The sequence below is a fragment of the Camelus ferus genome, chromosome 12 (assembly GCF_009834535.1).
Source record: "Camelus ferus isolate YT-003-E chromosome 12, BCGSAC_Cfer_1.0, whole genome shotgun sequence".
Classification (NCBI taxonomy): domain Eukaryota; kingdom Metazoa; phylum Chordata; class Mammalia; order Artiodactyla; family Camelidae; genus Camelus; species Camelus ferus.
The window spans coordinates 31,503,330-31,575,418 of NC_045707.1; the positions used below are offsets into that span (position 1 = coordinate 31,503,330).

The 72,089-nt window shown below is 37.8% G+C and overlaps 1 protein-coding gene and 1 long non-coding RNA gene across 2 annotated transcripts; both read right to left on the bottom strand.

Annotated features, from left to right (window-relative positions):
• Positions 1-12,731: 12,731 nt before the first annotated feature.
• On the bottom strand, positions 12,732-32,930 carry LOC116667656. Its single transcript, XR_004324597.1, has 3 exons — positions 32,846-32,930; positions 25,269-25,273; positions 12,732-12,741 (listed from the first exon to the last, which is right to left on the bottom strand). It is a non-coding gene; the product is annotated as an uncharacterized LOC116667656 (long non-coding RNA).
• On the bottom strand, positions 16,006-24,518 carry AVPR1A (arginine vasopressin receptor 1A). Its single transcript, XM_006192369.3, has 2 exons — positions 22,896-24,518; positions 16,006-20,625 (listed from the first exon to the last, which is right to left on the bottom strand). Exons 1-2 carry the CDS (start codon positions 23,878-23,880, stop codon positions 20,339-20,341), a joined length of 1,272 nt encoding a protein of 423 aa, XP_006192431.3. The 5' UTR covers positions 23,881-24,518; the 3' UTR covers positions 16,006-20,338.
• Positions 32,931-72,089: the final 39,159 nt, after the last annotated feature.

Consider the following 72,089-nt stretch of genomic DNA (forward strand, 5'->3'; position numbering starts at 1 on the left):
CCTCTCCCCAGTTCCTGCCTAATGCTAATGTCCTCACATTGCTTAGAGCCCTGTGCTTAGCATCTCTCCTAGTCTGCTCTTGTCATGTTCCTATGCACCAGGCCATCTTTACCCTTTTCTTCATTCTAAAATTTAAGTTATGCAGATTATGAGTGAGGGGTAGTCCAAGATATGCAGGGAACAGACCAACAATAGATGACTAGCTCAGGACCCTGATTATTTCAGGCAACCATAGCCCATAAATGAGAAATCTCCCCTGGCTCCAAAATGAAAGCAAAAAGGGAACATAGGTAGGATAATAGCTTGTGCCCTTGGACCATATTGTAGGCTGATGTGTGAGACAAAGAGATGATAGCATCTCCTCTCTGAGAAATTTCAGTTTTTCTGTTGACTTGGAAACTTCACATACTTAATTAGGTCCTATGAAAGTCATTTAATTGTATGTAACCCAAACTTACACTGGCCCAGACGGAGAAGCTACATTTTATTGGAAGCTTGTTTCTAAAGTCAGAACATAGGACACAAATTTAGTATAGGCAGCATCACCCTCGGAAATCCCTTTGGAAGGATTAGGGTTGGAGATTCGTTATGTTGAGGTGGACTAGGTAATTTTTTTCTTCAGTCGAGTACAAGATGATGCATTGTTTTCATTGATGGGTCATGTTGTCTGAAACATGTATTTACATCTCTAAGCATTCAGGAGGGTGATACAGTCATATTATGAGAAGCTCACGGAGATGCAGGGAAAGGTAGATATACATCTTCCATCTCATGATCAATGTAGACATAGCTCCAGAGTGGAATGCTGGGAAGAATTGTCTGCACTATTTAAATTGTCCTCTCTGTCTCTCTCCTTTCCCCCTACTTCTCTCTTTCTTCTTTGCTTTGTCTTGAGGGCATCCCACAAAATACTTCTAGGAGAAATTCTTTTAAAACATGGTTCCTCTCTAAAGGGCTTTCATCCCTGGCAGAGGCCACACAGGTACCTCCTTAAGGAGTATCCTACTGAGGGATGATTGTAATAATAGCAACTGTAAGATGGTCAAGGAAGAGAGGTGAAAGGCTGGAAGAGACCTTATATACGAGGTAGGTGACTTGTGTAAGACTATATGACTGTTTCAAGAAAACCAAACAACCCTGGACCTTTCAAAGAGAGATTGAAATGTGTTGCACACAAGTTGGAAGGCCGAAAGAGCAAAAAGGGGAAGCTAGGAAAATAACCCAGATATTAGAAACTGTGAGGACCGTCTGTCCCACCTAGAGCTGTGGGAAGATAAAGGGAGAGGAAGACAAAACGAGAGGAGGTGTTAAGCAATTTAGGAGCTCAGAGACAGTACATACACATAGCATGGGCTCAGATCTACGAAGGGGTGCCCTACAGTTAATGCTGGGACCTCTGTAAAAGGTTGTGGAAAGCATGGCATGTGCTGATGTCTCAGGTGGAGGATGCCTCGTAGCTAGTAGTTTAGATCTCTGCTGGGCACTCCGTGGCTGATGCTTAGACCTTCGATGAGGGTGTGGAGTGCTGGGCAGTGCTGAAAACACCTGGGTCTGGAGAGGAGGCTGTCCTCCATAGCTGAAGGGAGACCTATAGTTGCTGCCAACTTCCAGTCTCCTACTGGTGCCTCCTATTAGAGAACTAACAGGCAGCAAATTGGCAAAGGAGTCTGAGAACTTTACATAGCAGACCCCAGCCCCAGCATCATGGAGTAGAGTACAGAGTACAGAAGCAGGCTCTCAGGGCTGAGAAACAACAGGCCAAGTGGGAGCATAGGGCCAGAGGCCAGATCCAGATCACATAAGGTGAATAAAACTTTTCCCCAATCATTTAACAAAGCGAGTGAGGTGTGGGGAGGGAGAGGGGGAAGAAGAAGAAGAAAAAAAGAGAGGAAGAGATGGAGGGAGAGATTGAAATGGACAATACCAGGTGTCGGAGAAGATGTGGAGCAAATGGAATCTGCATTCTTTTGCTGGTGAGAGCATTAGTTAGTACAACCACTTAAAATTCTATATGGTTGTATCTAGTAAAGCTCAACATGTATCTGCCCTATAACCTAAAAAACCCCACTCATAGGTATACACTCAAGAGAAATAAACCTGATCTTTGGAGCCCAGGTACTGAGTCAGCAGTCTGGGTGCTCCCAGGTAACTTTCTCCATAAATAGCCCCTGTGCCACGTGAAACTATTCAGCCTCTGATTGATCCATTTAGAATCAGGGAAGCAATAAAGGAGATGGCAACAGTAGGTTAGGAAGTGCCAGTGATATGTACCTGGCAAGAGAACCACCTAGGGTTTTGTGGAAGCTTAGAAACAATTTTAACATTCTGGCAATTCAAAACTGTAGGACATCAAAGTAAATGCCAAAATACCATTAGGATCACCTCCCAGTGAGAAATGTGAAGAAAACCAGACCATTTTGCTTTCTCTAAAATTGAAGGTTGGAATAGGGGAAAGTATCACACATTCAGCTGATTATCTATTATTGACTAGTGTATTAATCAGCCTACTGATGGATTCATTCATTTATTCATCAGCAATTATGTAGAACCTGATTCAGGCTTTACAGAGATGGAGTGCTCTGAGACTGAAGACCAGAGAGGCGGTATGTGGCAGGGCAAGAGACATGGGATTCAGAGTCATGCATTCGTTCATTCACACATTCATTCAACCAACAAGTATTTATTGAGTGTCTACTATTTTCAGGTAGTGAGATAATACCCTGGCTCCCAAACATAAAATATGTGTAACCTAAGAAAAATTGCTTGGTCTACCTGAGTGTCACTTTCCATGTTTGCAAAATGGAGGTGTTAATACTTACTCAGTGGGTTTAGTTACATGGAATAAATAAGGTCATATATGTAAGGGCCCACTCTGAGGAGCTGGCAGAGTTTAATAAATGGGGACTCTAAGAACCTCAGTTCTTGAGGATCTTGTACCCTGGTCCAGTTGTTTTTCAACCTTGGTTGTATATTTGAATTACTTGGGTAGCATTTTTAAAAATATCAGCACAGATTTATCTTTTCTAAGCTTCTGATGTGATTCTGGTTTAGGTGTGACAGATTATTCTTGGAAGCAACATAGATGATCTAAATGTACACACAGTCTGGAACCAGTGGTCTAATGGTGAAGCAGACGTGTGAATAAAAAAAAAAACTTAAAACAACATTATAAAAATTCAAAATTGGATTAAGCTAGACATACACAGGCACGGGGCTAGGAGAAATATCCTAGATGGAGGTCTGACTCCTGTTAGGGTGTAACCCAAATCACAGTGTCAGCGGGGACGGGTCCGATTTGTGCTTGGTCTGGGATGGGATCCATCAATAGTCAGCAAGTCAGATCTAGCAGCTGAGATTCAAGGAGTCCGTTAATATTTTTTTTGTGGGGGGGTGGAAAGTTACTGAATGTCAAATAAACTCTACAAGATTGTTTTTAGATCCACATTTTTAGGGGAAAAATCCCTGTTATTCAAAGGAAAATTTGAGTTTAAATAGTGTATAAAATATCTGCAATGTTATATTCAAATACCCTCAAGTTTAGAAATTTCAAATGCATTTTTGAATTCTTATTTCCTACCTTGCCTTCATGTAGACTCTATTTAGAAAATGTTAAAATCATAAAAAAATTTTTTTCTCAGTGTGCTGTCATGTTAAAAAAAAAAGTGGAAAGATAAAGGTTCTTTTGCCAGGACAACTGTCTTTAATCAAGGAAACTAAATCTAAGTTTTAGATGAGGTCTGACTCATGCGCCTTTAATTCCATGGATAGACTCGAAATGCCTTTTAATGAAAAGCTGTCATTCAGATAATAATTCAGCTTCATAGGCCGTCAAATTTGAGAGGATAGCGATAGATAACATAACAGCTAAGTATAATTTTATATGTGATTTTGCAGGATATATGAGCATATTTTTTTGACTCAAACTTTGACTTTTGACCCTTAAACTTTGGAGACAGACACAAAAAATAGAATTTTATAGGCTGCCTGCCCTAGAGTGAATGTTTGTGTCCCCCCAGAAGTCGTGAGTTGGCGCCTAATCCCTAGTGTGATGGTATCTGGAGGTGGGACTTTTAGGAGATGATCAGGTCGTGAGAACCAGGCCCTCATGAATGAGATTAATGCTCTTTCAAAAGAGACCCCAGAGAAGTCCCTTGCCCCTCCCACCATGTGAAGTTACAGCAAGAAGACAGCAGTCTATGAATGAGGAAGCAGGCTCTCACTAGACACCCAGACGCTGGATCTGCTGGTGCCTTGGTCCAGAATTATGAGAAAGGAAGTTCTGTTGTTTAGAAGTCACTCAGTCTACAATAATTTGTTACAGCAGCCCAAACAAAGACACTAAGAGTAAAATTTATTTTCTGTGTTTGGAAAATAACCATTTCTCCAGATACACGCATGATCTATACCTTTAAACGATGTGTCCAGACGAAGTCACAGGAAAGAAAGTATTGGCTTTGTCATCGTGTCCAAGGGCCAGCAAGACCCTGTCATATGTACTAGCTGACTACAGATCTGTCATGGAAAGCTGATTTTTACCTTTTCTGTGGACTACCTGTTTTCTTCATCTCTAGTGCAACGTAGCCTGATGCAACATTTTAAATGCCTGTAGATCTGTGTATTTTTTGGCCTTATGTTTGTTCTGAGAAGATGGATGGGCCATATACAAATGATGTTGCCTTTGTGTTTCTTACAAGTAATCTTTGGTCTTACCTCTGTCTTCTGAGATAGCATATTTCAGGGATATGTAGAAAAATTCCAGGCATGAGTGTTAATTAGAGGTCATAATATGTTTAAATATGTCTCATGCCTTACTTTTGCTATTTTTAAGGGTGCCAAGAGAAATTTTAAAGCTGCCTGTTGTCAAATCTATTCATCTTTTTCCTTTGTGGGTTTTTCCATTGTAATTTCAGACTTAAAAAAAGATTTTCCTCACTCCAAAATTTTGGTAAGGGCTCAAATTTGTTATCTTCCACTATTTAACTCTTCAGCCTTTCCAAATTTAATGTGGAAGCATGGAATGAAGTGAAAAGCTAAATTGATTTTTTTTGTTGTTCAGCAGTTACTAAGCAGTTGTACAGCACCATTTGTGAGAATAACGCTTCTCTCCTTTATTGATTTGTCAGACCTCCCTTGTCATATAAAACTCATGTGAAATCTGAAATAGAACCTACTTATACACAGTCTATTCTGTTTCATCAATTTTCCTGTTCATGTCTGTGCCAATGGCCTTGAAGTGTGTGTCAATATGTTGGAGGGCAGCCACTCCTTCCCTTGGAAGACCTTGTCTATTCTTGCCCAAAAACTCATTAGATAACCTTTAATCTTTGTTAATTCTTAATGCTGTTTAAAAAATATAAATAATATTGAGCTATAAATAGGAAAAACTGAAATTCTTCCCCACCCTCACTTTTCTACTCTATTCCTTAGGTACAAACACTGTCAACATTTTAGTGTGCCCAGATCAACTCTCAAATACTTGGTAAGACTCCAAAATATTATCAGTGATTTTTTTTTTTTTTGGTGGAATTGTGTTTAAATTATACATTAAGAAAAGCTGTCATCTTACATTGTCTTTCTATTCAAAAACATTACGTCCATTTAGTTAAGCCTTATTTTATATATCTTATTAAAACTTCGTAACTTTATTTATATAGACTCCAACATTTTGTATTGTTTTTTTCCAGATGGTTAATATCATGAAAGGGATGTTTTCAATATATTGTCTTTCTGATCACTGGTGGTATAAACAAATGCCCTTTGTTTTTGACTAATGGTCTTTTATTAATTTTAATAGCTTTGCAGTGGATTATTTTGGATTTATTTTATGATACATAATCATATCGTGGGCAAATTATGATAATTCCATATTCTCTATGTTTATATTTTTACTTCTAGTTCTTATTTTACTGCTTTTTGAAACTTTTAGAACAACATTAAATAGCAATGGTAATCATAGAAATTCTTGTTGGTCCTGATGATAATCAGACTGTCTCGAATTGCCATGTTTGGTATGAAATGGAAAGCCTTTGAGAGGCAGAGTAGCATACTGCTACAGACAAACTCTCTGCAGCCTCATTGCTGAGTCCATATCCTGGCTGTGATCTTCCTAGAGGTGTAAACTTAGGCAAGTTTCTCCTCCTCTGTATGCCTCACTCTCCTCATCACTAAGGCAGGAGTAATAATAGTTTCTACCGTCACATGGTTTTCATAAGGATTAAATAAGTGTTTTAGAAGCATCAATAAGAATTTTGACACTACAGTAAACATTGATTCCAGAATTAATGCTTTATCAATGCCTTTTATTTTTTAAAGTTTATTTTTTAAATAATTTATTCTTCTTGGGGGGAGGGTAATTGGGTTTGTTTGTTTGTTTGTTTAATGGCTATACTGGGGATTGAACCCAGGACCTAAGCACACACTGTATCACTGAGCTTTACCCTCCCCTCATCAGTGCCTTCTAGACACATTCATTGTGCACAAATAATTCAGAACAAGAGCAATGTGCTAGTTTTAAAAACATTCAACTACTAAAGTATAGTACTTCAGTGTTTTCTTTTTTTCCCCCCTTAACTTTCTGTGTTCATGCTGAAGGATATTAAATGAGTTCAATATATTCTATTCCAAAGTTTTCCAAAAAATATTATGTATTATGTGGAGTCTGTGTGAATTATTACCATTTGTATTTCTGCAGATGTAGGCTGCTGGAAATGGAGTGTGGCTTGTCAGTCATGCAACCTGCTATAAAGCCCTGTTGCCTAAACTGACTCCACCAGCTCTTAACCATTCATCCAAACATAATACTGCTCTCTAAGGAACTGGAATTTTGAGGTGGCTCCACAGCCAATCTCTGCCTTATACCTGGCTCTTCCTAGTTAGCACTGATATGATGGGGTATGTGTGGCATCAGGCTCCAGGAAGACATGGCAACCAGATATTGGAGTGTATGAGTTTCAGCTTCACAGATAGTCTCTTCATGCCAGATACTCTCATTCCCTTGAAGGTTTCATCCAATCCCCAGACTTAAATGCATTTATACACTAATGACTCCCAAATTTTTGCCCCAAGTCTTGACCAGATCCATCTGCCTATTTGATATTCTCCTTATTCCGGATGTTAACCAGCATGTTTCTAATATTACAACATTTTGTATGACATGTGTTGATTTGAAATAGAGTCTTTGTTAAGAGCCAGACTAGCATGGAGTCTGAAGTGTCACATTTAGATGTCTAATAAGTATTTCAATTTTAATATCTGCAAACCTGCTCACCCTCGTTTTCTCTCCATTAAAGCAAAGAGAAACTCTGTTCTTTCCTTTCCTCGGGTCAAAACCCTGAGTCATTCATGACTCCTTTTTTTCTCTCTAATCTTCCTCCAGTCCATTAGCAAACCAATCAGTTTTACAGTCAGAATTTATCTAGAATCCCACAACTTCACACAGCCTCTCCCACCACCATTCCAGCCTGAACCATCAGCATCTGGCTGTCTTCTGGCTCTTTTGTAGGATGCTTCCCAACTGCTGTTTCCACTGCAGAATTTGTTTCTACCTGGTCTATTGCCAACACATCTGCCAGATTCATCCCATAAAACACACATTAGATCTTATTGTTCCTTTGTCCCAAATCCTTCATTGGCTTTTCATTTTAAACTGAAAACCCCAAGTCCTCCTAATGGTCAGCAGATCCCCCGCCTCCGCACCACACCCCACCTATGACATCATCACATGCAACTCTCTACCTCTCTCCTTCATCCAGCCTCTTGCACCTCACTGACCATCATTCTCCTGTGTTAATGTCTTTGCACCTGTTGCTTTCTCTACCTGCACTATTCGTCACTTAGCTGTCCATAAAGCTCCCTCACTGTCTTGTCTCTCTACTTAAAAATAACGTCTTATCCAAGAGATTCTTCCCCATCATGCCATATAAAATGGTCCTTGTGCTCTATGTTAGTTGTCAGTACCCATTATCTCTGGATCATTTTTCTTCATGTAACTTATTTTCATTTGACACGTCTTTGTTTGCTTATTGTCTATCCTGTTCACTAATATACCCCTCGTGCCTAGAAAACTCTCGAGCATTTAGTAGGTATTCAGTAAAGGTTTATTTTTTACTTCTTTTTATTTTTTGAATTAAAGTATAGTCAGTTTACAATGTGTCAATTTTTGGTGTACAACGTAATGTTTCATTCATACATATACATACATATAATCGTTTCATATGCTTTTTCATTATAGGCTATACAAGACATTGAATTTAAGTTCCCTGTGCTATACAGTATAAACTTGTTGTTTATCTGGTTTTGTGAGAATTCTCCTTGTATTTCCAATGTAAGAGATATTCTGCCAAAGTTCAGTAGGTGCTCTGTGTCAGTTGTTCCATATGTAGGTGTGGTTTTGATGTGATCACGGGAGAGGGTCAGCTGCATGTCCCTCGATTCCACCATCTTGGCCAGATCTCCAATAAATATTAAGTGAATAAACACTGTCATTATAGAGGACAATATGTAACGTATTTGCAATTAACAATATAAGGGGCTGAAAAGGCATGAAAACTGATGCATATCATGTGTCTCCTGGGTGCCAGCCCTGTGCTAGAAAGTTTACTCAGAGCTTCTGAGAATGGGGGAAATTTTCCAGCAGAGTCTAATTTCTATTTAGAGATTTAAGTCTGTAAAAGGATTGGATTGATATATACGTGGAATGATTTCAGAAATGCTCACAAAAATACAAGTTTATCTAGTCTCCTAAGGCCTTAGATACCTTTAAATTAGGGGAAAAGCCATGCATTTCATTCATGGTGAAAAAAATTAACATGTTAATACTTTATTGGAGAGGTGATATATACTGAGGTGTAACTAATTGTATAATTGTTCATTTGAACACATTTTGTTAAAAAAAATAGAGGGAAATGACACGTAAAAGAGAAGCAGGGGGCAGTAATAGCAGACTGCCCATTCCTCCGCAACAGCACAGCCTCACTGGTGAGAGCAAACGATATTCTCATGGGCCTGATTTTAAATTCTTGCTCTGCGTTTGGTGCCTCTGTGGTCTTTGGCAAGTGCTCTGAATCTCAGTTCCCTGACTTAAGTAATAAGTTTTTCCTAAGTATGAGGGGTGAAGCTATAAGGGTAATATTTAGGACGGTGTCTATCAGGTTTAGAAAATGGGCAAGTGAAACGACAGCTCTTTTAAACTCTTCTCCAGGGGTAGATTCTGTTTCATAAATACTCTTGTTAAAGTATTGCGTGTCAATAACTGGAGAAAAAAGCTTCAAATTTCCATTGTCAAAGAGATCCTTGATGTTTTGCTTCCCTGGATGGGCATTGTGACTTCCCATAGAAATGTTTTACTGGACAAGTGCTGTGACCTCATTCAAATACATGCTTTCAGTACCTCTTCTTTGAGGCTCTTTACTCATTGTACAGGGTCTAATTTGAGGACTATGAGGTCTCTGTTTTTCCTACTTGAATAATTTGAAACTCCTCCAACCCTGCTGACTACAAGGCACTGCTTGGAGAGGGTCTTCGGTGGTCCTCATGTAAGAAGCAAGCCTGTAATTTACAAGTGTTGTGGAGCCCAGGAACGTGGTTGCCCTTATGCTGGCTCATGAGTGTGCCTCCCACTTTCTTCCCCAGTGGAGTGAAGTTCTTATAAATGATTACCATCTTCTTTTTAAACTCTTGAGTTTATAGTCTTATTTTCTACATCATAACGATGTCGCACTGATGATTAAAATAACAACTATTGGTAGTGGAGCTGTGTTGGGAAGGGGGAGAGGAAAGATGAAGGGAAGTGTGCTGAATCTCTCCTGTTATAACAGGAAGTCAATAAGTGACTTAAATCAGTACACAAATTAAAGAACATGTGTATTATTTAAAAGTATGGAGATAAGCGTAGTAAAGGCAAAGATGTGCATCTATCAGATAGAACATTTTCAATAGATTAATGATGCGCCTATGAGATGACTGTGTCTGGATGCTGTGGGGGTACAGCTTCACCATCTTGCCTGTGGGGAACACTTATTACGGGAGAGACACTCAGATGTCTCCCTTAGAAACACAGGGTTTAGAGGATTGGTCTTTATGAGATAGATTGTGATCAAAGGGTAGTTAGGTAGGGGAAATCTTCTATACTAGAGGGTAGTGTTCCCCTTGTTTTATCAGAAACATAGACTCTTTTTCTAAAGTTACTTTTACTTTAGCCTTTGAGTTCGCAGATCCATTCTCTTTGTTTCTGCATCCCTGGTCAGGAATCTGGTAACTCCAAATGGAAATCCCGAGGGCAACACTCTGGTGCAAGATGTGGAGTAGGGAACCTCAGAGACCACTTGTCAGGAAGTGACCAGACTGGACAATTTGCTTTTATCTTGCCATTTCAGAGGCTCCATACTCCAGACATGGAACCAATCTGGGATAAAACCTTGAAATGGTTAGGCAATACTTTTCATCTTCACAATGAAAAAAAGCCCCAAGATCCTCTAAGGCCTTGCTACTCAAAGAGTGTGATACCCAGACCCACAACCTTGCTATCAATGGGAGGCTGTTGGAAATCCAGTATCTTATCCATCCTAGTGAGTCAGACTCCATTGATTTAGAATCTGCGTTTGAATAAGATCCCCAGGTTATTTGCACATTAATGCTGGAGAAGCTCTGTTCTGAGGAAGGAGGACAGGAATGTAGGTGGATTGATGGGAGTTGTGTAGGCAAGGGTTAAAAAGCCAAGCTGGAAGTTGTTGATCTCTAGGTGCACATCAGCTGGAGCCTGGCTGGGTAGCAGAAGCTAATGAGAGGCTGCATTGCAGGGCTAGATGGACCATCAATGCCTGGTGCCAGTTACTGGGAAGGAGAAAGAATTTTCAGATTGAGAAATAAAATAGTCTAGCATAGAGACTTATCTTTAGCTCCAGCACCCTGCCCCCAACTCAACCCAGAGATGGACAGGCAGATGGAAGGGCATGCTACAAGATGGCTAGAAATAGGGTTCAAAGTTTGAAAAGTACAGCTGATGAGAATTTTTCTCCCCACTTCCTGAAATGTCCAGAGACGTATTTTCTGATGTATCTATCCCTTCTGAACAAGAGAGAAAAATAACACCCAATTAAGCATAAAATATTCAGAAAGAATATTAAAATTCATAAAACTTAATGGTAGGACTTTCTTCATCTTTCATTTACCAATAGAACTGTTAAGCTGGTCACATTTCTAATTTCTACGAGAAATTCATGAATCAAAAGGTTCGAAATGGTAAAGGTTAATTTTAGTAGCTCCTCATCCCAGTGATGATATAAATCATATTAACATTTTATTTTCCAAAGATCCGGAACTTTTTATATCTCCTGGAATGTCTGCAGGCACTGAAATTCACAGACTCACACTCCCATAACACAAACGGAAAGGGCAGTGAATGGTTTTGAAACAGATGAACTCTGATATACTTAGACCATGTTTTACACCAAAAAATATCTTATTCACCTACTCAAAACATTCATTCCCACACTATGTGTGTAATCACCCATTGACTATATGTTAAATATTTCTATGTACTAAAGATTACAGCTCCCTTTCTGTGTTGAATGGTTTGTGTATTTATTAAAGGGAATTACTAGTTTTGCTTAGGTAAGTAAGCCATTAAAGAAAATCCCTGGAGGCTGATTTTTATAGTTATCTAGACTGTAACCACCCTATTGAAGTTCCTTCAGAATTCTTCCCTAGATATGTTGTAACTTAAAATAGAAATGAAGGGAAAAGACATTTATACATATTTACAAAAACTTCCAAATGGCTGATTTTCTTCCTCTCTTTGTCACTGTTTCCACCCCAAGCAGCTTAACCATTTTCTGCACGATTTTGGTTAAGGAGTAGGGTAGGTTATTTTGATGCAGTAGTAAGTGGTGTTTCTACAAAAACGAAACAACTGAAGGCTAATTATCAGTTGAAATACCTCTAAAATGTTCATATTTTGTGTGTTGGTGTTGCTTTTTTTTTTTTTTTTTTTTTTTCAATTGGAGTTAGAGAAGACTCTTATCCAAGCTTTGTTACCTCCAAAGACAGTGTTTGGATTCTTCGGGTTTTCTAAGGGCTATCACTGTTTATAGACTGTTCTTTTCCTTTCAAGAGCTCCTTAAGAGTAAGCATTTTTTTCATGTTCTTGGTTCTACATTTCTCATTGACGAACTGCAGGGCAAGGCACGTCAGTCACATTCAGCTTGTGAAAGAGCCCTGTTCCTTTGAACATTCTGGTGCTATTGCCTAAAAGCTGAGCCACAGCTAGAAAGCAGAGGCGGGGAAAGAGAGAATGCTTCAGAGCTGGAATGAGGGGGAGGGAAAAGGGGAAAGAGGAGAGGAGTATAAATGTCTTTAGCAGAAGTTTTGACAAATGTCTGGGGCCAGGTGGAAGATTAACTGTCACAGGATGGTTTTCTTGTGTTTCCATTTGTTTTAAAATATCTTAGAGTTGTTGCTGAATCTATGTTATATGATACTGTTTTACATTAATAATTAGGTAAGCTGGAGCAAAGATCTAGGTCAGGGCATTAAAGACACAGTAGCAACAAAAATATAACACAAAAAACTATATATATAGAGAGAGAGTAAATAGATCAGTGGTTTCTGGGTGGGATGAGGGTGTGGGATGGATGAATAGTGGAGCAGAGAGGAGAATACTCTGTATGATACTCTAATGGTGGTACATGTCGTTACACATTTGTCCAAAGCCACAGAATGTACAACTGTAATGTAAACTTTGGACTCTGGGTGATAATGATGTGTCAATGTAGGCTCATAGATTATAGCAAATGTACCACTGCGGTAGGGGATGCTGATAATGGGAGAGGTGATGCATGTGTAGGGGTAGGGGATATATGGGATACCTCTGTACTTTCCACTCAATTTCACTGTGAACTTAAAACTGCTCTGAAAAGTAACATATATTATTTATCTGTATCTATTAGCTGTATTTCACATTACCCTGTGCATTTGCTTATGCTTGACTGCTATGGAAAGGGATGGTATAGAATTTCTACATGAGCAAAAAAGAATATATACAATAATCAAAAAGGAAGAGAAAACCAGTCATCCCAAATTGGCCTCCACCTTAAAGTATTGTGAGGTGACTATCTGATAAAGTATTTTGAGATGGTCTTATAACTGTATACCTGTGGGAACAGAGGGCAGTCCAACACTGAGAAATATCAATTGTGCGAAAGTTACACAAATGCATAAAAAAGACAAAATCTGAATTATTTAGGTACCCTATATCTGTTTCATTACAAGTATAAAAAAATGAAAAAAGAGGCTATTTAGAAAGCTCAATGCAGCTTGAACTCTTTGATCTTGGAAAAAGACAACATTCCTTTGGGGATGAGAATGGCTCTTCTGCTTGAGAAAATACCTTACAGACAATGCATTGAAAGACAAAGTCTAAGTAAGAATGTTTTAGACAAATAAAAGTTAAATAATTCTACAAAATGAAGTGGAAGAAAGGTTAATTTCTGGCTTTGGAAAAACAAGGATTTGGGGTTTTCGTTGAGAGAAGAAATGTGAGTAAGATGGCAGCCAGCGAAGTCCTAAAGGCAAGAGTAATTAGTGATTAATCCCCCTTAGAAGGGATGGCCATGGATCTTTAAAACAGTACGTATGAATGACTGTCTCTTCTGAGGCATGAGCTAAACCCCTAAATGATATGCCATCCTTCAGAGGAATCTCATCACTCAGGACAACCAAGTGCTCAGAGAGTTGTCAGAAGAAGTGTTAGGGAGAAGGAGTAAAGAAAAAGTCATGAGAAGTAAACTAATGAGCTGTGGACTGAGAGTTGAACAGAAGGAGGAATTGATAATAGTATTCAGGATTCCTCTTAGATCTAGGGAAAGTCACAAACTTTGCACAACACATAAAATGAGGTTAAAACTATTTTATTTGGATATTAAAGAGTGAGCGCAGAGAGCTCGAGATTTAAGACATCCGTCCAGGCAGTAGATACTTGGGACACACAAGTTAAGGAGATGTGGCTGTGGTCAAAACATGGATGACTTGGTGAACCATGGTAGCTGGGATTTGCGGAGGGGGATAAATATACACTTTAACTTCAGATCTGCTGAATTGCCACTGAGTTGTGCTTAGGGACAAGTGCCCATTACTGTGGTGGTGACAAAGCCTTTCTAATAAGATTATTTTAAGTTTGAATTTGAATCAGTAAATTCATTTTTTCCAACCAAGATGATATCACTTAGACTCTCCAAATTCATTCAAGTGATTTTCCCAAGGCTGTTCTGCTATCGACAGTGGAAAACTGGGATTTTTGATTCCTTGGTTTAGTACTTTTTTTTTTTTTAAATCATACAATGCTGCTTCTTGTAATTAAAGCTTCTCACTGTTATTAAACTCTCACAATGTTTAACATATGGATTACCATATATATCTGTATTTGCAATATCTGTATTATAGACAGCATCTACCATATGCAGATGGAAATGTGAAAAGGACGTATCTTTTATTTTAAAGATAAACATAATATGAGTGTCATGGAGAAGGCAGACCAATAAACCAACAGTGCAAGTCACTTTTATATGTGTCATAGTGAAAGTGTTTAGAGGGCACCTAGGAAGCAGAAGGAAAGAAATATTTAACTCCAGAGATTAAGAAAGGATGAATATAGAAAATGAATGAAAGAATGAATTCTATGCTAGTGCATTTCTTTATGAGTCTCTTCTGGTATACAGTGGCACTATTATTTTAGTTCTACCTGATTCATAGAACTTTGTGAAAATATGCTTTGGTAGAAATCCTATTTATTCTTAAAATTTTAAAAGTGTTTTAAAATAACAGTGAGTTTTGAAAAAAAAATCCCAGTATTTTAAAATAGGCTTCAAATTCCCTTTCTTCCATTCCGAGCATTCACTGTTTCTAGAATTTAAGCCAAACCCCAAATAAGCCTTTTAGTTAATGTTATTAGGGTTTCATTTGTAAGAGAAAAACAAAATGTTACAACATAAGTTGAAAGTTAATATGATTTGAGTTCATTAGCCTGTGGAGTAAAGAATTTCAATTTTAAAGACTTAAATGAGAAAAGTCTTGATATTTGGGCCCAGAAGTCAGTCTCACCAATTTCTAGAAAAAATAAACTGAGATGACATTTTTAGGCTAGGATGACACATATGATTTCAGGTAACCCAATTTTTGGTTGTCTTAATACATACTGTAAAAAAAGTAAGTTGCTTTTGTGATTATAATTTATTGAAAAGACAGTTACAAAGTTTCACCTGTTCTTGCTATAGTTGAAGAATATAGATATAACATATTTGTGCTCAAGTATAAACCTATCAATAGCTACTCGTGTAAAGCAAGTCTATGTTTTTTCAAAATCAGCATAATTAACTTGAAATATACTTCATTATTAAGCTAGGCTATAAGAGAATTATTTCAGACAAATTTGATATTTATTTTTCCTTTCTTTTGATCAAACATGTTTTTTATTGAAGTATAGTTGTTTTATAATATTAGCTTCAGGTGTGTAACATAGTGATCCAGTATTTTTGCAGATTAGATTATACTCCATTATAAGTTATTATAAGATAATGACTATAATTCCCTGTACTATACAATTTATCCTTGTTGCTTATCTACTTTATACATAGTAGTTTGTATCTGTTAATCCTATACCCCTAATTTGTCCCTCTTCCCTTCTCTCTCCCCTTTGGTAACCATAAGTTTGTTTTCTATATCTGGGAGTCTGTTTCTGTTTTGCTATACATTTATTTGTGTTATTTTTAGGTTCCACATGTAAGTGATATATATATATATATGTGTGTGTGTATGTGTGTGTATATATATATACACATGATGATATCATTTAGTATTTGCCTTTCTCTGTCTGATTTATTTCACTAAGCATAATATTCTCTAGGTCCATTCATGTTTCTGCAAATGTCAGAATTTCTTTTTATGGCTGGGTTTAATAGTCCATTGTATGTGTGTGTATATACACACACATACCTTCTTTGTCCATTCTTCAAACAAATTTGATATTTATTTTTATTTATAGATCAAGTTAATACACAATAAAAGTGAATAATAAATACAATAGTTATTTCAGTATAATATCACAAACCATTTTTTTCTCTAAAGGACCGAATATTAGATACAATCACAAAAGATTTCAACACCTATCAAAACCATGATCATACAGTTACCCGAAGAAAACACACTGAAGTTCTAATAGCATGATAAGATATGTGATACTGTAACATTTGAAAAATAGTTCCAAAAATGGAATACTAAATGTACAACATTAATTCTTAATAAATTTGTTACAATAATGAGCTAAAGTATAATAGAATATATTAAGTCAGAAATCCTGTGATATAAAGACAACTACTTTCATGGGTGGAAATACCAGTTATTTTATATTAATACTAACTGTCAATTATTGTGATATTACTATTAGATTTATTCTCAGATTTCCCTTTCTGAATTTGCTGACTTGATCTTGGAACACAAATTACTTAATTCACTCTTTAACATTTTAAAATTTTCAAATATTAATTAATATAAAAAGATGTGATACATGTATTTTATATATATACATAATAAAAAGAAAAAATAATGGCATTTAATTATCACCCATAATGTATATTTTGATGCTAACATACTATAGGTCACATATACATTTTCATTTATGATAATTTAATGTACCTAAAAATTGAGTTAGAACAATATTATTCTATGTGTGCAATGAAATCACACAATTTGTGTGCTTCAGTCCACTTAAGGCTCTCTTAGGGATTTAAAGGAAATAACTTTTTATGAATACCTCTTTAATTTTTGCTCAAATTGGCAGAGGTCAGATTGTAATCAGGAAGCATTCTCTAATATTTACTCTCCACTTGCTAGTCATGACGTTAAGTGTTGCCGATGACACTGAGTAGTACTAAAAAGGCCATAGGAAGGGAGAGGGCAGGGATAAAGTGGCTGCTTCTACACCTTCAGGACTAGCATCCCAGAAGGCCCTGCCCTGGGCTTACTCTGAACAGAGTGGTTGCCTCCGGTATAAAAATCCATTAGGGCCCAATTTATGTGGGTTTAAAGGAGCCTATTCTCTGATAATTGGGGTTAATGATTAGGCTCAGTTTTTCCCTAGATGGCTTCTAGTTATACTTTAGTTGTAGAGTCAAACTCTAAAGCTATAATTTAAAGCTTTGAGTGCCAATTACACCAGAAAAAATAGGTTTTAGTGTTGGAAAAACATAAAATGTTAACTTAATCAGATTACTTTACTTGTGTAATAATAGAATGAAAGTTGTGTTTTTTAGCCATCAATAATTGTCCATTCTAATAACTGTAATAAGTTTGGGAGCGTACTGCATGTTATTAAGAGTACTTGATTTTTTTCTCTTTAAAAACCACACCCTTTTCTCAGTCATGGCATGAGACTTCTTTGACGATGATGGAAAGTTTGTGTGTAGGACAAATATATAATTAACCAAAGAATATCACTAATTTCCTTCAAAGATATTTTTATACTTTAAAGATACATGTCCAAAAATTAACCCATTATGCATTTAGTATGTACTTTAAAATGTTTTATCATCATCAATTTATATTTATCAAATGCTCAATAGATGTACCATCAGTTTCTTCTTACCAGTGGATTTTTTTATTAATTACATTCCATATACTCACATAGATACATTAATATTGTGTACTTGGAGCATTTTCCCACAGGTAACTCTGCAAAATAAAATAAGGTGAGGCAACACATTTATCCTTGTTTGCAAGCCTTTGTTTGTTATAATGTCTCTGGTCTTCTCTTTGCTCAAGAAAGAAAAATCCCTTCCCAGCATAGACAAGCAGGACTTTTCCAATTTGGAATATTGTTTTGGGACATAGAATGACATTTCTGGGTATATAACATTAAGAATGTTTAGCAGCTAGGTAAGTTAAGCTTCCCAGATGAAACCACAGAGAACAAGACCATATATTTGCCTAGTGCAGAACTAGACTCAGATCTTCTGGTGTCTCTCTAGCCCCTTTGCTGCTATCTCATCTCCTGTTGTATTTAAAAAGAGAAAAAGCAGCTGGGTAGGTTAATATGTACGTTATTTGAAAGATGTTCCTAGAAATGATTCAAACTGAATTTATTTACTTGGTGATACACGTCAGCACTTTGAAACAATCTATACAAGAACCATGAGGTTTGGAATTGGATTTACAAAAAAAGTGGACTCATCTTTGTTCCAACCCAAAAAACTTTTGCTTTGAGTGGTCAGAGAGAAGTTGTGAAAAAGGCTGACAACGTTAACAGAGGGCAAGGATACAGAGATGCTGCTTTGACTCAAGTAATGAAGAATTGATTAACTTAATTTATGGCTCATACTGGACAGTGCCCTTTGTTACTTTTAAAAAGCAGAATTCTAAAACCTGAGTGCTCAGTCTCTGTAAGACATCTGCAAACATGTTTTTAGGCTTATCAATCTAGGGAGTAAAAGGCCTGAGAATTTGGAAAGATAGGAGAATGAAGAGGAGTGAGGTTGATGGTTCCAAGTTCTCACAGTGCCATTCAGTCCTCAGTTTCTTATCTACAAAGTTAAAAAAAGAAAAATTCTATTAAAAGAACTATTACTTCCTCTAAGGGATGCAAAATATTTATGATGTACTCTCAAGTCATTGCATGGTCTCCAAGAAGGTGAAGGAGCCAGACAAAATAGCTAAAAAAATGCAGTAACAACAGCCAAGTAGTGTTGTAATTCATTACTGTTTAGAAATGAAAGAAATTGATGCTCTTGGCTGGCTTTGATTTACCTGCTTTCAAAGGAAAGCAGGTTCTCTCTTTAAATTGGAAAACTTTGATTAGACAGGACTTAGACTTTAGTTGGCCACTGGCAATGCTTTCCAATGAATCAGCAGAGCTATATTTACATTTTAGGATTTTTATATCCCAGACATGAAACCAAGAAATTCTGGTCGATGAAAAGTAAACAGGAAAAAGCTGGGCAATTTTGAAGACCCCTGTCCCTCAACCCCCACCCCGACCGAAGAATATCAACATTCATATAGCACTTGACAGTTTATGAAGATCTTTTCACACAAGTGATTCCGTTTAGTTCTCACAACAACCCTGTGAGGTAAATGTTGTCAGCTCCATTGTACAGCCAAGGACATGGAGGCTTTATGCATTTTTAAGTCATCTGCCTAAAGTCATACATTTAATCATGAAGGAAGCCAGACTAAAGGCAGAATTGCTGTCTTTTTATCTCCCCACCTCATCCTGCCCCCAACCCTGCTTCTCCTCTACTATGAAACTGTTAGATGGGTAGGAGATCGGAAGGGAAGACCAAGTTATTACTTAAACATGAGGAGGGGACACTCAATATCCTGAGTCATTCTTCAGGAGACTCTTACATTATCTATGAATCTGGACCCCCCAAATGTGAAGCACTGATGGTGTTAATATCCAGCATAGCACGTGTTACGTAAGGATATAACGTAACACTGATCAAAACATGTTTACAGTCTTCTCGAGAAAGTCTACATAGTACCTTGGGCAATCTACCCTTCTAATAAAACTGAGCATTCCTCATACAAATATGGCTTTAAAGCGACCTTGCTGCAGGACAAAAAAAAAAAGATATTATTGGCCAGTTTTGTCTCTAACCTTCAGCATCTTGGTAATCCTGCTGTTTACAACCAACAAAATATGAGGAACCAAAAGAAGGAACTGCCAGTTCTAACGTTATTGATTTTAAATTTAGGTGATTTATATCTTCTAACAGAACTTGCCTCTTTCCCCTCTGGAAAGGGCACCCCCTGCTCAGTATGCCTCAAGTACGCATGCCTCTCCAAGGCACCATGCCCATCCCCAGGCCACAGTTTGAGGCTACATTTTCTGATACATAAATTGATTTTATTGGCTGGAAACATAATTTCTCCAAAATCTCTTCTGATTCCTTTCAAACATTAAGGCTGATAACGAGCTCATTTTTTTTCAGCAATAATGCCCCTACACTGTATGACTTCTGAATCAATCAAGCCTTAGTTATGTCAGAAATAAAAAGAAAAGAAACCTACAGCAAAATATACAGCCAGGGTGGTTATGATTTTTCCTTCAGAAATACAACTTCTGTTATTTCTGGGAACTAGGCCTGCAAATTTTAGTGTAGGATGTTTTTTTTTAAATTAACATTCCAAATAAAACAATTCATAGCTCTGTGTTGTAGCAATGTTGAAAATGCAACTAGAAACACAATCTTGTACCCAAGAAATTGATTTATGCTTATCTCATGTAAGTTCATTTGTTCTAATAGTTTCTCGCTGGATTCAGCCAACGGGTCAAAAAGTCCATTAACAAGAGTCAGGTTGAAACAGGAATGAATTTGATGGACTTGGAAGATTTAGGCGAGTCTTTCCATGTGCCCATACTGTTTGTTGGGCTTCTGTTGTTAGTGAAAGAAGTCTGTCTTCGGCTCATACTGTCAGAATCTCCTTTGTTGAACGTTTGCTTCATGTTTTGGCAGCATGGGAAGCTCTGGACACAGTCTTGCAGGAGATGGCCACTAAAAAACATGTATATCCAGGGATTGCAGCAACTATTCAAGGAGGCCAGCAATGCAGTGATGGTGGTGGCTGGGTTTTCGGACTCTGTATGGAAAACATAAGGGGAGAGAATTTAAATAGTCAGATGCAAATAACTGAACAGTGGATAAACTCATTTTTCCATTGATTAATGAAAGTGGGGAAAATGTTATGGGTCAATATAGAAAATGAAGTATTTTGTTTATCAGTCAGCAAAATGGCTGGTGTATGGAAATTGCATGGTTATAAAATATTTTTGTAAGCAAGAGACTTTGAAAGTGATTCAGGTATTTTAAACCACAATTAAAATATTTAAATTGAACCAGTGGAACTTTCAAAGCGTTAAGAATATTAAATAATTTATTTAAAAATTTTTGAATCCTTTGTGTTAGCACTAGCATGTGCCAATGGGCACCACACTTACAGAATGGCTGTAATTGCAGTGAAATTTCCAGAGTCAATAGACATGTATACCAAATTGTATCTATCCTAATAACTCAGGCAAAAATATGACATTATGGAACTTGTTTAGTTTTTTTTTAATTTTTAAAATTAGACATGTCCTTTTAATAAGAAAACTATACAGAAGGGAATAGTTGAAATATAGGTCTCTGAAGGATACAATGTTTGGTTGTTTTTCTTTGGTTAATTAGAAATTTCTTTGGGAGCAGGGTAATAGCTCAGTGGTAGAGTGCCGACTTAACATGCACAAGGTCCTAGGTTCAATCCCCAGTACCTCCATTAAAAAAAATTAAAAGAAAAAAGAGAAGCTTCTTTTAATTTTAAAATAAAACCATCTTTGTGGATTGAACAATTGAATTACATTATTAAGAACAGATGAATTTGGAAATTCTAACAGTCTTTTGAATTATTTTATATGTATTTGCACTGATAAGCTACATAAATATTATAACCTTTCACAGTAGAGCTGTTGCCCTCATAGTATACCTTTTCTAAAGATAAGAATAATCAGCAAGGGCTGACTTTCCCTGGATTATTAAATATAAACCTGGATCTCTTCACTCATGTTATGCCAGAATAAATTACAGGTTATTTAATCATACTTTGTGCTGACACTACTGTTAAAGGTGATCATGATCCATGGCTAAGACTGTTCTCAAAAAGAATGGAAATCATTAACATACCTATGCACAAGTGAAGAATTTTTTAGTAATTGTGTCTAAATCCTGATAAAGCAATAAGTAGACTGAAAGTTTTTATTTGATTGGCAATAATTAAGAGGCTGCCAGGATCAAGCAAGACAGGAAGTGGTAAACCAAATATATAGCATTTATGTTGTAGTTTTCATCATCGGTGCTATTATAGCCATGCAAGAATTTTTATTTGTTTGAAATAAATTCACTCTCCAGTGTTTTATCTGCACATACGATTTTCAAAGTATATCACAAATACTTCCTACTCCAATTCCAAATAACAAAAGGGGACACTCCTTCCCAGATACCTATTTCCCAACTACAGTTTTTGTCAGTATTATTTCTATAATATATTTGATTTGAAAAATTTTTTTCCTTATTAAACAAAAAGATTTTTTTCAAACTACATTATTAAATAATGTTTTGGGGGTAAGTTCTTGTGAAATTAGTTTTTCTAGTTTTTGAAGGAACTAAAATCACACAACCTAGTAGGTGCAGAGGACATTCTCAGAAAACGATTACAAGAATTGTGTGGAGAGGTGTACAGCTGTGTGGTCAAGTTAGTGCTAAAGACTAATGAATTAGCCTAAAAAACATTCAGAGTTTATCAATAGTCCTGCTTTGAAATACTGGGGGAAATTGTTAAGGTAATTGTAGGAAAAAGTTAAAAGATTATGATAGGAAATGGAACATTAGCTAAATGCCAGATTAAAATTACTGATTTAATTTTTACATTATGATATTTTTCACAAGCTAGCAAAAAGCAGTTGTGACAACAAAAATATTTCTCTGAATCTAATAAACTTCAAAGCAGGGGTATTAACACAGTGGTTAGTGCTTTGGCAAAAAAAAAAAAAGTCTTTATTCTGTTTTGTAATTGTGTGGCTGACTGTAGGGCACAGTTTCTGAATTTGTGCTTTTAGGAGCATTATCATTGCATGCTACAAGTGCAGATTCCGGAGCCTCATTCCAGATCTACTGAATCAAAATGTCTGGGGTGGGGACACCACGAACTTGCCTTTTAACAATCTCACGCAAGATGTCATTCTTATGCACACAGAAGTTTAAGAACTATTAACATAGAGGAAATTATGAAAAGAAATTCTGTTTCCTCTCCCTCCTCCCCCACCCCCCACACGCGGCCCCATTTCCTGCACCTTCCTCCATCGTCCCGACACCTACCGACCCAGAGCAAATTCTTATCCCAGACAGACCACATCTGGATGATGAAAAAGGGCGCCCAGCAAACGATGTAAGCCGTCACGATGACGAAGGTCATCTTCACCGTGCGGATCTTGGCGCGGGAAATGATCTTCACACTGCTGACACACGGCTCGAGCAGGAGCCCCTTGTGGAAGGTGCCACCCGCGCCCTTGGCGCGGTTACCCTTCTCTTGGCGCGCTGCTGTCTTTCCGCGGACGTTGCGCCAGATGTGGTAGCAGATGAAGCCGTAGCAAGTACCAAGGATGACCACGGGTGCCACGAAGATGCCGCCGGTCATCCAGGTCACGTAGGCGGGGAGCCCCCAGGGCTGGATGAAGTTGGCCCAGCAGTCGTAGGCCTTGGTGACGTTGTTCACCTCGACCACGGAGAAGACGAAGTACTGCGGCGTGCTCAGCACGAAGCTCAGCACCCAGGCGGCGGCGATCATGAGGCGCGAGCGGCGCGCGGGCTGCTGCAGCGTCTTCAGCGGGTGGCACACAGCGATGTAGCGGTCGGCGGTCATGACCACGAGCATGTAAGCCGAGGCGAACATGGCGAACACCTGCAGGTGCTTCACCACGCGGCACAGCCCGTCGGGTCCACGGAAACGGTAGGTGATGTCCCAGCACAGCTGAGGCAGCACCTGGAAGAAAGCGACGGCCAGGTCTGCTAGGCTGAGGTGGCGGATGAAGAGGTGCATGCGGGACTTTTTGGAAGGCGTGCGGTGCAGCGCCAGCAATACACTGCTGTTACCCAGCACGGCCACCACGAAAATCACGGCTAGCACAGCGATCTCCAGCTTGGCCACCTCCTCGTTGCGCGCGTCCCTCTGCGGATCGCCGTCTTTTCCGAGCGCCTCCGTTTCCCGGCTGGCGTTGGCACCGCTGGCGGCCAGAGGCCACCACAGGCTGGAGTTGCCAGCGGGCCCCGCGCCGGGGCTCCCGGAGAAACGCATGCTGTCCATGCAGCGCTTCCTGGGCTTCCTCCGAGGCCCGCTCCCTTCCCGCCTCCGCTCCCTTCTTCCCGCGCTCCCGGCGAGCCCGGCTCTGCTCTTCCTCCCGCGGGTGTTTCCCGGCGCAACGTCCCACCTGTCACCTCGGCTGATCTCTGTCGCGTCTCTGGCCCCTTTCCCTGCTCTGCCTTTTCTCGATTCGGGCGAAGCTGGGGAGGTGCACTCCGAGTCTCTGAAAGCACTGGACTCCGAACTCAAATTATTTATGCGGAGTTTGTTTCCCCAGACCGCGCTCCTTCTCGCCCTAGTGGTTGGAGACTGCCCGCTGACTCCTCTCACCACCTCCCTCCCCTCTCCCTCTGGGGTTTTCTTTCTTTTTTTTGGCCCCTTTTCCTACGTTCATGATTTGTCCTCTTTGCATCACGGCTGCAGGGGTGGGGCTGGGAGACTCGCGTATTCATCGGCGTAACGGGGAGTCGTGGCGCTTTCCCGCTCTTCTCTTATGAAAAACTTGGCGAACTGGACGTGTCATGCCTTTTTAGGTCTTACCACCATTTCCTCAAGCCTCCCTTAAGGGTCACCTTAACCTAGCATTTGACTTCAGTAGACGCTGTCAAGGTGGTAACCGAGAAATCCCGAGTCTACCAGCTGGCCTGCGCGCTTTTGCACCTGAACTTGGCGCACGGCTCAACCTGCTTCAGCCTGGGTTTCTCGCTCCGCGGCGAGTCTGCCCGTCCTGGGGTAGCCAGTCTGGCTAATTTTATTCCGTTGGCAATTTGGCTACAGGAATTTCGTCGCTCACGGCTCTTCTCCACCCTTCTCTACGGAGTAGCCAACTGAATGACTTTAAGGGCGCTCTCTCTTCCCAGTAACTTCTTTGATGCCCGCTATTTGTTACCCTGCCTGCGTTCGCGGACCGGAAGGACTCACTCGCCTGTCCCACTGCAGTCCACATGGCTGCTGGGCGCGTATCTACAGCGCAGAGAAGAGGAATGCCTCCTGGTTTTCCAGTTTCCCCCGGGGCTGGGAGCGGGTTGGGGAGGTGGGTGGGACGTAGGGAGTTTTCTTTAAACTAGATTCCTGGGGTTCCCTCCGGGAGAAAGCCTGACTCCCACAGCGGAGATGGGTGGGTATTGGACTACAGTGGTCCGTGGGGACTTCATCTGGTTACTGCTGACTCGTGGGGACATCTCTTCGGGTGGACAAAGCAGCTGCTGGAGAGCGGCCGCCCAGGCAGCGCTGTCCAGGGCAGCGGAGCGAAAAAGCGCCAGGTTCCTTGCGCTTGAGAAAGGAGTAATTCCCAGCAGGAAAGAGGCTCTCTGAAGCAAGACAGAAAAGATCACCTATCTGTTGGTTACTCTGAACAGCTGGAGTCCAGCTGCGGGGCCAGAGGCGAGCACAAGTGCTCTCCAGTGAGCTCTGAGTGTTGACTTTGGTGAAGATATGCTTCGACGGACAGCAAGGGGGAGTCTTTTCACGAAAGAAGAAGGAAAGAAGAAAAAGAAACACTTTGTACGGTCATCTACTCTGTAGATACCATGAACATGACTTTTTGGTCAGAATATTTGTGAATGTGATGGTGGTATAAAGTTGATTGTCTCAGAAAAAAATATCTGTGAAATGTAGGCAAAGAAATCAAAAGATTTTCTGAGGCGCAGTTCTCAGTGAGAACTCCGCTCTGCTTCCCAGTTCATGCACAGCTGAGTCCTAAGGCTGTCGTATTAACAGCCCTGGACTCCACCTGTGGGGCCCTGCTTCACTGTGGCTGGATCAACTTCCGTTTATGTATCTTGAAAATAAGACCGAAAGGACCCACCAGCCTTACCAACTTATGAAGTTATTGTGAGGATCAAGTAACACAATGTTCTGTGTGGGGAAATACTCTGAAAAATGCACGCTGTGTTGTGTTGTTTAACTTTCTCTAAGCTATCTAGGTGGCAAAAGATTTAAAAAGTTCAGAAGTGGCAGTCAGTAAAAGGTTTCCAGACCACCTGTCTGGAAAAATCCTTCAAGCGATTAGGTAATAGTCACTGACTCAGAGAGGTGACCTTCTTTTAAGTCACAGATTACATTATTAGTGCTCCATGTGAGAAATAATGTTGTCTGACCCTAGTGTCCTAGGGTAGTGCAAAAGTGGTCTGTGGCCAGAACCCAGCAATTTTACTGCTCTTGGCCCTGTGTCTTTGAGTTTTCATATTTCCTAAAGGGAAGGAATCTGTAGTACAAGGTCCACAAAGTTCCTCTGAGGTTTATTCCAAAGAGATGGTGTGGTAGCCTCTCAGGAAATCATGCATCTGTGTCAGGCTCTCTGATTCAGTAATCCAACTATATCCAAGTTGTAAAACTAACTTTTTAGGTTACATTTGTGGGCACGGTTGGAAGATATTCTTATTCAGTGAACAACAGTATTAGCTAGCCATGTTTATTGAATAAATATACACATAATACAGATGGAAATATATGTATATGAAAAAAATGTTCAGTGTAGATTCCAGACCCCAGTCCCTCTTTTAACACACACACAGTTTTAAAAGTATGTCTGTATTAGTTTTACTGGTTCCATATTCAAAGGAAACCAGGACCAGTTAAATACTCATTATTCATGTACCTCACTGGACCTGGTGTGAAAATCACTCAGTAGAGGGTAAAGGAATTGTGGTCCTAAAGTGTGAAAAGAACATAGTCATTGGTTTTTGTGACATCCTGTCTTTTTGTTAGAGCAATTTGCATTTGCTCCACACTTCTTGTATTATTAAGACTTACTTTCCCTCTTTTACTCTCAGTGGATTTAACATGTTTTGAGGGTGAAATGATGAAAAGGAAAAAATGGAAGTTGTGCATAGTGTCCTGGAGTAACCTTTCTCTTGTCAGTCTTCCTTTTTCCGAGTTTGCAATTCCAGATGTTTAAGAAGTATTTCAATGAATGGAAACAGCCACCTCTTTCCCTTACTAGCTGTGTGACTGTTTTAATCTTTGAGCTTCAAATTCTTCATCTGTAAAATCTTGGTGATGAAACATAGTGGCTGCAAGGATTATACAAGTGGTCATTTAAATTTCTGGCATTTCCTGGTATTCAAAATGCTAATTCTCCCTTTTTTGAATATGTAAATATCCTCCATATTACTTGTTATTTTGCCTGTAAGATTTTTCCTTCTAATTAAAGCAGCATTTTGCCAACTCCTTTCTGTGCAATAGAAGATACTGATAGGTTTCCTATGAGAAAAGAGTTCCACAGTTGAATACATTGGGGGAAGCATTCTATATGCATCTCATCCTCTCCTGGAGATTTACACATAAAAGACTTCTGAGAAGTTTACTTAACTGTGTTTATCAATGTTTCCCAAAGCTGTTTGACCATGGACAACACCCATCATTTTACTTTCCCCATGAAACAGTGATGAACAGATTACAGGACAATGGGATACAGTTTGAAGGACACTGAGGAAATGCACTTGGAGTTCCAGAACTCTTGGGGACTACCACCAGACTTAGTCAAGAAGTCAAGGGACAGGGGTGCCCAATGTCAATGGGTTACATTTAGTTTGTCATATTACCTTATGTACTGCCTTATAGCTGCTGACAGTGTGTCCTTCTTCTCCTTAAGCTTTCAGTTAGAAATTGGATATCTGTAGGAGCATCCATTTTACTGCTATTACAAATTTATGACACTCCGATCACAGGACTGTAGTCTGGTTTTCATACCATTACTTCTAGCAAATCAGCAAGTATTGGTTGCACATCACTCTGCTAGGTCTTGAGCTTGATCCAAAGAAGTATGTAATGATCACTAATATTTAGTGAACACTTTGTGCCAGGCACTCTCACAAGTGTTTTACTTCGTTTAATCCTCCCAGTGACCCTATGAGGGACGTATGCTTTTTTCTCTTTTTAATTGAAGTATAGTCAGTTTACAATGTTATGTCAATTTCTGGTGTACAGCATAATGTTTCATTCATACATGTACATACATATATTCACGTTCATATTCTTTTTCATTATAGGTTACTACAAGATATTGAATATACTTCCCAGTGCTATACAGAAGAAATTGTGGGTTTTTTTTTTTATTTTGGGATGTACTTGTATTATTTCATTTGAGGAAACAGAGGCACAGAGAGGATGAATAACCAGCCTTAGGTGACACAGTTGGTCAGTAGTAGAAAAAGGATTTGAAAAGAAGCAATTGATTCCAGCATTTTTCTATCTTAACTATTACACAGTGCTGCCACCTGTGAGCCTCAACTGCCTGCATGTTACAGACTCATATAGGGTACTTAGTTGGTTATTTAACATTTCCTCTGTGTATGGTGTGTTCTCCTTTTAAGACTAGGAGATTCTGCAGGATCTGCACTGGTTACTCTATATCCTTGACTTCCTCTTTACTAAAGTACAGAATAGCAGCAGCAGCAGCAGCAGAAGTAGTTGTAGCAATAGTAATTGTAGTAATAATAACAGATAATGTTAACATTTACCAACACTGATTAAGCTCTTAATTTATAAGCTAAGAGCTTTAAATTCATTATTTCATTTACTCTTTCAAATAATATTTAAAATAAACTACATATAGGAATACACTTATTATTATCCCACTTGAAAGATGAATAAAACAAAAGTTAGAGAGATTAAGCAACTTAACCAGAGTCACGGGACTCCAAGTGGCTGAGCTGAGTCATGCAGTGGTCTGTTCAGTCAAGGCTTGAGTTCCAGCCTCTGTGCTCCGCTGGCTCCCACACACATCACGAGCACTTAACACGTATCTGCAGAAAGAATTACCAAATGTTGTAACAGAAACTGGTTTTTGAGTACTGAAGGAACATAAAATCCAGAACGTGCTTGGTGACTGGATAAATTAGGGAAGATTGAGGAGCCATCTTCGAGCACCTAAATCTTTCTCATTATCTCCGTGAAAACAAGAGTCAGCATTATATCCAGAGGGTCTTAAATAGTTACAGTCATCTTTCTGCCTCCTGGGCAAATCCTGGACAGGTGAAGTGTGTATTTGATTTAAAAATTACCCTCTGAATGATTGTCTATTTAATGCACACATACACTAGATTCTAAAGAATGCTGCATGTCGAACATGGAAAAACATCAGGGCTTCCTTCTAATGCTGTTTGCTCTGCGGTGCCAGATGAAAAACGAGGATAGTATTTGGTCCTATGTAAAAAGCTTTATTTTCTTATGTGATAAAATGGGCTTGCATGTTAGAATACAGAGCTATGGCATTAAAGAGAGGCTACCACACTCAATAAAATCTTAAGTATCCTAATATTTTTTGATGAAAAATTAAAATCTCACCACTTGTTTAGAATTTGAAAAATTCTACGTCAGTCAAGACAGCATTAGTAGAAAAATCGCTCCAAAGGAAAATATTTCTTAATTTGTTACTATTTTATCATGTGTTCAGAAAATGTTTGCATTTAAAAATTGTATGTTTGATTTAATTAAAATCTTAAACAGATTTATATGCTCATTTAAAACATTGACTTTGACACTTTTACTCCTGATGAATTAATATGCATTTGGATTCTCTGCATATTCATAGTTGAGTAGCTTTGATATTATGCTTAGAACTTGAGAATCATCAAGACACATTCTCTTAGCAAGTTGGCATCATTAAGTCTGCCTCTGTGTATTCATTAACTCCTTTTGTCACAAGAGAAAAAGTTTGTATTGTTTGAAGTGTGCTGACATCAGGAGTTGTGATACTATCATTTTTTATCTACTACAAATACTATTTCTGTACAATAAACAAATGATTTCCTTTTTTTTGCTTCTTTTCTTTGAGGTTTCACAGGGGTTAGTTTTGAAGAAATACATTCCATTTCTGTTCTTTATCTACTCACCCTGCCTCTTCTGTCTGGCACCTCACACATACTTGCCATATGCCTTAAGATTTCTGAAAGTCTTCTTTTGTCCTGTTACCAGTGAGGACTGTGATTAGTATGGACTATATTGCATTTTACTTTCTGTTAGGATTTTCACGGGGATAACTGCATATTTACAACTAATTTATCCTTGGATAAAGCAGACATGTTGCTGGAGAAAAGGTTTAATCCATTTGGACTTATAACCTCTATGTATCCACGAGAATCTCTAAGGTTTAATCTTTCTGAACATATTTTAAGATACAGATGTAAAATAGAACAGGCTTGAAATATTTGGGGCTTTACCTTAGTGTTCCTAAACAGACTTTAATCTGAAAATGTTTTCTGATTGTTTGGTAAGTCAGTAGAATGAAATAGCTATAAAGACACCATCATCATTACTGTTTCCTAAGTACCTGCAATCAAATAAGTGTCTGATGCTCTGTATTCCTACGTGGAATACAGTAGTTAACAGGAAGCATTAATGTACATCACATCAATAAGAGAAAGGACAAAAACCACAATATCATCTCAATCGATGCAGAAAAAGCATTTGATAAAATTCAACACCCATTTATGATAAAAACTCTCACCAAAGAGGGTATAGAGGGAACATATCTCAACATAATAAAAGCTATATATGACAAACCTACAGCCAGCATAGTACTCAACGGTGAAAAACTCAAAAGCTTCCCACTAAAATCTGGGACAAGACAAGGATGCCCACTATCACCACTCCTATTCAACATAGTCCTGGAAGTCCTAGCCACAGCAGTCAGGCAAGAGAAAGAAATAAAAGGGATCCAAATTGGAAAAGAAGAGGTAAGAGTGTCATTATATGCTGATGACATGTTACTATATGTAGAAAACCCTTAAAGTTCCACACAAAAGCTACTAGAGCTGATTGAAGAATTCAGCAAGGTAGCAGGTTACAAAATTAACGTTCAAAAATCAGTTGCATTTCTTTACACTAACGATAAATCAACAGAAGAAGAAAGTAAAGAAACAATCCCCTTTAAAATAGCATCCAAAGTAATAAAATATCTGGGAATAAATCTAACCAAGGAGGTGAAAGAATTATACACAGAAAACTATAAACCATTGATGAAGGAAATTAAAGAAGACTTTAAAAAATGGAAAGATATTCCATGCTCTTGATGAATCAATATTGTTAAAATGGTCACACTGCCCAAGGCAATCTACAGATTTAATGCAATCCCTATCCAATTACCCAGGACATATTTCACAGAACTAGAAAAAATCATAATAAAATTCATATGGAACCATCAAAGACCTAGAATTGCCAAAGCATTACTGAAGAGAAAGAAAGAGGCTGGAGGAATAACTCTCCCAGACTTCAGACAATACTATAGAGCTACAGTCATCAAGACAGCATGGTATTGGTACCAAAACAGACATATAGACCAATGGAACAGAATAGAGAGCCCAGAAATGAACCCACAAACTTTTGGTCAACTCATCTTTGACAAAGGAGGCAAGAATATACATTGGAATAAAGACAGTCTCTTCAGCAAATGGTGTTGGGAAAACTGGACAGCAGCATGTAAAACAATGAAGCTAGAACACTCCCTTACACCATATACAAAAATCAACTCAAAATGGATTAAAGACTTAAACATAAGACAAGATACAATAAACCTCCTAGAGGAAAACATAGGCAAAACATTATCTGACATACATGTCAAAAATTTTCTCCTAGAAGAAATAAAAGCAAGAATAAACAAATGGGACCTAATGAAACTTACAAGCTTCTGCACAGCAAAGGAAACCAGAAATAAAACAAGAAGAAAACCTACGGAATGGGAGAAAATTTTTGCAAGTGAAACCGACAAAGGCTTGCTCTCCAGAATATATAAGCAGCTCATACGACTCAATAAGAAAAAAATAAACAGCCCAATCCAAAAACGGGCAGAAGACCTAAACAAGCAATTCTCCAAGGAAGACATACAAATGATCAAAAAGCACATGAAAAAATGCTCAATATCACTAATTATCAGAGAAATGCAAATCAAAACTACAATGAGGTATCACCTCACACCAGTCAGAATGGCCGTCATTCAAAAATCCACAAATGACAAATGCTGGAGAGGCTGTGGAGAAAGGGGAACCCTCCTACACTGCTGGTGGGAATGCAGTTTGGTGCAGCCACTATGGAAAACAGTGTGGAGATTCCTCAAAAGACTAGGAATAGACTTACCATATGACCCAGGAATCCCACTCCTGGGCTTGTATCCAGAAGGAAATCTACTTCAGGATGACTCCTGCACCCCAATGTTCATAGCAGCACTATTTACAATAGCCAAAACATGGAAACAGCCTAAATGTCCATCAACAGGTGACTGGATAAAGAAGATGTGGTATATTTATACAATGGAATACTACTCAGCCATAAAAACCGACAACATAATGCCATTTGCAGCAACATGGATGCTCCTGGAGAATGTCATTCTAAGTGGGGTAAGCCAGAAAGAGAAAGAAAAATACCATATGAGATCGCTCATATGTGGCATCTAAAAAACAAAAACAAAAACAAACAAACAAACAAAAACAAAGTGTAAATAAAGGACAGAAATAGACTCACAGACAGAGAATACAGACTTGTGGTTACCAGGGGGGTGGAGGGCGGGAAGGGATAGACTGGGATTTCAAAATTGTAGAATAGACTACACTGTATAGCACAGGGAAATATACACAAAATGTTATGATAACTCACAGAGAAAAAAATGTGACAATGAGTGTGTATATGTCCATGAATAACTGAAAAATTGTGCTGAACACTGGAATTTGACACAACATTGTAAAATGATTATAAATCAATAAAAAGTCACCAGGGGGGAAAAAAAAAACCGGAAGCATTAATGTAACTGATCTTCAGAGAAGATTTTCACACTTTCCAGAGTTTCTTTTGAACTTTGTATTTGAAAAGCCAGTCCATCTTCTCAAGAATTTAACTATTCTTTCAATGAGGATCTCTCACTGCCCTGCAGCATTTCAGAAAGCAGCTTTACACAACTAAATCCTGTATGAATTTATTTTATCATAATGGAATGATAACTTGGAGTACTCAGCCATAGAAGACCTGGGCAGACAAAAAATCTGGAACACATTTTTGATATTACTTTTACTGGGGTTATGAATAAAGGGAATAAGAAAAATAAACTATATGCGTTCATTTATAATGATAATAGCTGTTTTTCTGTTTAGAACAATATTATTTTATAATATTTATTTTATAAAGTGTGAAAACAGAAAAATGTAAAGAAAATTTATAATCTTTCATACTTCTCATAGCACCCATAGATAATCACAATTGTCATTTGCTTTTGCTTTTCCAGTTCTTTTCCCATGTGTGTATCTTTTATAAAACTAGAATCAGACCATATTGTATATTATAATCTGGTCTTTCAAGTTCACAACATACTGTAAACTTTTCTCCATGTCATTGAATATTCTGCTGTGTCATTGATTTTATGGCTTCAGAGTTCTCTGTCCCATTTATGCATTTAATTTATTTTATATATTTTTCCTTTTTTGACGGTGGGGGGAGCTTTGGCCTCCTGGGTTTCTTTCATTCTCCCTTTATCCCTCTTCTGCACCCCACCCCCACCCTGCCCGTTGCACACAGTGCTGCTTTCAGATACCTCTTTACTAACATCCATGTGTATTTCTTAAGGTTAAATTTCTGGAAGTAGAATCACTGGGTCCTCACTTATCTCCTTCCCTATTTTACATTCCACAGTCCATTAGCTTAATTAATTCTTTTGCATTTACACTTTTCCTTGCCCTTTCTTTTTTTTTTTTTTTTAATTGTACTTCCCCTGGAAAAAAATCACTTTTGGTGAAATGCAGTTTTGTTCCTGTAGCAGAGCAGCTGAAACTGACAGGACAAAAACACAATGACTAGTTACAGGGAGACCAGTGCTGACTGGTCTCATTTTACATTGATAGTCACAAACCTCAAGGGTTTTACAGTTTTGTGTGTGTGTGTGTGTGTGTGTGTGTGTGTGTGTGTGTGTGTGTGTTTAAATTTTTGTTTGTTTGTTTGTTTGTATAATGCCTCTTACTATAGGTTGCCCAATTTACTACTGGTTCTGTGTCATTTTTTCTTGTTTACTTACAGAAGGCCCTCATATATCTGGATACTAGTCCTTCTTCACAGAAGTGAATTACAGTATTTTTTTTTGTCCAGTTTGAGGCTATTCTTTCCCTTGTATTGATGTTATCTTTTCATTAATAACAGTTCTTAATTTTGCTGTAGCTGAGTTTGTTAGATTTTTCTTTTTTGATTAGCCTAAAAATGTCTTTCATGTCTTGCTTAAGTAATCCTTCCCAATATCAAAGCTTTTTAGATAGTTTTCTATTTTCTTCTGATAAAAGGTTTTAAATTCTGCCTACACTTTTAAGTCTTTAAATGTGGACTGAAATCTTTAAATGGAAATTTCCATTTCCACATGGAAATGATTCTTGTGGATGGTGGGAGGTAGGGATCTATTGTCATTGTTTGGTTCATATACAGTGACCAGTTGATTCAGCAGAATTTCTGACCTATGTGACAGCTAATTTGGTGAAGTAATGAGGGTGGAACCCAGTGTGGATTCTCCTGAGGAGTGAGTGAAGGGGAGAAAATGATGACAGCTGGGACACAGGGTTTCTGTGAGAAGTCAGCTATCTTATGCAAAGTACCTAGTAGAATGACTGGAATACATGATGGCTATTATTATTATTACTATTATCATCATCATTATTTTAGCTAGGAGCTTTCAGCCATCATATTGGGATCAACTGGAAGAAAGACAAGACGTCTAATAAAATAATAACAAAACATTCATAGCTGACCTTTATTAAGCACCTATATTGTAAGATATTCTACATTTTTAAAAGTGTATTAACTGTTAAACTCCACAAACATGATGTAAGTAGTATTATATAGATGAGAAAATTGAAACACAGACAAGCCACTTGCCCAAAGGCACACACACATGGCTAGTAAGAGGCTGGGAGTATGGTCCCTTGTAGAAGTCACGTGATGCAGAGTGTAGTAAAATATGACCATTTCCAAGTTCATTGCAAAGTTCTATAACTTTAAGAAAATGTTTAACTCTTTACACCCTAGGTCCTTTACCTGTGTCTATCTTCATAATGTGCATTTTATCCTTTAGTAAGTGGTTAATAAATGTAGTTATTATAATTTCAGTCATGTCTTATAAATATCCATAGAGTTACCATTTATTACTGTGCAGAGATAAATTCTTTCCTGGATGAAAGTGTAAGGATAAATTAGTCACAGTTGCTCATGGCATAAGAAACATGGATAACAGAACAGACAACATTCTCAAACTTTTATAGAAGACCCCCAAACATCATTCAAGTGACTAGATCTTAGCTGTAACCTCTAAATAACTATAACCTCTAAATATAACCTGTAAATAGAAAGATTATCTTTGGATATCATCTGAGATTATTTAGAGGATCAGTGGTGGGGTTTGTTCATTTTTGAGGGCTTGTTGGGATTTAAAAAGCAAGCATCTCAGGAAAACCAGGGGGAATCTTTTTGCCTTTTCTAACCTAGCCTCAGAATTCACATTATGTCACTTGTGCGTTCGTCATAAGCCCACTCAGAATCAAGGGGAGGGAACATAGCTCCCACCTATGGGTGGGAGTGTCAGAGATGAACACAGAGGATGGGAGATATTGTTGCTGCCATCTTTGGAACATATTAATCTGGTGCACCTCTCTTACATTTAAGTATATTTATCTCCTCTCCCCGAACCCCAGGTCTCATTCCACTAGAGCATCAGATCAAAATGTATTCATCATCTGTATCAGGGCCAGGTATAAATGAGTCTCTTTAGATTGCATACTTGGGCACAGCTCCTTGATTACGGGTCCACTTGATCTAAAGACTTTTGAACTAAACAGAAGTTACCTGAATCTCCTCCTCCCCTCAATCCCACTCCTCAAACAAACAATGGTGATAGAGGGTGTAGACATTCCTGCACTAAAAGAGGGAAACCAGGAGGCACACAAAAGTCCCCATCCACAGCAATTCCAAAATTCAGCCGGGTGCGTGTAGCCAGTTACCTGACTAGGGCTCAGCCCTAACCTGCCAGGAGTTCTTCCCTGGCTCTAGACTCTGTTCTCTAAGAACTTATTTCTGTACTTTGAGTCACTCTTTCTCTTCCATAAAAAGGAGACTGTGTTTATACATGGATAATTTTCTTATTTTCTTTCTGCCCATGATAGTTTAGAAATCCAAAGACTTTCCTTAATTTTATATAATCTGTCCTTTTTAATCTAAGTTGATCCAGTTCCTTTAATAACGTTATGAATTTGCTGTTTCTCAATTTATAATCTACTCCTGTAGATAAGTATTACCACCAGAAACTTCTCTGGGATAAAGCCCATCATTCCCTTAATGCTCTCAAGATTCTTAGAAGCTTTGTTCCTTAATGGAAAGGATCTCTGAGGTACACAATTGAGATAAATAAAAGGACTGGGTTTGAAAGAGTTTAAGACTATCTTAAATCTTTCTGAGGTCTTAAACAAAGATACTTGAATCCTACCAACTCTAATGCCTTTCCTTAATTTGAGAACAACTTAAAGCCTTAAGAGGTTGAGAAAAAGAAACTTTTAATTTTGAACCCAGGAAGTCTTGGCTCCTTTATATTTAACAGTTTACTCCTTAGTTCATCTCTCACCACACTTTCCTGTAGGCAGTGAGAAGGAGTTTGGTTTCACTTTCAATATGCTACCTTGAAATTCTCTTAGCTACATCAAATTTATTAGGAAAATGTCCTGTTCACTGCAGCATTGTTTATGATAGCCAAGGAATGGAAAGAAACCTAAGTGCCCATCAGTGGATGAATGGATAAAGAAGATATAGATATATAGATATATACACACAATGAAATACTACTGACCCATAAAAAAGAATTAAATCTTGCCGCTACAGCAACACAGATGGACCTGGAGGGTATTATGCTACGTGAAATAAGTCAAAGAAAGACAAGTGCTATGTGATCTCACTTATATGTGGAATCTAAAAAACAAAGCAAGCAAGCAAAACAAACCAGAATCAAACTTGTAGATACGAAGAACAAATTGTTGGCTGCCAGAGGCAGGGAGGAGTGGGGATTGGGCAAGATAGGTGAAAGGGATTAAGAAGTACAAGCTTCCAATTATGAAATAAGTCCTGGGAGGCAATATGTGGCATAAGGAATATAGTCAACAATATTGCAAATAATTTTGTATGGTGACGGATGGTTACTAGACTTACTGCGGTGATCATTTTGTAACGTATTTAAATGTCAAATTACTATGCTGTGTACCTGAAACTAACATAATATTGTATGACAACTTACCTTAATTTTTAAAATTTGTGAAAAAAACTGGTCTAACTCAGGAAGATTGTTTCTAACTAGGTTTGCATCCTCCTTCTGGCAGCATCCTGAAATGTGGAGCAGCAGTTGTTCCTTACGATGACCAGCTAGCTTGAGCATTATTACATAGATAAGTCCCTCTACTGCTCACCTGGGAACACAGATATTTATAAATGACCCTATGAAAAGCAGCCCCTTTGCAAATCAGCTCCTGCATTTTGGAAATTCCCTTCTCTTGATTATTAAGTTTATTAGGCAAATTTCTTATTTTTCATGTGACTTTCAACTTGAGGATCCTTATATTTGAAAAAATTTTTGGCATGTATACATTATTATACACAATATCTTTTGTTTTTCATTTGGCAGGCTCATGGGACTCATTATTTCTTAATTTTATTTCCGTTGGCGCAATCTACCTGTTTCTTTGGTCTACCTGGGGTGACTGATTTCAAGTGTGCCCATAGGTTCTAACTTAAGTCATACTATCCCAAACATATCTTCAGTTTTTGATAAAAATTTGTCCAGCTATTTTTGTAACTAGAGGTGTAACTGCCCTTAAAAAACATTTAAAAAATAGAGTTACCTCTTCCTCTAGAAAGAGATTTTCTTAAGACCGGAGCGTTAGCAGATAGGTTAGGCTCACTTACACTGTTAGAACTGCTAGAAAAGGTGACTCTTCTTCCCCTTCGTAAGTTTTGGGCCTTCTGAAAAAGTTGTCTTTTTCATCAGGAGAAGAGAAGTTTAATTTCTTCAAGGCTATATTTGTCTTCTAATTGAAGAACTACAGAACATTACTTGGGGTAATTTTTTGATTTCTGAAAAATGAATTGATCAACCTTCAGAGCTTTAAGCCATGATGACTATTCTAATTCTGTGTTTTATGTGTCTGTGAGAGACTCACTGGTACCAGTGTCCATGCCCCTCAGTGAGACCTGGTACACCATTGTGCAGGCCGACTTAAATCCTTTCTGGCCCACCTCTGGGAAAAAGAATATTTCACTGGGAGCCACCTCCTGAATGAGTCCTTGAAATCCGGGTTGAGACTGCCCCATTCATTGCCTGACTTCGCTTTGCTGAGAATTCATTACCATTTTCTACCTCTAAGTTGCTATTGCAGATGAATTGATCCAGAAAATTTGCAATGTCTCCTTTTTCCAAATGTAGCTTCATCCCAGATGCCAAATAGGTAACACACAGGATGCCACACCCTCGTCCTGTGCCCAAAGCACACACTGCCTGTCAGATCCCTGCTCTCTCTCCAGCGGACCTCAGACCCAAACTGTGTGTCTGACTCAACACAGCATTCAGGACACCACTCTAACTTGCTCTAAATTGCACAGAGATGGCACAGACGGTAAATCCTGTTTGCCAAGTCAAGCCCAGAAGATACCATAATTTAAACAGCATGAACTTGACTTGCCACCCTTGGGCTGAACTTTCAAACCTGATATTTCATACCAAGGTCAAGGGCTGGGCATTCTCTTCTGATCAACGCTGGAGAACAATGATGTAACTATCCAGCTTGTCCATTAACACTTTGCTGCTTTTGTTTCTGCATAAATTCCCTGGTACATGATGTATATTTATTTACCTTGTACTGGTAGCGGTCCTGTTTGTGTATATGGTGTGTACTTAACTTTCTGGTACCCTTTGGATGATCTTTTAATCTTTATTTTTTAAAAATAAAGATTGTATCTATGGTGGCAATATTGTATCTGGGGAACTTGAAAGCTGGGGCTGGCAGTTGAGATGACTAGCTTTATCTGGAACTGCTGAAGAAGGAGGGGATTGTTCTCTAGCAGCACTTCCTGCAGGGACAGATGTGTTTCTTTCGTAGGACAGTTCTTTCCCAAATAACTTATAAACAGGATCTAGGAGGGCTGAATCATGATACAGGAACTGCTTGAGTTAGAAATTTTACTTTGACTACTGTTCTTTGAGCTTTTGCAAATTATACAGTAAAACATAAGTAGCAGGAGCTGTAATGAGGGCTTGCCTGTCTTACATTATTTAATCTCACAAATGCAACGAGACAGGCTAACCACCGTTTTACAGATGAAGTCGTGGGTCTCAGAGAGGTTAAATAAATTGCCCAAGAACACAGAACCAGCACTAGCCTTGCTTGGATTTCATTGTGAGATTTTCTTTCTCCTAAGACTGTGCTCTTACTCCCTTTGCTAACTTGCTTCCCAATAGCAGCTCTCCCTGTTTGCTGTCCGCCTGCCAGTGGAGAGCCTGGTCCAGGTAAAAAGCACTTTTTCTATTGCCATAGTCTCGCCATGACTGTCACAGAATCCATTTGTCCTTGTGATTTGGACAGAGCTGAGAGAGCAAGAAGCCTTTGAATTTCAGTGGTAACTCTTGACTGTCTGAAGACCCCTTGAGACTGTTTCCTGGCTTTGAGAGAGATGCTTTCCTTTCATCTCTTACCAATTGTTGACAAATTAAACTCTTTTTTCTACTCTGTGTGGGCAAATTCAGGCTTCACCTTCCAGTTCCTTCTGATCTGACTGGGATTTTTAGAGGAAAAAAAACATTGTCTAAGTCAGTCAGGCATCTCTAGAAATGGGCCTCATTAGATCTTACAGAATTTAAATCTTACTATAAGTCTCATATTGTCATCACAAAACTCCAGAATAAGTCCTCAGGGGAGGATATCCTGGGTTTGGCAGTTAGTTTGTTAGAGAGCATTCTGGTACACAATAATCACATTAGAAAATAAAACCAGTACTTAAAAAATCTTTTTTGTTTTATTACTTTGTTTTAATTCAACAAATTAACTAATGGTCTAACAGTTAAAATAAAATGTGGATGCTCAATGATGTGGCTTAGAGGAAAATACAACTTTGAGTAATAGAAGCATTTTAATCATTGAAAAAAATCTGATTAAAACTACAACTGAAGAGCTCAGAATAACAAATATTTTGACATTCAGTTGTCCATGAACGAGTAGAAGGACAAAGAAGATAAATTTATTCCTGATATGGCCTAAGAGACCATAATTTACTTTTCAGATTTAATAATTGAATCAATACATACATACGAAAATATTCTTCTTGGCACTGGCATAAAATTAATAAAGTTAATTGTAATATTTGAAAATAGACAAATTGTATGTGACCTCTTATCAATTTTTACCTTGTATTTTAAAGGGTTAAAAAGACATCATTCGATGTGTGTCTCAGAACAACATGAAGGTAGAATGTCATTTGCATTTTATGTTGCTTTAAGTTTTCTCTGTCACGATGCTCCCTCAGCATTTTTAAGCCAAGTTTTATAATATGTGCATTCACTTTTTTTTCCCTGGAAAATGTTTTGATAGTAAAATATCAATACTAAATAATTAGAAGAAAGAAAATTCACAGAAAACAAAGAAAAGCAAAAAACAAAATGAGCCTTCTCTTACCACTCTCACAGCACACATTTTATTATAAAATCCTGCGTCATCTTGTATGGCATGAAAACCCATGAAGATAGGGTCCATCTTTTAATTATCTTTATTTTCCTAAGTTCTAAATAACTTCTAAAAAATGAAAATTTTATTATTTTTCTCTTTTTTCATGTCACAAATGCTAAAGGAGGAGAAGTTCTAAAAAGGTGGTGATTATAATTATCAAATGCCAGGGAAGACAAAATAAAAATAGAAAAACATTTGGGGGGGATTTGACATGTAGGAGAATGACTAATTTTGGTTTTTATTTAGTTGGTTTTCTGTGGCTCTTCTGCCTTCCAGTTATTAACTAAACATTAGGATTCTTGGATCAAAATCTTTCCCTTCGGGTTTCTCAGTCTCAAACTTAAGTAAAACTAAATTGTTCAGGTTTTTGGAGGACAATAAAAAATACTTTTCTGCCTCCTTTGTCTTCAGAAGTAATTGAGAGCTAAGTACATGAATAAGATATATAGAAAATAAAATATTAATTTCACAGTTGATGTCTTAGATTAGAGGATGTGGCTCAGACATGCGGCCCCAGTCAGTTTAAACAAGACAGACTTATCTAGGCACAGGTGTCTCCCACATGGACAGACAGCTTTCTGCACGGCACAGAGAAGTCCAGAGTGCACCCTGTCTGCAGGAAATCATATCCCAAACAGATTGATCCCACAAGTTGTGAACCACACAATATGTATTCCTCTTCCCTTGAGGAAAAAAGGAGTCAAAGTATAGGGAACAGCTCTGAGCATAATTGTCACCATATGGAAACAGAAAATCAGAGGAATGTAATCAACTTTATCCAGATACAAGTGGATATAACATAGCTCTAAAATACTCTGCCAAAGTTGAAGAACTTAACCTGAGTAATGCCAGGTAACATACTCAATTCTAGTTTAAAATTCAGTTTCTTAGCCCAGTGACTCTTCATCCCTACACATGCCTTGCATTTCTCTCCTTTGCCACTTCTGCTTGGGGGTAATCCAACATCCTTTGGGGCTCATGCACTTTTCTGGTCTCAGTGGAAGACCATCTGCCATGAATTTCTGCTGGCTTTAACTGAGGAGTGGCACAAATTGCAGGAAAAATTGTGTAAGACCTAAACGTAGGCAAAAGGAATGTCTGAGTGTCCTTTCCGTATAGTGGTCGGAGTTGTCATTGTGTGCACCTTAAATTAACTTTCCATTAAGTAGCCTATTTTACAACCCTGTGAAGGTAACTTGCAGGAAACTGATAGTAATGCAAGTGATTCTTGTCCATAGCAATGCAAATGAGTCTGGTCCAATAGAAATGCAGTTGATTTCTGCCCTATAGAAAAGATAGCTCCAGTCATTGCATTGCATGGTCCTACAGGATAATAATCAAGCTTGTATCTATTAGCAAATTCAGTTCAGCATGCCTGACTCCTTACATAATCACTCTCCTTCCAGTTCTTCCCTGAACACATCTTAACATCTTAGCAGCTCCCTCCTTAATTAATAACTTGAATAGAACTTTAGCATATGTTCATTTTTGATTTGCATAAGACTCATGATTTTATCTTTTAAAAATTTGTATTTTAGCATCCCTGTGTGGTCTTGGGGACATGACTCAATCTTTGCTACATCCCATGCTGAGGTCCATAACTTTTCTAGCTGGTCCTCTGTTCTTCTGTCACAGGCAAGGCATGGTGGTGGCTCCAGGATTGGGGTAAGGAAGGAACATTCAGTGTTTTCTCATGCTCTTGCCTCTCCTCTCTTGCTGACACTGCTCATCTTCCTAGACTTACTCAGATCCATCAGTTGTCCTCAGCTTGACTGTCTATGCTTGTCTCTACTTTGGAGTTCCCCACCCTTCGTCATGAAGACTGACAATCTGACCTCCTTTGATAAATTCTCAGCTGCTTCTCTCCCCCTTGGGTACACAAGAACTTTTTTTAATCACTTCTGTATTCATAGGAGGTCAAGTATGGTGGTCCATCTCAGATTCTCTTTGCTTAAACATACTGTAATTTCACATATATTCTGTTGCTGCTGCCCAAGGTATGTCTGTAATAGGGAAGAAAAAGTCTGATTCCACATTAGAGCTGTTCTTTTAGCTCTAACCCTGTGCTCTGTTTCCTGTGCTAGGTCATGCTTGTTCTGCACCTTTTGTAAAAGAATGTCTATAGCCTGAAATACACAGGATAGCACATTCTTAAGGTTCTGACCTTTAAAGTCAGACACTTTTCCATTCATATAGAGATAAAAATTGCAGAACAGAGAATAACATTTGTCTTGTTGAAGGTTTATAGGAATATCATGACCTGACCTACATGGACAGCTGCAAGAACAAAGGATTCCAATACCAAGAAGTTTGCCAAATCCGCTCCATTTTTTAGTATAAAGGGAGCCTGAATTCTGACTTGGGGAAGATGGTTCTTCAGGACATTAGTCTGCCATCTTCTCGGTCTGCTGACTTTCCAAATAAAGTTGCTATTCCTTGCCCCAACACCTCATCTCCCAATTTATTGGCCTGTCGTGCAGCAAAGAGAATGAGTTTGGACTCAGTAACATGTCTAGTGACACTCTATAAACACTTTTCCTTCCAGAATTCCAAGCTGGAAGTGGGATACAACCCTCTTCGACTTTTGTATTTCCAAATAAACCCAGGAATTTCGATTTCCTTCTCCCTGTGGTTTCACACTTAAAATGTGTTGGGCAAAAAGAGGGTCCCACACTCGGATCTAACTTTCTTGATCTTTTCTCCAAACCCTCTCCCAATTCCTCCCCACAATCTGGAAAGGATCCTTGTGAGGTGGGGAAACTCTTCCTCAGTTTTACAGTCAGGATCCTTTTCCACTCTGTGATCCAAGGCGTGATAAGCTCTATTCCCTACACCGGCTAGACTTTACTCTTAAAATGCAAACACAGGTTTTAGAATACCTAAAAATCTCTTCTTTTTCAAGATCCTGGCATTTGTTCATCAAACCTTCTTTGGATTTTATACTATTTATCTGCTATGGACTTAGCTTTATTTTAAAGTTCAAGGCTGAACAATGACTGTTTTATTTCAGAGTAGATTTGCAAACCCCCCCTCCTTTCCTTCCCTTATTCCCTTTCCTGTACATGCACAGAGCAATGATTGATGCTTTCTACAAGCAGAGCAGAGCTTCTGGGCAACTTGCAAGAGCTAAGAATCACTGAGAATAAAAAATAATCAGTTGATATTTTTCGAGTACTTATGCATGCATCAAGATATGAGATAGTATTAATTAACTTTTCAAGATATGAGATAGTATTTATGCACTTTCTTCTACTTGTTGCTTTAAATGCATCTCAAAAAACATCCTTTTGAACTTCACAAGAAAGATTGGACAAAAGCTCTGTACATATGTGTCAGGTAAGAAAATGAACTATTAAGCCTCCAATCTGGTCCCCCATCCTTTTTTGCATTTTGATCCACTTGTCTGAGAGTATTTATGTTCTTGTTGGAAATAATAAATTGAACTCTCGCCAAGAATAAAATTTAAAAATAACTCCATATTAAGACAAAGTAATGAAAAGTATAAACTCTTATGAGGTTGCACTGTCTAAGTGTTTCCTGTTAAGAGCCACAGAATGACTTCCCTTGTTGAAGTGTTTTAGGAATTCTTTGTGTTTTATGAGATCGCATAAGGCAATAGTTATCAGCCTTTCTCCACCCCCAAAACACCAAGACAACTGACACTTAACCATTAGTAGCAGTTGCTTTAGGACAGTGATTTCCATGGAAAGGAAGAACGAGGAGGCACAGCAGAATGTCTGAGGATCTGCAGAGAGACAGTATTACAAAGTCTTGTGTAGTCTGAAAATGGCTCTGAAGTGTTTCTGAAACTCCTCCCACACACTCCCACTGAAGAAGATAAGCAATTTCAAGGGAGTATTTTTAGTCCATCTTGTGCATGTAGTGCTAAGCAAAACATTAAAGCTATACACTTTTAGAAAATTTAATTAAAAGCAACCCAACATTAAAAAAAAACAAAAACCCTACATTCTACTTTCCTTCTGACATTTGAAATTCTCAGCAGACTTTTCTGAGGTGTTTAAGTAAACATCCAACATTATGAGAATTCTTTATTTTGGGAGGTTTTAATAAATCTGAAGCACAGAACAAACCAGAGTAAAGATCTATTTACTCATCCATTGCTATGCATTTGGTTTCCCTTTCTCCTCTTCTCTTTCTTCTACTTCCCTGTCCCCACTGTAGCTACCATTCTCATGGTAACATTCTGATTTAAGACTCTGTTTTAATAAAATGTATTCTTCATTTTTTTTTTGTAAAGCATGGAAATGCCATCAGAGGCCAGACATGTAACATTTATTCGAGGTACAGACAATAGGAAGTGAAGAAATTGCATTAGATAAGTAAGTCTGTGTCTTCCTTGACATCATTTAAATTAAAATTAAAACCCCACACTGTTCTGAACAAACGAAACAAGTGTACAAGGGTATCAATTTCACCTCCATTATAATCTGCACTCAGAATAGAAGATCCAGATGCCCATTGCCAGGGCAGCTCTTACTTCTATCATATCCCTTTCTCCTTGTGCTTCCAGTGCTATTTCTTAAAATTCAGCTTTGTGTATTTCTTTGTAACAGTACCCTATGGATATTCTGGCTTGATTCCTTCTGTCTAGGTCTTTGCAATAGAGAACTAATTTGTACAATATAAACTGTCTCATATCCTGTATCTTTATATTCCATCTGGTATTAATCAAACATTGGAAAGTCTCATTTCTTATTGTAATTTCATTATTAAAATTTTTTCTTTCCCCTCTTTGTTTTTTAAATGTTTAGTCAGCATAATCCCTTGATGTCAGTCCTTTTTATATTGTAGCAACTAGCTAATCTCTAATGATTACTCAGTAAGTGAACTGATTTGTTGCTGCAGGATTTCAACAAAAGGTTAACAGGACTGAAAGCATCAAGTGTTGCTGGTTCCTGTTCCCTTGTCTTCAAACTTATTGGTCTCGTTAGTATGCTGCTCTAACTCGGGAAGGAATTTGAAGTGGTTGTTATGAAGGAAGGAGAAGATTTTATTTTGAATTACCTATTGAAACTTTTTTTTTTTAACTTCTCCTCTTGGGATTTTTCCACATAGAATTATTTCATTTACTGTGTTGCTTCCTGACTGACTGGCTGATTTCAGTTCTAGATGCCTCCTTGGATCAATAGAGAAATTTCTTTTTTAAGAAATTGAGTTTTAACTCAATCTGAGTGGACTTCCCATTTTAGAACTACTAACTATCAAAAAGGTTTGAACTTCTTCATAACTTCCCTTTTGACATCACCAACCAGTTACCTAATTATACCTAGACTTTATTCAGAGAGATCTTATTTAAATCCTGTTTCTGGCTGAATGACTTCTTTCTCTTTTTTTTTTTAATTGAAGTATAGTTGATTTACAATGTTGTGTTAGTTTCTGGTGTACAGCAAAGTGATTCAGTTTATGTGTATGTATATTTATACATTACGTACTATATATACATAATATATACATATATTATGTTTACATATACATATATAATATATACATAACATATATATATACACACACACACATATATACTTTTTCATATTCTTTTCCATTATGGTTTATTACAGGATATTGATTATAGTTCCCTGTGCTATCCAGGAGGTCCTTATTGTTTATCTATTTTAATATATAGTATTTTGTATCTACTAATCTTGAACTCCCAATTTATCCCTTCACATCTACTTCCCCCTTAATAGGCTTGTCTCAATAAGTTTGTTTTCTGTGTCTGTTTCTGTTTTGTAAATAAGTTCATTTGTGTCTTTTTTTTACAATTCACATATAAGTGATATCATATGATATTTTTCTTTCTCTTTCTGGCTTACTTCACTTAGAATGATAATCTCCAAGTCCATCCATGTTGCTACGAATGGCGTTATTTTATTCTTTTTATGGCTGAGTAGTATTCCATTGTATAAATATACCACAACTTCTTTATCCAGTCATCTGTCAATGGACATTTAGATTGTTTCCAAGTCTTGGCTATTGTAAATAGTGCTGCTAGGAACATTGGGGTGCATGTATCTTTTTGAATTAAGATTCCCTCTGGATATATGCCCAAGAGTGGAATTGCTGGGTCATATGGTAAGTCTAATTTTAGTTTTTTGAGGAGTCTCAATACTGTTTACTTTAGTGGCTGTACCATACTACATTCCCACCAACAGTGTAGGGGGGATCCCTTGTCTCTTTTATTTAAAGTTTCAGCAATTTGAGGGTGTGAATCTCACCACTGGTCAGCAGTGAATCACATTCTCTTCACATCCAGTGTGCATAACACCCACCTTAGCCATAAGCAGAGAGCTGGCCTTGCCAGAGGATTACAAATACAGCCTGTGATCTTCAGTTGAATACATTTCAAAAACAGAAAGTTAAAAAGGGGGAAATGGGAGTAAAATCTTCTAGCAGAGTGGGTCCTAATCTTTTTTGGAATTGAAAAATATTTCAAGAAGTTGATTCAACTAGTAGGTCATTCCTTGAAAAATGTACATGCACAAAGTTTTGTTACAATGTCAGGGGATTCTGGACCTCTGATAGCCATTCCTGAAGGACTCTGTGTTCCAGCTTATGAATCTGGGCTGGATAAGAGAAAGACACAGGCAAAACAGATGTGTAGAGAGTAAATCTGGACAATGCAGAAAAGGCACCTCTTCGTCTCACCTCCACCAGAGCAATTCAAAAAAAGTTTTACATGTGTGCCTAGAGAAATTGAATATGAGTGTTCATTTAGGCAGAAGCTCCAAATGTGTCCAGAGCTCACATGTCCAAGATAAATCAACTTGATAGTCTCCACACAGAGGCTAGTTTTATAGAAAGATGGTAAACTCATATGGCAGATCTTGAAATGGTACAATTGTATTATTTCCCCTCCATTGAGAAGGGGGTATGTGGCCCTTTTCCTTGCACCTAGGAAGACGCCGTGACTGAGCAAAGGATACAGCAGAAGTGATGCTGTTAAGTTTCAGGCCCAGACCTGTGGAGACTGGCAGTTCCCCCTTCCTCTTTCTTGGAACACTCTTGGAGGCCTGCTATTCTTTATAACTCCTGACTACCTGGGGACCACTACGTGGTGAGAAGCCGAAAGCATACGAGGAGGCCCTAGAGGATGAGAGGCCACGTGGAGAGGAAGAGGCTGAGGAGCACCAGGGCACCAAATGTGAGAGTAGAGACGTCATCTTGTCTGTGGGATCCCCCAGCTCCAGCTGTTCCAGGCACCACCACGTGGACTGGAGACAGGCTGCCCCACTGAGCCTTTCCAGTACACCTGGCCCACAAGATTATGAACAAAATAAAATTGTTGTGTAGAATGACAATCTCCAGGTCCATCCATGTTGCTGCAAATCATCATTCTAAGTGAAGTAAGCCAGAAATAGAAAGAAGAATACCATATGATCTCACTTATATGTGGAATCTTAAAAAAAAAAAAGACACACATGAACTTATTTAAAAACAGAAACAGACTCACAGACATAGAAAACAAACTCATGGTTACCATAGGGGAAAGGGGGTGGGAAGGGATAAACTGGGAGTTTGAGGTTTGCAGATACTAACTACAATACATAAAACAGATGAACAAGCTTCTACCATATAGCACAGGGAACTATATTCAATATCTTGTAGTAACCTATAATGAAAAAGAATATGAAAAGAAATATATGTATGTATATGTATGACTGAAACATGCTGTACACCAGAAATTAAGACAGCATTGTAAACAGGCTATACTTCAATAAAAAAAGAAAAGAATGTTGTTTAAAGCAACTAGTTTTATACAATAATAGATAACCCCAAAACCCCAAGTCATGGTATGCCTGTGAAGGAAGTTATGTGTATTTATAATTTATTCTGGCATAAATGTGAAGAGGAAGCTTCGTACTGATCACTGAAACTTTCGGTTTTGTGTAACAAAATCACATGCATATCACTTCTTGGAAAATGTATTCATCCAAACACCATAATTCTGGTCATGTCCAATGAATGACTATTAGTCTCATTAATACCTCCTCTCTGTGTCATTCCCACATAAAGACTGTCGCACTTCCTGCGAGGTGGTCACTTATTTAACTGGACACATCAGTCTTCAGTTAAGCCTACTGTGTTTGACACTGTGGAGACTATAAAGACAGTGTGCTGTCCTGTGTTCAAGGGATTTCTCCAGCAGTTAAGAGAAACAAGACATATAAACCTAACACAACTAGGGAATAATACTTTGCAAGGCAGGTGACTTCTGAAATATGTGATGCGGGTCGTAAGTACTTCATATGTATAAAATGGAGGTAATAGGTGCCAGAGTAGTAATAAAACTAACAATTATATTTATATGAATTAAAAGGAAAGGCTTGGGATAAGGAACAGATGTGAGATAAAGCTTGAAGTGTGGTAGAATTGATGTAGGCAAAGAGCTTCCTAGTCAGTACACTATACAAGAAATAATTGACTTTGGAGGACATTTTTATATTTAAAGTTGATTATGTTTATTTTAGTTGTATCTCTTCTAAAGCATTTTCTTTTTTCGCATGGAAAATGTAACTAATTTAGCTTAATGGCTAGTACAGGAAGGAAAAATGTTTCTCCAAGTTTCATGTTTAAAATGATTAGTCTGGAATGTCAACAGCAACATTCCCCTCTTGAAATTTCTAAAACCTCGGCAGCTATTTTGTTTCCATCAATCTTAGCATGTTATGCTCAAGTTTAACTAATTTGAGGAGACTTTAGGAAATTCTGCACACTAATGCCTCCCTTTCAGCTCCCAGCTTTTTGTTTCCTTTTATTACTCATTAACTCAAAAATGTTCAAAGAGCATCTATTTAATACTGGCCATTGATATGAACTCCACTGACTGTGCTGGTGTATGTCAACTCTAATAAATTGTTTTTAAGAGAAATTTATCATTTAAGCATACTGATTAAATATAGCATCTCTGAACTTTTTTCTAAATACAATATGGCTTTTTCTTTGTGGATTGTCCGCTGGTCATAACCTAGGGCTAACTTAGGCAAACCATCAAGTCAGCAGACCTCTCTGGGTGTTGATTCTTTCATTTGATATCTGAGGACGCAGATGAGTTATAAGATTGCTTCTAGTTCAGACATTCATGGTTTTTTTCCCAAAGGATATTGTGTAAATTGAATTTTAGAAAATCAAATAAGCATTTAAATCAAGTACGTAAATTAGGAGAATTCTGTTGTAAATCCTATTGTGAAATGAATCTTCTGTATTGTAAAAAATAGTTCTTTAATTTTATCAACTTTTCCCCTCTTTTATATACAAGGGCAGAGAATTGTGATGATGAGCGTAGGTGGTGAACTAGGAAAGATGTCAAGACTGAAACTTAGTCACAAGGAAGACATAGTCATCAGAATTTGGCCACAAGATGAAAGCAAAGGTAACTTTGTTAATGATTTATCCAGAAAAGTTTTACTGACATTTACCATGTTCAAAACACTGGGTCAGGAGCTGGGTGATACAGCAGGTCCTGCCATGAGGAAGCTTCTGTTCTAGCCAAGGAGACATATATTAAGTAGGGAAGAGAGAACAGGCAGTGGAAATTCTTGGGGAAAAAAAAAAAAAGGAAAAAGGAAGGATTACTTGTGAGAACAAAAAGAAAGCCTATATGACTTTAGCACTTCCATCAGGATGAGGCTGGACTGGTAGGCAAGGGCAAATCATGCATTCTCATAGTTCACATTGAAAGATATGGGGTTTTGTCTACAAGAAAGGGAAATGGTTGAAGGCATTTTAACAAGGGAGAGATGTAATAAGGTATGTCTCTTAAAAAGATGTCTCTGGCTTTATGTGCAAATGGATGGAGGAGGAAGAGCATTAGTGCAGAGATGCCAGTTTGGAGACCACTGCAGATGGCCAGGAAGGATGGTGGCTAGAGCATGGTGGGGAGAAAGAGATGGAGAGTCATGGTCTTGAGGATGAGTTTGGGAGCACTGGCACGATGAAGCTTACACCTGTGCTGCCTGGGATGGGGATTTTTCCTGGCCATCCATGCCAGAACCTAGCCCCAGGCATGTGGAATGGAGGGCAGCAGAGCCTGGGGACAGGCTCAGAGAAGCCTCTGGATGAGGCGCTTCCTTTACAAATGAGGACGCTCAGATCTAGGGAGCTCTGTGTCTTCTTTAAGCCTCACAAATTGTAGGAGACCAAGTTAGGTCAAAAATCTGAACCCAGCATGGTGTTCTGCCCACCACAGACAACTGTTGCTCCCTTAACTCCTCCCACCTCACCACATCCTCCTGCTCCACAGAACTGACAGGATGGTGCGTGCCCTGGATTCTAGATCCACATGGGCCAACCCCGCTTATTCCACCTTCCTTTGGGTAACTTGTTTAGCTGTTGGTAACTTTTCAGTTCTGCCGTTAATTTGGAAGAATTACTCCAACAAATGACCCTGTCAAGCCGTGTTTGTGATCAGAAAGTTGCTATGGAAAGCCAAGGCAAATTGTTTTTCTATGTGAGAAAGTGACATTTCTCTCAACCTCATGAAGATGATTTTATTACTTTATTAAGCCACATGTTGCTGTGAGTGGACAGAGATTTAAAAAAAAAGATACCTATTCATGAGAACGAACATTGTAATAACTTTCCCTTTTTTCTTCTGAGATGCAGAATAGAACATAATGAAACAAAAATCACCTGGGAGATAACATAAAATGAAAAGGGAGAGTTAACGCTGGTAGAATTTCTTTCTAAAAGAAGAAGATTAGATTACAGAGAGTATAGCTTTCAAATAAAATATGTAGATTTTTCTTTCACTGTAGGGGCCATTATGGAAGAATTAATTCACTCCTTTTTCAGCTCAATTATTATAGACAGTACTTACATATAGGTATAGGACGAGATGTTTGGACTACTGCAGTTCTGTGATTTGTTATTGCCAGATAATCATTCCATACAGCATTTGCCTTTTTTCCCCCTCAGAATTTCTAAGTAAATTGAATTCATTGTTTGAAAAACCCATATAACAGCTAATTTGATTTTATTGGCCAATTTAGGCAATTTTCCATTAGAATTGAATTCCAAATAAAGAGATGCAAATTATGTATCTCACTAATTAAATAAGAATTCTGTTCCAATATCCTGGCAAGTTTATTTAAAAGCTTGTTTTTGTTGGTTGTACATGGCAGTCGCAATAATGCTGCACAGAGACATCTGTCTCTAGGTATCATGCAGGAAGGTGTTGGGGAATGAGCGTGGATCCGATGAAAAGCAGAGGCCCGGGCTCTCATCCTCGCTCTGACTGGGGGGCTGTGTGACGTTCTTTGGCCAGTTACCTTGATCAGGCAGCATCTCAGTTCCTGTTTTGAAATATCAGGTCTTTTTTGCCTGTCCAGCTCATAGTGTGACGAATACTAAATCAATAGTATATTTTTAATTCAAAAGAAAATACTATTGAAAATGAGAAGTGCTCTAAGAAAGGTGTTAGTACATGAGGTATCAGTGTTGAGAGTCAAGGCAAGGTGGATTGTGAATTTCCTCTTTAAAATTCCATCCTTTAGGTTGTTTCCATGTCTTGACTATTGTATATAGTGCTGCTATAAAATAGATAAAAACCAAAATTCTTCTGTATAACACAGGGAATTATATTCGATACATTGTAGTAACCTATCATGAAAAAGAATATGAAAATGAATGTATGTATGTATATGTATGACTGCAACATTATGCTGTACACCAGAAATTGACACATTATAACTGATTATACTTAAATAAAATAAAATAAAATTCCATCCTTCCCTATGTTCATGGGTGCTAAAATGTTAAGGCAGAGTGATGGCCTGGAATCTAAAGCAGGCACGTATATATGAGTAAGAGTTTTTTATTTTTTGTATATATATTTTTATTGAAGTATAGTCAGTTTACAATGTTGTGTCAAAATGTACAGCATAATGCTTCAATCATACATGAACATACATATATTTGTTTTCATATTCTTTTTCACCATAGGTTACTACAAGATATTGAATATCGTACACTGTGCTATACAGTACAAACTTGTTGTTTATCTGTTTTATATACAGTACTTAGTATTTGCAAATCCTAAACTCCCAATTTAGTCCTTTACCCTACCTTCCCCCTCCGGTAACTACAAGTTTTCTAAATATGTGAGTCTTTCTGTTTTGTAAATACATTTGTCTCATTTTTTAGATTCCACATTTAAATGTTATATGGTGTTTTTCTTTCTCTTTCTGGTTTACTTCACTTAGAATGACAATCTCTGGGTCCATCCATGTTACTGCAAATGGCATTATTTCATTCTTTTCCATGGCTGAGTCATATTCCATTGTATATGTATACATACCACAACTTCTTTATTCAATCATCTGTTGATGGGCATTTGGGTTGTTTCCATGTCTTGGCTATTGTAAATAGTGCTGCTATGAGCATTGGGGTGCATATATCTTTTTGAATTAGAGTTTCCTCCAGATGTATACCCAGAAGTGGGATTGCTGGATCATATGGTAAGTCTATTTTTAGTTTTTTAAGGAATCTCTATACTATCTTCCATAATGTCTGCACCAGACTGCATTCCCATCAGCAGTGGAGGAGGGTTCCCTTTCCTGCACACCCTCTCCAGCATTAATCCTTTGTGGGCTTCTGAATGGCAGCCATTCTGGCTGGTGTGAGGTGATAACTCATTGTAGTTTTGATTTGCATTTCTCTGATAATTAGCGATATTGAGCATTTTTTTCATGTGCCTGTTGGCCATTTATATGTCTTCATTGGGGAATTGTTGTTTAGGTCTTCTGCCCGTTTTTGGATTGAGTTGTTTGTTTTTTTCTTATTAAGTTGTATGAGCTGTTTACATATTCTGGAAATTAAGTCCTTGTTAGTTGCATCATTTGCAAATATTTTCTCCCATTCCATAGGTTGTCTTTTATTTTTCCTATTGATTTTAATCAACATTAATTCCACAGGGTATCTTGGCTGTAGGAAAAATAAATTTTTAGGCCTACAGGCAGTGAATTTGCTTTATAATTTTATTAAAAGGCCTCAGTGCTAAAAGAAAGAGAGCACTCCCTTCCTTTCATCCTCTGGAAGAGTTTTCCTAAAGTGTATTTCATAGAGCAACAGTTCTCCAGAAAATTCTGCAAGATAAAATGCCCATGGTCAAATAAATTTAAGAAATTTGGAAACTCTGATGACATTTTAAATACTCTGAGATATCCTGTAATATAGTCTTATAGATGCATAAGAATCAATGTATTCAGGAGGGTTGTAGTCAGACACATTCGTATTGATATAAAAAGATAGCCTAATTTTCTCAATGTGGTTTTCTCCTGTCCCTCAGTTTCCCTGTCACTCCACCCTCTATCTCCCCTCTCCATTTCAGTCTTCACCCAGAGAAACAAGGAGCTGGAGCAGAGACAAAATAAACAGTTATTAAAGTGCTTTCATTGGGTGAAAACAAAAACCATTTAACAAAAAACTAAGTAAGAAAATACGCAAACTGATTTTTCTGATTTAACTTTTAATAAACCAGTATGCTCTCAGAAGTAGAACTGTGAATGCTCGTGTGGCCGGAGTTCACTCCAGGGGCTGAGACTTGAGCTGACCCAATGGCAGAGGCTGGGAATGTGGGCATCTGAGCCCAGGGTGGGACAGAGGATGAGCCTGAGGCTCAGGGGCATCTCAGTGCCTGTGGGGGCCACAATTGAGACAAAGTGGGTCAGCATGGAGGCTGGAATTCCCTCACCATACATAGAGGGGACACCCCAAATTCCACCAGCTGCAAGACATTAGCTGAGTCCATCTGGGCCACCATGGAGGGATCAGGAGAGATTAATGACACCTCAGCCAGAAGGCCAGTGGGAAGGAGCAGAGAAGGAGGAGAGTCCCTTCCCCCAAAGCCTACCCTTTTGAACCCAGACCTCACTGTGGAAGTGGGGGGGGGGGATTCTTTGAGAGGATAAAAAGATCCTTGATAGGAAATTTGAACTTTGCATTAGCAGAATATTAACTAAAGGCCTAGGTTAATCCAGTAAAATAAAAAAATCTACCAGCACACTTATACTGATGTTGGATTTTAAGCCACTTAGTGCCCTGGCGCGTAGTTCCTGGGAAAGAGCCTCTTCTGCTACAAGTCTAAAATAAATACTTGCTGACTCTGTTCAGGCTGGTTTTTCCCTAGCCATCAAGGCAAGGAGACTTTACTGTTACTTTCACACATTCCATTCTTTGAGGCAATGTTAGGCAATCCATTCTGACATTAGGTCAAGGACATTTCCTCATATGCAACTTTCATATTATGGACCAAACTGCCGCATGGATTTTCTGTAGATTACAAACAAAATCCAGACATCCCTAATGTAATAATACTTTAAACACTTTATAGAATTAATAGAATAATTTTATAAACATGAAAATTAAGGAGACAAAAGGAGTAGCATTTTTCTTCTTAATTAAAAATGATGCACTTATCATGACCGTGTGTTTTCGCTTGCCATAGAAAACAAATATATTAGCTGCTAATTCCGTTCTCCAGTGATGTTCCACATCCCAATGGCTGGTTTTTGAACAGCTTCTCAATGGCTTATTAAGGATGTCCTCTTACATTACTGGGATTTTCCGCCTTAGAAACTTTCCTCTCATGTGGTGTTATTACCAAAGTGACTTTGGTAAACAGCTGTCTCTTGAAATTTGCATTTGTATACTTTTTCCCTGTGTGTCTCAGCCTCATCTGATTTCTCTCGAACTCCCAAATCTGCAGCGTTGCCAGTAGTGGTGCTCAGTCTGTGACAGATTGAAGCCAATGCAGAATTTCTAAAGGTCCTCTCTGTCCAGCATACCAGGGGCTAGGATAGGATGTATCTAGGTCGCCATAAGGCAAGTGAATCTTAACCTCAGCTGCACGTTAGAATCACCTGGGAAGCTTTTGAAGCTACAGATGATTATAATGCATAGCTGGGGTTGAGAACCATAGTCAAATCTACCCCATGTAGAAATTTGCAAGACAGGAGTCACTGAGCTTTAGGGGAAAACAAATCCTTTTTTCTTCCTTCCTCTGTGCACATCTTCCATGTTCTACCTCCTCTCTCTGTCCCACATGTGTTTTTTTGGATGGAGAGCACTGCCCTGAATTGTGTCTCTGTGTGGCATTGCCATCTTTGGGGTCAGAAGAGGGAATGATGGTGAAGAATGAGGGTGGAAAAGTGTTGGGGGTGAATATTATGATGGCCAACTAGACCAGAGGCTCCATCTTTCTACCCAACAACAGAGGATGATTATAGAGTGAAAGGAAGGTATGTAAATCTGAAGAACCAAAGAAAATATAGGGAGGCAGAAGGTAGTAGGGACCTAGGAGGTGGGTAAGAAAGGCAGCCTGGGGTGGGGAGGTCACCACGATCGTGGGATGCACTGGGGAAGCCTTTGAAGTGGTCCCCTCTCAGCACCTACACATGGCCCTGGGCACATCATTACGTGGAGCACTGAAGTTGGGAGTAGAAAAGCCACAGCTGCCTCGGGTTGTAGCAGGAACATCAGGAGAGTTCCAGAGGCCTGACTAGGGAAAGCAGGGTATCCAGCCCCCGAATTCCCTGAGGCCACCCCTTCTTCTACCTCCTGCCACACTGTGCTAAAGGCATTAGAGCTTTGGAAAAGACCAGTGAGTGGGTAAAAGAATAGGCAGTTTCTCTGGGGTTTGGAAAGCCGCTTCTCCTCCCTGGCCACTTAAAGTCCCCAGGAGGATAAAAGCAGGGCTGTGTTTTGGGCCCCACCCCTCTGCCAGCTCAAGTGGCCGATACTCCTGAGGAGAATGAGTTCTCAAGAACAATAACCAGACAAGTAAGGAGCACAACTACTTTATAAAGGAGATAGATAGTAAATCAGTGAAGCAGGATTCATGAAACAAAAGTTTGAAATAAACATAGTAACTTTCCTCCAAGAGAGAAAAGAGACACAGGCATATGTAGTTATATGGGAAATAATGGGTATAAAATATATTGTAATAGAGATAAAAAAAATTAAAAGATGGGCTAAATGTTAAAAAGCATATAGTTCAAGCACATTAATGAGCTGGTCAAAGAATTCTCCCAAAAGGCATCAGAAGGGAAAGAGAGTCTGTATCCACAGAGGAGAGTTAACAAACATGGTGATGAAAGAGGAAGTATGAGGGTCTATCTATTATTACATAAGAAATACGTGAAGAAATGAAGAGGCAAGCATTCCCAGGATCGGATGGTAGAAAAAGAAGTACCTCAAATAAACAGATTATTATGAAATTTGAAAACATCAAAGAGAACATTCATAAAGCTTCTAGAGAGAGAGAGCAAAACATTTATAAAGAAAACAGAGTAAGACTGATATAAAATTTTGGAAGAGAGACACAGGAAAAAGGAAGATAATGAAGTAATATTTCCTAGGTGCTGATAAAGAAAAACTTTGAACTCAGAGTTTTATATCCAGTGAATAATAATTTAAATTTGAATTGCTATAAAGATATTCTCAGATGCATAAGCCTCAGAAGATCTTCCATGCAGAGATGAAAGCATCTTTGTAGGAAGTATAATAGCTGAGAGAGAAATTAATCCAGGAAGAATCTGGGCAACAAATGGGAAAGAGAAGATGGATAAATAACTTAGTGAAAATTAGCAGAAACCACAAAGTATATTCATGGCATTCTAGAACTTTCAATCACACGGAAGGGGTTAGGGTGGGGAGAGATTAAACATGCAAAAGCACTTGTCTCCCTTGAAGGGAAGATAGAGGTATGAAGTTTAAGAAATCAATCTTCATATCAGTAGAAGAAAATTGTATCCCTCCAAAGGAAGGTAGGAAAGGAGAAAATATTATAGGTAAATAGAAAAATAAAAATAATATGGTACAATTAAGTTCTGGTATAATGGTATTAATGCTAAATACAAATAACAGTTTAAAACACAGAAGGTTTCAGATCAGAAAAAATAAAAGACCAGCAGTTATGTCTACTTAAAGCAAAAGTTTACAAAACACTGGAATAAATAGATTGAAAAAGACATATCACAAATATATGAGCAGCAATTTTGTGTCAGACAAAGTAAAATTCAATTCAAAGATTGAAAATTTATGAAAAACAGAGTCATTAAATAATGGTTAAAAGGATGAGAATACATAAAATCATTAACATATTCTTAAAACACAGAAGTCATAACTATTAGGAGAAAGTGATGTCAGTAATGATAGTTAAGATTTCAACAAATTCCTCTTAGAAATTGATGATCAGATAAAGTATAATTAAAGACAGAAAATATTTTAATAATACATTGAGTTTGAACTAATAGGTCTACATAGGCATTGATACAGTTTGTGTGGACACAGGGAACAACGACAGAGAACAGACCATAAGCAAAGCCACAAGGGATTCATCACTAACATAATTTGCAAATACTAACTACTTTATATAAAATAGATAAATAACAAGTTTCTTCTGTATAGCACAGGGAACTATATTCAGTATCTTGTAGTAACTTATAATGAAAAAGAATATGAAAATGAGTGTATATATATGTATATGTATGACTGAAACATTATGCTGTACACCAGAAACTGACCCATTGTAACTGACTATACTTTAATTAAAAAGAATTAACATTATACAGATTATATCCTTTACAATTCAATAAAGTTAGAATTTAATAGCAAAAGGGTAGTTTATAAAATCCCACAAGTCTGAAAACTAAAAACTAAATAAAACAGAAAAGCACAATATTGTGGAACTTTGAGTTAAAGAAGCAATTGTTAGAGGAAAAATGAAATATTTAGAATTAAATGAGAAAGCAGTGCATGACAAACTGTGTGGGACAGAGCTAGAGCAGTGCTTAGGAGGAAAAGTATAGAGCTTTTAGTAAATCATTCTTTGAAAGGATTAATAAGATACATAAATCTCTTGTAAGACTAACCTATAAAAAAAGAAAATGCAAATACAAAATAGTGAAATGGTGAAATAATTCGACAAAATAGATACTTAAAATTTAATTCAAAAATATAGACATCTATTTGCAAATGAATAATATAACTCAGATGAAATATAGAAATTTATAGAAAAACAGAAAATTCTAAGTTTTTCAAAAATAAACAGAAAATTATTTTCTATTGACTTAATAAATTTCTACTGTATTTTTAGAGAATTCAAGAAACCCATTCTAAAAAGTATGTGGAAGAATAAAGTTTCGTGAAAAGTCCATTTTGAAAGTAAAGAGCGAAGTGGAGAGGTTTGCTCATTAAGGAACAAGTGCAAAGTTATAGAAATAAAAACAGTATGGTACCAGTTCAGGAACAGACAAGTAAACTAATAGAATAGATAAATGAGTCCATGAATATGCTGGAAAAGCAGATAGAAAAATGAACAAAAGATATGTAGAGACACTTCACAAGGGAGAAATAGCTACCATGTACATCAGCAGAGGCTCAAACTCAATGGTAATCAGAAAAATGCATATTTTTTAACAGAAAAATGCATATTTAAATATCTATAAGACACCACTTGATTCCCATTTGAATGACAAAAATTAGGAGGTGGATGATACCAAATGTTGTTCAAGATGTGGATAGGTAGGAACTCTTGTGCCCTGATGGAAAGAAATATCAGAGAAATAAAATATGTTTATGCCTTACAGCCAGTAATTACCCTCCTGGGCTGTATCTCAGAGAAGCTCTTGCACAGGTCTGTACAGGAACAGGTACAAGGATGTTTGTCCTCATGATGGTTTCTGTAGTAGGTGTAGGAGGCAGCCTAGTTGTCGCTCACTAGGGCAATATGGATAAATAGGAGGCCTTAGGTTGCATGCCATGGGATGCTATGCAGTAGTTAAAAGGAAAGCAGGTACACAAACTGCCGTACTGATCTTAAAAACAGTATTGAATTTACACAGCAAGAAACGTGAGGGATTTATAGCTTGACACTTTCTATGTACATTTAAATATACACCCAACAATTACATAATCTACTAGGATACAAAAATTATTTGAGAGTTCTTGACAGCAAGCAACAGAAATGAACCCTGGCTAACTTAATTAGATGAGGAATTTATTGGAAGTATGTGAAGATGGCTGGAGAACCAGGTTCTCAAAATGAGCGGGTGCCATCGGAGGCTGGGTGGCAGGAACTGCAAGAATAGCCTGGTTGGATGCTGTTCTGAGCACCAACGCCAGAGAAAAAATGACTGCATTGAACCCTGGGTACCACTGCCCTGAACTGAATGCTGCGCCTTGTGACATTTACTTGAGATTTAAGCTCCACTAGAAGCATCAGATTGGCTGAGCCTTAGCTGCCAGGGGTGTGAGGAGAGCAAATCTCATTATCCCCTTAATTTGTGTAGCACAATTTGGCCAAAACCAGGACTCAAGCAATGAGAACATTCTTGTAAATAGAAAGGGACGTTTGAAAGTGAGTCAGCCAGTATAACTCTGATGTGCCCAGCATAGATGGATTAGGTCATTAGTCAAAGATACAAAGTATTAGGTGACAGAACTGGATTTCAAGACTTCTCTTTCTAGTGTAATTTGTTGCCTCGTATGTAATCTAATGACGATAGAAATGAATTTAAAAAATTGAAAAGTCCCTCTAAATCAAAACATGTTAGAATAAAAGCCACTGTTAGTTTCTTGTCTCCCTCCCAGCGCCTCCCCACTTCCCGTTGCTCTCTCATTTGAGATTCCATAGCACTCAAACTTAACCTCCGTAGCATCCCTTGGCCTTTTACACATAACATTCTAATGCCTGTTTATACACCCCTCGTTCCCATCAGACTGCCATGTCTTCAAGGGCAATGATCAACTGTTAAATTTGTGCATTACAGAACAGAACACATGGTAGGCGCTCAGTGAAATTTTGTTGAATGAACAAGTTAATGAATGAATGAAAGGAAGACTGACTATAGAAAAGCACTTGACATCAAGCCATTTATCCTTGAAGAGAAGGCAAAAGGAAGTCCACGTATGACCTAGGTGAGACTTGAAACTAAAAATAAAGAAATTTTTAGCCTTCTTGTTTGACTTCCATTGAGAAAACACTTTGCCCTTTGCTCTTTGTCCGGGTAAATTGAAAGGCCGGCAAGGACAGCTGCAAGGCGTTTTCAAATGATCCTGGAAAAGATTCTATCACTTGAGTTGTTGTGAAAATATGACTGGCTGACCAGATGAGACCCGAGCTGCATGGGCCAAAAGCCAAAGCCACAGAACATGCAAGTGATTTCTTGACAGTCGATTCACACAGATTCTCTGTACAGAGTAATTTTTACCGAGGGCTCCATACAGACTTCAGTTATTTGAAAATCGGCCAACCCCCTCCAGTTTAACTGTGTTCAAACAACCCGGCATGCTTTAAGAGACTAGGTCAGCAGCGCTTGGATGGAAACTTCAATGCCTGAGGAAAGGTTAGAGGTTTTTCCCTACAAGTTTTCTTCCCACATTATGTGAAAAGGAATTTTGATTCAGAAGAAGTAGAAAGAAAATTTTCACTTAAGCTCAGCTGGAAGATGTTTCTTAGGATTACAGTTGCTACTTTAAACAGAAGTGTGTTCTTAGAGCATCACAGTATAAAAGATACCTGGGGAAAATTCTTTCTTAAGAACAGAGTCATTCTCAGTGAACATAACTAGTGAAATACTAAAATAAGACAAGCAAAAATAGTAGCAAGGCTGTCTATTACCAAGCGTTACAAAGTGCCAGAAAAAATCGCTTATAATCTTAGATTTAGTCTTACAATATGATGAGAAAATTATTACCAGGAGGGAAGATTCTGATGACAAAGCTCCTTTCCTTTGCTTCACCTTCATGCAAGTCAGAATTTAGCAAATACTGTATCTTTTACAAGAATTATGAGTAATGAATATTTAAAGGACTACTTTTGACACAAAAACAGAGTAATAAAAGAGTGTGGGTCATTTCCTCTGTTTGACTCAGAACATTCTCTTCCATTTATTCTAATGTTCCCTTTTATTTCTGAATTCTTTTTTTAAAATCTGCACATACTGTTTAGGTACTTAGTCAGTGTTAATATTAGTTGTGGAACTTCACAGAAAGCATTAGGTAATAAGAGGCCAAGACAAGCTGGTTATTAGCAAAGTGACACTATTCTGCTTGGTGAAGGACTCTATGATAGGAGGATTCTCAGGAATTTTTTTTTTAATCAGATAAAGCTTGTGTACTCCCAGATGGGGTCTCCTCCACAAATGGATATGGTTATCCAGTCACAGACACATCCATCCTCATTTATCTGTGAATCCAGCAGATATTTACTGGGCTTGGATTATGTACCCTGAAACTTCTTCATATCAGATTTTAATAACAGGCAAAATCATGTTGGGTTGAAATCCTTCTATCCTTTAGAAATTAAATGAATAGATTAACTATGCCACATGAAAGAGTATGGATTCAAAAATTTCATGGCCAGTGCAATAAATTAAATCTTACAAGTAGAATTTAATAAGGATACCTGAGTACTAAAAATCCAAGTGCGTAAGTACAGGGTAAGGGAGATACCTGTTAACAACATGTAGGAGGAATTTTAAAGTTTTTTATGCCAATAAATTTAATTCTAGTCTGAAGTGTGAAGTGTGACTACGTGGTCACTGCATAATGAATGGCTCCCAGATGTATTCAAGTCCTAACCCCGGGACCTGTGACTGTTACCTTACGTGGAAAAGGGACTTTACAGATGTGACTAAGTTAAAGATCTTGAGATAGGAAGATTATCCTGGGTTACTCAGATGAGCCTTAAATGTAATTCTCATAAGAAATATCCTTATAAGAAGGATGCAGAGAGAGATCTGACTACAGAAAAGGGAAAATGTGATGGGACAGCAGAAGCAGAGGGAGAAGAGATAATGGGATATGAGGAAGGGGTCACTAGGCGAGGAAAGTAGGTGACCCCCAGAAGCTAGAAAAGATGAGAAAGCAGGTTGTCCCTAGAGCTTCCAGAAGGAACCAACCTTGACAGCACCTTGATTTCACCCTGATAAGCCTCACTTTGGACTTTTTAAGAAGACAGAAAGCACAGAAACAATATTAATATGTTCAGTACAAAAAGAACATCAAGTTGGGTGTACAGTCGAATAGCGATTAGGTCAACACACCAGAAATCTTTGCACAGAAGTATCTGGAGAAACATTTCACACCAAAAGATTTCGGACTTCCTAAACTGTAAAGAGTAAGTTTGTGTTTTGTGTTGTGTGAGTTAAGGTTGTCTTTCTTTCCTTTTCAAACAGTCCCTGGGCACTAAATTTGTGACAGTTTGTTGTACAATTCACAAAAAACTGATACAGACTCAAACTCTATTCTAGTTGGATTACGTCTGAATTAATAAATTCCATTTGAGTCACTGCATGTTAAGAAGGATGTAATTTTATTGGCGTGACTCATAATTATAAACTCCAAACCACATCATGAAAGGAATGGTGGAAATAATTGTTTCTACTTAAGAAGTAAAGTAGCAAGGATGTGAGATTTCAAGTATTTTGAGAGTCATCACAATGGAAAGGGAATTAACTTGCCTCCCTAAATGACTAGTGTCACAGTTTGTAGCTTGACATCTATTTGCACAATTATTTCTTTAATGTGTTTCTTCTCCAATGTTCTTTAAATTTCATGATGGCAGAGATTGGATTTGGTCACCATTTTATCCCCAGTACCTAATAGGAATAGGAGCTGCTCAAAAAATGAGAATGGAATGAGAGGATTTTTAAAAATCCTCCGCTGTGGGAGCTAGTGTAAAAGATAAGTTGTTATAAACCAAAAGAGACTCAAATAATAGTGGTTAACCTAGGAGAGAAACCTTTTTCTCCCCCTGTTCAAAAATAGTCATAGGGCAGTGAGCATTCCCGGGCTGGAAAGCTCCCAGGTTTCTCCCACCTGACTGCCCTCCATGTCCCAGTGTTGTTCTTGGTCACCTGGTTGATACTGGCTCACCTCCCCATCAGCATGCCAGTTGGTGGGAAGGATAAAGTGGCAGGAAGCTTATCGAGGAGGTGGCACAAAGATGGCACACATCACTTCCATTCACATGTCACTATCCAGACATTACATGCTCACACTCAACTGCAAGGAAAGACAGAAAGTATGTTGATAAGATTAATCAAGTTGTGCCCAGTTGAAACGTGGGAAAGTCTCTTACTAAGACTGGGTATTGAGAGACAGTGAGCAGTCTTTTCTCCAACCCAGAAGCAGTAAATTAAAATAAAAGAGACTCATATCCTTTTCTTCATTTATTCTAGGTTCTTCTTCCCTTTCCCTAAATATTTTCTTTCTTTCCTTTTCAAACAGTCCCTGGGCACATAATATTAAGTGATTTATAGTCTAATTTTATTGATCAATTCTCACTGTTCCTAATCAAACCAGAACTGATATTCATCTTTTCTATTACAGTAATTTAAAATATACATATATACATACTAAACTGATTGCCACCATTAAATATATTTAAACCATGTAAATCACTGTAATTAATTTATATTATTTTCATTATCTCACTTTGGTCATCCAGATTCATTGGCACATATTTAGAAGAGTGGTTCTATTCTATTGCATGCAACTTGTCACTATATTGATGTACAGAATTAAGTGATGAACTTTCTACCAGACACTCTAACAGGCAGCAATTATCATTAAATACTTTCATAATTTATTTATTTATAATTTATAAAAAAATAAGATGAAAATAATGAGCAGAGGTTTATGATGGATAAACTGTGAGTGGTCTACTTTTTGAAGAATTCTGTGCTTTGAATTTTTGGAGAAATTATTTTTTTCATGTATGTTGTAGTGGTAAATTCAGAACCACTCTACAGTAAATTTTTTTAGCTCTACCTACAAAGTATATCTACAGTCTAGCTCCTTTTGTCCACTTTAACAGCTTTCATATCCCAGCCCATGTCAATCACTTCGACCTGGATCACTACCAGAAACTTCTAGTTGGTCTCTCTGCTTTTATTGCTTCTAAAGTCTGTTATCTATACAGTAACTGAAGTGATTATTTTAAAAATCTAAATCAGACCAAGTCCCTCCAGTGTCTTCCCATCTTACTTGGAATAAAAATCTGAAGTCTTTGCTGTGGTCTACCAAGCTCTATTATATTAGTCATCAGTCACTTCAGAACAAATTGCTCCCAAAATGTGCTGCCTTTAAACAAGAACAACCATTTATTGTCTCACACAATTTTTGTGAGTTGGAAGTCATGGCTGGGGCTTCCCTGGGTGGGTCTGACTCAGAATCTCTCCTGAGCTGCAGTCACAATGTCTGCTAGGACTGCAGTCATGTGATGCTCACTCACACAGCTGGCAAGTTAAAGCTGGCTGCTGGCAAGAGGTCCCAGTTCCTCACCACATGGACTCTCCTCAGGACTGTTGATTGTCCTCACCAAGTGACACTGACTGTCCCAGAGAGTGCTTCCACAGTAAGCCAGGTGAAAACCTCAGCGTCTTTTATTTTAAGTCAGACACCGTTTTCTCCACCTCATCCTGCTGGTTACAGAGGCCACTCTGTTCAGAGTGGGAAGGGGTAGCATAACTGTATGGTCATCAGAGGCGGTGCTGGTGGGGCCATCCTGGAGGCCACATTTCTGAGTTCATCTCCCATCACTCTCTTCCTCACCCCACTTCCCACACTGCCTCTTGTTCTTTCTGAAACAGGTTATATGCAGCCTCTCCTCAAGTCTTGCCTTAAACTATTCCAAGTGTCAGGATCACTCTTTCTGCAAATATCCACACAGCTCGTTCCCTTACTTTATACAGACTTTTGTGCACATGTAACCTTATCACAGAACCCTTTCCCCACTAATCTTACATTGAAAAAAAGCCTCACACCCAGTCCATGTCTTTCACTTGCTTTGTTTTTCTTCATTAAACCTCTCACCGCCCAGCATATTATATATTTGTTCATTTATTGCCTGTCTTTCCCTCTGAGAATAAGGACCCAGGTCACTACTATATCCTCGGTGCCTAGAATAGTGCCTGCATAGAATAGGTTCTCACCAGATATTTTCAAATGAATGAATGGTTAATCAATTCTATGTAACATCCAAATAAATTACTGATCATATGGCCAGAAAGAGCATTCTTTAGATTCATCCTTGGCCCAGGCATGATGAGTTCTGCTTAATTTAATCATATGGATAAAAGAACTGTCAAATCACTAGAGTTTTTAAAGACACTTAGCTTAGGAAAATTAAGTACAAGCCTACACTGAAAATGTGACAAAACAAGAATTACACAAGTTACACATGATTGTGGTCTATAATTATTTCATCTTATACAGGAACAGGATTTACAGTTTCAGTGAATTATTTAAAGAGATTTAGGGAATTATTTACAATGTAGCAATCAAAAAATTAGGAAAATTTAGGATTACGTACAATATCTTGAAGAATAAAGAAGATGCTTAATTCTCCCGTAATTTCACAAGGATATTACATATGATTTTTATAATTATGATGATAAAAACAGCAGGAAATAAGGTCTCCTTTGCATGGGACAAGAGATCTGAGCATGTCACCCTGCATTATCAGTGGAGATATTTTGTTTGAAGAAGTTACAGCATTTGTCTCCTCGAATTAACCTTTTCTTGAGCCTCTCAAGTTTTATGTAGGAAAGTCTGTTTACTTGGTCTCAGTGATTTTACATTGGTCCAAAAGGAGAATGTTCCTGAGGAAACCCTGAAATGGCAGACGCATGTTCTTTTTATCTCTATGTAACGTGTTGGGAAGATTGAAGCGATTACATTTTCCTCTTGCTGATCTAACCCTCATTTTAGTCTGAAATGCATTTGAAATGGTCTTGAAGATCACACTTTTGGGGCGAGAGACCTAACTGAGATGTTTGGAAACCTCTGCTCAGTTTATGAAACATTAGGTCACATGGTCTTGTGACCCATCTTAGATGGACTTAAAGCCATTTAGTTACTTGAATTTCAAAAGGACCTCACTGAAAAGGCAGTCACTTTCATAATGTGGAACTTTGCTAAAAACTCCAGTGATGTAGTTAGGATTAAACTACAGAGTGTATTATAACACTCCTAGTTTCTCAGTCCTGAAAATCTTTCTTTAGGAGTTTTTCTTCCTTTCAGACTCCCTGGTTAAGGCCTTATGGAAAAAGCTATCACAAATGATAGGAGAAACTTTGACAGAGTTACTAATAGAAGGTTCTTTATCATGACATTTTATAGGCAAATAACTTATTATCATTATTATTACTGAATTTTGTATATTAGTGTTGCTATGGACCCCCCACCCCCAAATTCATATGCTGAAGCTCTAATCCCCAGTGCGATGGTATTGGAGATGGAGCCTTTGGGATGCAGTTAGATTTAAATGAGTCAGGAGAATGCAGCCCCCATGATTGGATTAGTGTCCACAGAAGAAGAGGAAGCTCAGCGCCCTCTCTCTGCCTTGTGAGGAAACAGCAAGAAGGCGGCCATTTGGAAACCGGGAAGGGGCCCTTCCCAGACACTGAATCTGCCCACGCCGTGATCTTGGACTCCCCAGCCTCCAGCTATGAGAAACAAATATCGCTTAAGCCACTCATCTATGGTACTTTTGTTATAGCAGCCTAAACCGACTAAGACAGCTTTCTTTGGCAATGCATGTAGAATAATTGAAAAACACCACTTGGGTCTCCAGATCTCTAATACAGGCAAGAATTCAACAAGATGAAATAGAAATGATCTTTTAATGGTTTCATAGGTTCTTATTTTATAAGGCCCTCATAAACTTAAAAGCAAAAGCAGTCTTTAACATAGAACAGGGGCACAATTCTTCAGAATGATTATAGTACTAACTTTAAAAGTAATCTAGAGGATGCAGTAACTGTTACTAGTGGCAGTAACAGCGGTCATCATTATCTGTGATGAATATTTATAGAATGGTCACTGAATGTGTGGGATTTTGCTCTTTAGAGTTTCCTTTCTCACTGAGTTGTTTTCTAAGATGAGCTGGACAGTGCATCTGAGTCCTTTTGGTGGGATATTAAAAACACATACAGCTTTCCCGCCAGGATTTTATACCTCTACCGGGTCCCCTCATCCATTATGAGATCTGTTTTCGTGACCCACTGATGACAGTGATATGTGTTATATCTTTTGGTGTGTTGGGGTGGGGAAAAAAAAAAGCAGAGAAAGGTTTCTACGCCCAGAGGAACTGCTACTTTTGTTTCATCCGTTTCATTATTAGAGCAGTTTTGGTTTGTTAGGTTATAAAGCAATACCTCTCCTTCCAGTTCATTCCTGTGGGAACGTACGTAGTTTAGTGTAGCGAGCACAGATACTCTGAGTCCCAAGACAGACTGATGAGAACTACAACGTAAACACTCAGCTGCTAACCTCCTGCTCTTAAATACGGCTGGACTGCTTCCTCTTACCATCAGTTTATCCTCCCCAGAAAACAGAAATTGATTTCTGGACTGCTTTTATATAACCTAAATCAGGAGAGTAAATACCATGCAAAAAAATTCATATGATGCATTCCAGAACCAACCAAAATGACAGAGAATTTGTCACTATTTGCTATTCTGCGTCAGTACTATCCTTGAACATAGCCTGAACTTGAGGTTAATCCTTTTTTGCAAATTGTGTCTTTATACTCCTCTGGGTCATTTCAGAGTACATCCTCTACTTTTACTACCAATTGGCAATATGCACGCACATTCTATCCTTAGAATCTACTCTAACTTAATTCTGTTGTTCACAATCAAGGTTTCAAAAAAATCATTGCATATTGATTTTGCCTTATCCATTTTACATTCTACCTACAAGTTCAGAATTAAAGAAACTTGAAATAAGAAATACCAGAAATTCAAAATCTTAACTAAGTCAAAATACTTATTTTCACTCAGATGATCAATTGTTAAGTATTTTCAAAGCAGGAACTCTTAATATTTCTGTAATTATACAGTATTTCAATTATTGTTCATATATAGACCAAATTAAAGGATTGTGTACACAATTTATTCACTTGTATGTTTAAGATGTTCTGTGGCATAAATTCCTTAGCATAGTATATTTTTAAAGTTCATATGAAAGTTAGGGCTGCCATGCAGTTAAAACTTGAGGTCAGTTCTCATCATCACCTGTGGGTGTCAGTAAAATGGGTACCTGGGTTTCACCCCAGATCTTTCAGTCACTAGCTATGGTCAAGTTATTTAATTCATTCTGTGCCATTTTTCTGTAAAATGAGGCTAAAAACAATACCTGTGTCACTGCCTTGCTGTGAAAACAGTCCAGTTAACCTCTCAACAGCTGGTTTGACTTCATGATTGTATGTTACCTGGAGACCTTATTTTAATGGATAAATATTTAAGAACAATGTCATATTACTAATGCAAACATGGACTTTACATTAATACCATTTTTCCTACCTACATAAAGGCATCAATAATTGAGGGAATTAAGTGAATGATTGTCCCTTCTCCCTAAAGTAAATTGAACAACCCTCTTGATTTTAGTTCTGGTAAAAGTGACCCTCTTTCTGCTCCCCAAAATCTTAAAGGAATTTTCTGAATATGGAGATAGTAAATAAGAAATCATAAAGCTGGTTATGTTTTTGGTTTTTTTTAAAGAGCACAGACTTTGGAAACAATAGGCCTGAATTTTGAGGTGCTTCCTCTTAATAGTTTTATGATTTGGGGACAAATTCATTACATTCTAAACATGGTAATGAGTTTGGTGTAGGTAAATTGGGGCAAGTGGCAGGCACTCAATGTATAATAGTAGTTCTTATGGCGTCATTGTTCTATCCTGAGGGAAACAGAAGCTAGTAGTCCATGTTAGATGTGCCAAGAGATGAAATGGTACAATGTAATGTTTTTCATTTTTGAGTTTCTGTGGATTTTGCTGCAGTGATTTAGAAAAGGGTTGATCTTAAATAGCTCTACTATGAGTAAAAGACTATTGGCTGATTCATTAAAAAATATCAAAGTTTATCTTGAAAACCATGCCCTTTGGGGATTTCTCAAATGCATGATAACACAGTTTTGAATGTGTCAGTTCATGGAGACATTCTTGAACAGCTCTTCTCAGTGAACCAAATTTGTCATCTTTAACAGCCTGTAGAAGGGTCTGTGAAACTGTTATCACTTGTGAATGAAATCTTAGAAGCTGTTTCTTGGATATATACTGTTACCAACAGAATCTTTAAAAGATAGGAAATCATAACTCTACAGAATTAACTCTCAGTCTGCACACATACTGCCTCCTGCTTAAGAGAGGATGAGTTGTGCCAATGATCCTTTCACAGAATCAAAGACTAAGAGAAATGCCACCTTGAGAAACTATGGCACTTATGAGCCATAAGAATAAAACCTAAAGAATTGAGTGTCAATGTTATGCATTGATTAGAAGTAGGAGTTTCAAAAAATGCAATGCTTGCTACACTGTTCATGAATTACAACCCAGTATGTACATTTATCCTGTTTATGATGTTTCCACAACATTTTCTTTCCAAAATCTTTGCCGAAGTTGTAAGGCCCAACAGCTACCATAATCACACAGCTGATGTTGTTGGAAGCTGGGGGTGAACATACAGTAGAAGCTTCCACTCTTCATCACATGGAAGTTGTTATAAAGTCTTTAAAGAAGCAACTGATTCCTGTCACTATTAATTGATGTCCAGGACACTTAATTTCACTAAGCCAGTTCTGGCTATTTGAGTAAAAAGAAATATATGATCAAAGGAAACTGGCACTACTTTTAGGAATAAGTGTTTAAATTATCAACCATATGATAAAGTATAAAAGTAAAATAAGAAATTGTTTCTCTGGTTGATAAAGCAAGACTCATTCAAGAAAAATGTAGTGCTGCTAATATTCATGTTGTAGGAGCAACAGAAATGCTACACTTACTCCCTTCTAACACACATTTGCTGGTCACATTTTAATCTTTGAGTCCCCTATGCATATTGTACCACAACAGATAGAATGAACATAGTCTCCTTACCTTTTCCAAACACAACACAAACCTTGATTCACAGTCCTACAGCTGAATCTGCCCTGCCTCTGGAAGTCTATAGCTAGCATTTGTCATGAAACCACTATATTAAAGCATTTTTTCCAGTGTGAAAAATAATATATCATCACTGTAGAAAAATCAAGAAAGACTGAAAAGCATAGAGAAAATAAAAATCACCCATAAACCCATCATCTAGAGAGATCTGTTATTACATTTTAATATATTTTCTTTTGTTTTTTTATGCATATATATTTTTCTTTTACAAAATTAAGATCATGTAGTCTATCTTTTTTTTTTACCTTGGTATAATGTCAGAGACATTTTCTTTATTATGAGATAGCTGATTTACAGTATTATATTAGTTTCAGGTTTACAGCATAGTGATTCAGTATTTTTCCAGATTATACTCCATTATAAATTATTACAAGATAATGGTTATAATTCCCTATGCTATACCATATATCTTTATTACTATCTATTTTATATGTAGTAATTTGTATCTGTTAATCCCATATCCAGTAATTTGTATCTGTTAATCCCTTATCCTTAATTTGTCCATCCCCACTTCTCTCTCCCCTTTGGTAATCACAAGTTTGTTTTCTATATCTGTGAGTCTGTCTCTGTTTTGTGTATACATTCATTTGTATTATTTTTTAGATTCCACATATAAGTGATATCATACAGAATTTGTCTTTCTCTGTCTGACTTATTTCATTAGCATAATATTCTCTAGGTTCACCCACATTGTTGCTAATGGCAGAATTTCTTCCTTTTTCACGGATGAGTAATATTCCATTGTGTATATATATACACCTCATCTTCTTTATCCGTTTGTCTGTTGATGGGCACTTTAGTTGCTTCCGGGTCTTGGTTATTATAAATAATGCTGCTCTGAACATTGGGATGCATCTTCTTTTCAAATTAGATTTTTGTTTTTTCCAGATGTGTACCCAGGAGTGGAATTGCTGTATCAAATGGTAGTTCTAATTTTAGTTTTTTGAGGAACCTCCATTCTGTTCTCCATAATGCTTGTACCAATTTATATTCCCACAGACAGTGTAGGAGGATTCCCTTTTCTCCACATCCTCACCAACATTTGTTATTTACAGACTTTTTGATGATAGCCATTCTGACAGGTGTGAGATAATATCTCATTGTTGATTTGATTTGATTTGATTTGCATTTCTCTAATAATTAGCAGTATTGAGCATCTTTTCATGTACTTGTTAGCCATCTGTATCTCTTCTTTGGAAAAGTGTCTTTCCAAGTTTCTGCTCACTTTTTGATTGGGGTGTTGGTTATTTTATATGTTTTGGATATTAGCCCCTTGTCGGTCACATTACTTGCAAATATTCTCTCCCATTCCGTAGATCATTTTCATTTTGTCGATGTTCCTTTGCTATTCAAAAGAGAAATGTTTTCTATGGTTACTAGTCATTGAGAACATGATTTATAATAGCTATAGAGTATTTCATTGTATAAATGACAACAATTTGCTAAAATTTTCCATATCATTAAATTTTCTCTATTACAAATAGTGGTGCAGTACATAAGACTGAACACAAGTTTTTATGG

What these genes read in the sequence shown, in the direction of transcription:
- AVPR1A (XM_006192369.3), bottom strand. Translation starts at nt 23,880, where the DNA reads ATGGACAGCATGCGTTTCTCCGGGAGCCCCGGCGCGGGGCCCGCTGGC. An exon ending in TAAGAATTTGCTCTGGGTCG is followed by an intron (nt 20,626 to 22,895) that starts GTAGGTGTCGGG and finishes TTTTCCATACAG; the next exon opens with AGTCCGAAAACCCAGCCACC.